We start from the raw sequence: 70,781 nt of genomic DNA, 5'->3' as shown, positions 1-70,781 counted from the left end.
TACATTGTATTTATAATTGTGGGATGGAATATTGCTTTTCCCTTGTCTTAATCTTAGCCTTTTGAGTTGTGATCACATAAATGTTTAAAAATAATGTGTACCCTAACACAATATTAAAAGAATGGAGAATATATACTAGTATAAAAATCTAAGAAAAGCAAGGGCGTGTTTATTGGGTGGCATCTTCGTTGTGTATACAAAAAGTACAAACCCAAAGTGGGCAAAGGTTGGCATGACGACTTGTTTTTCCTCTTCAATCCCATTACACATTACACTCTCCTCAACCATCAGAATCCCCCAATTTGTTCCTCTGCTAAAACAAAAAATAACCGCCTTGAATGACAGACCAATCACGCCCCGCCACCGGGTACCCGGCCCCACCACAAAACGGTTACCCGCCACCGCCACAATCCAACTATTATTATCCAAACTACAACGCGCCACAACCGTACTACCCTCCCCAACCACGCGCTACCTTCTTCCGCCGCTTCTTCGCGGCACTCATCGCTGTTTTCATCATTTTCGGTGTCATCCTCCTCATCGTTTGGCTCGTACTCCGCCCTCGTATCCCCTCCTTCACTGTCGATTCTGTCACGCTTTCTTCCCTCAACACCTCCACCTCTCCCTCCCAGATCTCCGGCACTTGGTCCTTCCACTTCTCCGTCGCTAACCCTAACCACAAGCTCCACGTCTACTACGACGAGATCGAGGCCCGCTTGTTCTACAAGAACTCCCTGGTTTCCCAGAATCAACTTCCGCCGTTTGAGCAGGGGACTAAGAATGTCACCACCATGGATGCCCAGCTTGTGGCATCCTCGGCTTATCTTGAGTTGGATTTGGTGAACAAATTGAGGGATGATCGCTCTAGAGGTAGCGTCAAATTCGATGTTCAGGTGTTGGCGTTAGTCAGGTTTAAGGCTGGGGGTTGGAGAGCTCGAAGACGGTTTCTTAGGGTTTTTTGCGACGATTTATCAGTTGCATTTTCATCTAATTCTACCAAGGGGAATTTATCCGGTGGGCCCCGACGGTGTTCTGTTGGTATCTGATTCCTCTTCTTCATTTTCTTTTTCCACTTTTCCAGGTGATTGAATTGATTAATCTTTTTTTATTAATTCGCTGTATGTATATGAATTATGTATGACACTGAAATCAGAGATACGTTAGCACGTTTATTACCTATTTCGTGTCTATTAATTGGCAAATAGGTGTAGTTTGTTACGTAATTTGTATCAATTTATCATGTTTTCGTCATTGCAGCATTCCGTCTGATGAACTTCTGTATGAATTCATATGATCATATTAATGGGTTGTAGGTAGCTAAGAATCCTTTGCATTATGGCATTGTTGTTGTATGGTAGGCTAGACATAAATGCAGCTTTAATTTCTAAATTTTGTCCGAGGCCGTACCACAATCACTTAGTTTCCTGGAAGCTAGCTGACCTTTGATATTGTTGATGTTGTTTCAAGGATTTGATGTTGTTTCAAAGCTTTTAACTTTTTGCGATACTGGTATGACTAGTGCTAGTAGCATTTAGAATTTTGAGCGCTGACTCTAGTTTTAAGCCCGTGTATTGGTGGCTAGTGCAATATAACATGTTAATTGCTCCTAATAGAGAATGAAAAGTTGTTGAGAACTATGTGCAGTATGGGATGGTGGGTTTCGTATAGATTCAGAAGAATTTTCGTGGTATCATAGCAACCATTTTCTCTTGGGTTTAGAACTTTAGATGTAGTAGATGGGATTTTTGTGCAGCATCGTTGCCTGTAGGTTTCTGATGGTGTTGCTGTCTCCGCAATTTATTGATCACTTGAGGGGGTGGTTTTTCTGGAGAGACTGCAGTGTGAGACTCACAATCCCCAGTAGCTTAAAGCTGAACTTGTCCAGTATTGACAGTATGATTTTTTTTTTAAAATTTTTTGGGTACAATTATGTACTCCGTAAGAGGTGTGGATGCTCGAGCAAGTCTTTGATGGGGAAGAGTGTAGCTAGAAGAACAAATAGGTAGCTTTTCACCCTTTACCTACTTTAGTCAGATGGGTTTTGTTGTAAATGGTGACAGTAGTAGTCATAGAAAAAAATGGCCAAGGATCTCACTGGAGATCAAGCCTCATTTTTGTTTGCGTCTTTGGGTTTTACTATAAATGAAAGGAGGGTAGATGAGCACATGCTTCCCTAACATGATCTTATAGCTTTTAGCCTTTGGGCCTTTCCTACACAAATAATAGTCGATTTTATTAGTCAGTCAGTAGAATTCTCTGAGAACCATGAAAGGTTTGGTAGCTAGCTATTGCCCGAGGCTACCTCTTTAATAGGTAAGGTTATATTTTTGTCTAGAGTATTCAAGTTCACTAGTCAGAGAACTGAGGGTAGCTGAAGTCATGCTTCTACTTTGTGTTGCCAAAAATACCCAAACATGCTACATGGACCAGGCCAATTGATTAGAAATTCATTTTGATTTTTGTTTGAGCTGGCTTGTCACCAAGTGAAATAGCTGAATTCAAACAACTTGGCAGACTTAACTACTAAAATCAAGCTAGGACTTGCAGATGGAATCACATTTATTTAATAGATCCAGTGTATTAGAACTGAAGATTCGGAATATAAAAATGAGGATAAAGGAATTGGGAGAATATTGATTATTGGTATACAATCCCAGACCTTTGATTGGCTGGACACTCCGTATTACAAAGTTTAACAAAATTAGATTCACTAAATAATTTTCTGATTCTCTTTCCTAACAAAACAAAATTCACTCAATAATCACATTCCTTTGATTGGTTTGACATTCCCTACTACATTACTAGATTTACTACCTTGAATCCTTTTTGTTCTTCCCACTTTGACTTTTTTTTATCTCACAAAAAGATTCAAAATGGGAAGAACAATGAAAATTAGAGAGTATATGCAAGGAACCAGAAGCCTCCTATTTTATTCATTTATTCCTGCAAGAAATGGTGCCAAAGGTGGTTAAAACTACCTAAGGGTAGAGTAGTAATTCAACACTAGTTTCTTATGAGATGCCTGGCAAGAGGAGTTTGTTATGGGTTGCTTAGGATGAAGAGTTCTGTTAGAGGCCTTTAAATATAGATGCATTGTAAGCTGTTTTGCATGCTGAATATAACTCTTGGAATTTTTCCTTTTAATTCTTCCTTGTGGGAAAGCCCTTACCTCTCGAAGTAAGGAGGTTGTTTTGTGTGGTTACTTGGATTATCAATATAATTTACTCTCCTTGTTCTGTTCTCTTTTTTATCTGCTGCTTTTCACCTCTAGTTCCTGGCAGTATATTGTCATAACAATATTTCACTTAATAATTTTCTAACCTCCTTCCCTCTGTCACCTCTGATTCACTCTTTGCCTTCCTCACCAAGCCAATCGTAATCAACTAATATGCCATACTAATTTCCTCTAGGATTCAGGCTAGTCTATTACCATCATATCCTGTAATCAGCAATAACCAAACATGGAAAACTCAGTTATTTTGGCAACTTTGTTTGCGCTTTTTTTTTTTTTTTTTTTTTTTTTTTGAGTCTAGCTTTACACATGAGGCAAGCTATCACCTAGTAAGCCAGGCTCCCACTTAAATGAGTGTGGCTTCTCATGTAATTATTTGAGGATATATGGATATAACTTGTCGAGGTTAAGCTTGTTATGGCTGCTTCCGGCTTTTTGTTGATGGCTGTGTTAAAGTTGAGAACTTTATTTGGATCATTAGTGGCATTTCAATGAGAGTTGAGATGTTCAGTGTGCGATTTGCAGTGGACAGCTGATGAAGATAGTGAATTTTACCTAGAATTTGTGCAGGTTCATCATATGGCCTGAAGATTAATCTGAGTGCTCTCTATATTGGCAGTTTGGTTCCCCTGGAGGAATAAACCAGAAGCTCGGGCTCTTGAGCTCCGTAGCCAGCCTTTCTTAGCTACTCCGATGGATATCTTTGACTCTTTGTTGTTTGGTGCAGAATATGCCTCTAAAATCGGATGTAGGAGGTCCAACTCTTCTCTCTGGTGTTGGCTTTGGTATTAGAAATTTAGAACTAAGTAGTAATAGTGGCACCAATGGGTTACTATTCCGAGGATGATTATATTCAAATTTCTTTCGTATTTGGTGGCACTTGAATCAAAGCTCAATAGCGGCTGCTATGCTATTTGTTCAGTCAAGTTAGATGGATAAGGTGTCCATCTCACAAAGTTAGGGTTGATGTATGAACTTAGGCCTAAAAGATGTTAGTATCAAGTGGCAAAAGGAAATAAGTGTGAATCAATTGGTATATGGAACAGAGATAGCTCTTCTCTCATCCATCTGCCCCCTTCCAATTCTATTTTCCTTGTCAGTATGGAACTCTCTTTTAAATGTCTTTATCTCCATTTTCATGTATAAAAATTATAAGAACTAGATATTAATAACTATCACGCATGAAAATAAACAAAGTCTTAATAACAAATTAATACGCCGCTTACATGCTTAACAAAATAAACCCACTAAACCACTAATTAAACTAAACAATAGCAATTGAATTGCATTAGTTAGAGATCCACGCACATTCCACTACTTTGAAGCACTACAATCAACAACATTACCCTCATCAAACAATTATAGATTAAGAAAAAAAAAAAAAAGGAAAGTTCTCTTTTGTTCCACAATTTTCACCTTTTCATTCAACTCCAAATGAGTTTAGGAATAGTTTGACATTTTAACTAATTCAAGAGACCATTGAACTACCAACATTTATTTAGGTATAACTGTAATTATAGAGTTGTGCCCAGTTTATCTTCTAGATAAACAAATTTTGTTTATATGGGGGTATAATCATCGTTTCAAATACTAGTGGAGGGGTACATGCGTCTTTTCATGTACTAGTTGAGGGGCACATGTGTAATTTCCTAAATTCAAGTTGGAAATAGTAATTGGACATCTCACCAAAAACACTGAATAAATGACTATGCCTTTTGAATATATTTACAGATTTTGCCACCAGATTAACAAAATTCGTCAATATGGCAGATAAACTTGTATTTGCCCGAAATTATAACATGTTTGAAAGGGAGGTAAAGGTGATATAATATGAGAATAGTAAAACCAGATAAACAAATGCCAAAGAGAGAATGAGTTTGTATTCTAATACGGAGTAGAATTTAGGTAAAATGCATTTCGTTTTTGCTAAAAAACGAGGACTAAATCATATACAGAAAGATTATTTGTAGAATATGACTTTTCTATCTCGCGTTACTTGCAACATATGAGAACCCTTGTGTCCCAAGATAGAGTGCTCAAATTTATGGGTGGTTGTCTCGGTTTGCGTCCATTATTGATGTGAAGATCGTGAAACTTAAGGGATATTCCATTTTTCGAAGGAATGAAATTGATTAGGAGGGGAACTTGAGAACATAGTACAAAGGTGATCGATTGGTTGATAATGTGACCCATTTGTTTTTTCTATTGTACGTATTGATTTACGGAAAGACAAGCAAGTTAAGAGAAGATAATTAGGTTTTTTTTTTTTTTTTTTTTTTTTTTTTTTTTTGACAAAGGATTCAATTGCATATATTGAAAAGTTTAAGGTAAAACAATAATAACGAGGCCTATTAAGACCTTTACAATAACAAAGCTATGAGCAACACTTGCTCTTATGAACACAAGAAAACAAACCAACTTAAAAGAAACTGCTTTGTTAGTCATCCTATGAGTGTTGGAACCACTTTGTAGCTAGCACCGCCTTGATTCTAGCGAACTGCAGCCTACATTACATGTTATTCCTAGTGCCCTTTTCTCACCAATGGTGAAGCTTGGGTAATTAACCACGGTAGAAACACCTTTTAACCTATAGAGCTTGAAAAATAAAACCAAAGCAAGAAACGAAAGGAAGGTAATATCACAGTAACAAGTAACTTGATTTCTCTCTTTTAAAAGAAAGAAATTCATGAATGGTAGCACACAATGAACCCCAAATAAATTGGGAGCAGCGCACAGATTTGAAATTTTGAATGTAATGAGTAAAAAAACCCATTATAAACCTGAAAAAACTAAAAGAACTCCAATTAACAAAATTAGAGCCAACTAACGACGAAACAAAACACCAAATCTTCCTGTCATTCACTCGCAAACTTAAAGGACGAAGAGCCATTAAATGACATTCACCCAGATTGTTCTTCAAGGCAAACCCACTACCTAGGAAAAGTAAGCCAAAACTGACTACAACGAGAAGACCAACTTCTCCAAATCCCAAACATGAAACATAGGTGAAGGGTAAGGCAGCACTTCCTCCTACCACCCCATAACTTCCTCCTATCACCAAAAACCTAGAGTCTAACCCAAATTTACTTCCCCTTACCTCTTCAAGATTGGACAAGCCCACCATTGCCATCCAACCAGAATCCAAACAGGGACACATTACAAGGAAACAAACAAACCAACAAAACCAAAAGGGGAGACATCCAACCACAAAGCAGTAACTTAAACTCAAAACTAACATACTAGCTTCAAAGTATGAAGAACTAAGGAAAACGAAGACTTACAGAGCCAAACTAGAGCACCAACGTGCAATTGCGGAATCAAACCTGGCCAAACCAAAGAAGAAAACTAGAACAAAGAATTTCGAAACCGAGCGCAAGAGATCTACAAAACCTTAACCCTAACTTCACCAATTACCGTCGCGATTTCCTTTTTTCCGGCAACCCCCTGACGGCAGCGTTAGAGTTAGCCCAAGACCCCTAAAAAACGTCAATAACGTCCCTTGAACATACGGATCTGAACTTAGATCCTTCTTCTATGTGGCGAAAATTCCCGGTGGCGCTAGTCTTCTTCGTCTCCTTGAGAAACCAACGTTAACAAACCAACCTCACCGGTGAGAAAAGGGTAGCACTAAACGGAGTTTGAAGCTCTTCGAGGAGCTTGGTTCCGCTTTTAATTAGGTTCTATTATGGATGAGGTTTTTACATTTTTCAACTCCATTCAAAAAACTTGTGATGTAAATAATTTTGTTGAACTAAGTATTGGATGAATCTATTATTTTCAGACTTTGAATGTAAAGGTAAAATAGTGATAAAATTTAGGGTTTTTCTAAGCTATGCCTCCCGAGTTATGGAATTTTTAAGCTGTATCCATGCTTTTTCAAAGTTATAAGTTGTGCCCTTCACCTCATGATATTTTATCAACAATATCGTCCTTTGACAACCAAATCCGTTAACGGACGTTAAGTGGCGTTATTAATTTGACACGTATCCTGTTCTACTTGGTCGAACACTTTTAAAAAATAAAAAAATAATAAAATAATTAAGAGTTAATTAGAAAAAAAACCCACCCCTCCCACCACCACAACCTATTTTATTCATTTATTCCTCCCGCCGGCGAGCCCCCGCCCTTCCCCCTCGCCCTCCTTCCTTCCTCAACACTCCATGAATTTAACCACGTGACGCAACCTAGACCAAAAAACTGACTACCCTCATTCCTTCATTAAACCACCATGAAACAACCAACAATCCCTTTCAATTCCCCCACCTTACAACGACTCTCCCTCGCCGTTTCGGGGTGTGAAAAAGGGAGTTGGGGCTTGTTTCAGGTGGGGGAAGGAAGGAGAAGTGTTGTTGAGTAGTTAGGGTTTCAAGAAAGAAGGTAGATGCGGCGGGGAAAGGGGGGTCGGGTGGGTCAAATGGGGAGGTAGAGTACCAACCGACCGGTTTAGGTGGTTAAAGTGGAGTGTCGACCGGTTTTACGGCAAGTTTAGGGGAAGGGTTAGGGTTTGGTGATGAGGTAAGGTGGCCGGGGAATTTTGGGTCTTTTTTTTAAAAAAAAAAATTAATGTTTTTATTTTTTAATTAAACGATTTTAGTGACACCACTTAACATTCTCTAACTTTCGTTAACTATTGTTACTGTCAAAAGTTATTGTTGATAAAATAACGTAAGGTAGAGAGCACAACTTATAACTTTAAAAAAATATGGATACAGTTTAGAAATTCAATAACTTAAGGGACATAGCTTAGAAAACTCTAAAATTTATTTATATAAAAACTTGGGCTTCACACAGTCGCACACTCACACGTACATACACCTCCCCTAATTATGTTTATTAATTTAAGACAGATTGCTGGCATTACTATTGATTTAAGCAACTACAATTATTTATAGATTCATTTTGCATGTATATTATCATTCATTACTCTTGTTTTACGTAGAAATTTAGCCTTTAAAATCAGCTTCTTGAATTTGGAAAGCATGAAGAACTCAACATTGGTCTCTATCCTTTTAGTCTTGTGCTTTCTTCTCTCATCAGGTAACTTAAATCTTCTACTACGTAATAAATATTTACTTTTTGTTGCATGGTATTTTGTACTCCCTCCGATTTATTTATTTATTTATTTTTAAAATGTTAAAGTGGGAAGAACAAAAAAGATTATATTGAAGGGAGTATAATGGTCTTTAATCAACAATCTAATTTGTCCATTTATGTACTCCGTAACATGGAAAGAAAACATTCTTTGGTAAAAGACAAAGTTACTTCCTTATTTGTAATTTATTTTGCTTTCTTTTATTACTACTCATAGTATTTTTTTTTTTCTTTCTATTTTGACCTAATTTGATTTGTGTCTTTTTATTTTTGCCAAGCGCAAATTTAATTTAAGTATTATGTTTTTTTGTCAAGTATCTAAAGTTAAGGTCTCGTATTGTATTTCATTCAACTTGCACATTTTTTTTTATTTTATTTTAATTGTACCAAAATCAATACATCAAATCTTATCAAAGATTTCAAATTCATGTTTAACTCAAATTCAGGCTTATAATAAACTAATATTTCATCTCATAATCAAGCATATATGATTCATAAAATCATAACTCAATAAATTTGTACATTTTGGCATTATTATTGTATTTCCTAAAAAGGCTTTATTTATATATTTTTTTTGGCTTGGAAATTCAGAAACAAGAGGTAGCATGAGCATGCCATGTGGATTTATAGGCAAATGCACCCCAAATGCTTGCAAGAAAGTATGCGAAGGAATTGGATCACAATCACCCATTTGCATCTCTACTACTAATTGTTGCTGCCTTAGTGATCAACCAACAGCTTTGCACTACCTTTTTTATAAGCAACAAAAACTTCAAGGGAACTAATTAATTAGCCTCTATCTACTCTTAATGTTTCCTTTTACGCTGCTTATTTGTAATTTTAATCTACTCCATTCGAATTTAATTGTCTAAGGTTAACCTCGATATTAATTTTGGACGGAGAAAGTAGTATTTAAATCTGATCCCTTTTAATTGTAAAGTTTTGACTAACGTCAAAGTTGTATTTTATTGGGGTTTGGTCTGTAATAATATAATAAGAAGTTTCTTGCTTTTACATTCATTGAATGGTACGATACAAAGTTACTTCAACACCATGATAATATATCTCTTATTGGAATAATTTCTTAATACAAGTATATCTTTTAGTAAACCTGAAGCATCTCCCTCTATGTCCGATTGTTCTTAATTGCCAAATTGGCATATTTTACTGGTTTAGGCTAAGAACAATTATTAATAATCCCATTTTATATGTAATTTGCTTAATTAGCAAGAAAGAAAAACACGAAATTGTAAAGAGGGCATCATCATTTATGCACTACTTAGGTTTCTATGCATTTGTCTTTAATCGGGTAATTTACATCCAGTAATTCACACAAAATGACATTATGAATGAAATTAGCACGTCTAATATAGATTCCCGAAAGCCACCCACCTACTAGGATTTAATTTGGGAATACATACATCCGGAGTTACAATAGACATGTCGCACATTCCATATTAACCCATCAAGCCTAATAACACTTCTAAACAAGCTTGGGTTGCAATCACAAAACTATAGTCGTTTGATCAATTCACACCAGAGGTAGCAAGAGCCACAGTATACTCGTGGATTAGTGGATACATAGGCATATGCACAATGGAAGCCTGCGAGAAATATGCAGTAGCACGATCACCCAAATGTATCTGAGACACTAACTGTTGGTCTGTTGCTGCCTTAATTGTCAATAGCTTCCTATCAAATGGTTGCATGCTACTCTGTTTTCTAAGCAAGAGAAGCATCCATGAAATAACTTCTCCAAGCTCTGAATATATTTCTTATATTTATGAAGTAATAAAAAAAAAAAAAAAAAAAAAAAGGGGTTATTGTTCTTGTGGATTACATTGAAATCCATAAATTTGCTGTAAAGTTGTTCAAACATCAAGTTTGCTAGCTATAACAGCTTTTTTTCGTTTTTCGATTCTTTTTTTTTTAATCGCAACTTGCTACTCCAAGTTCTCCAACCTGAGACTTATTGACAGTAGTAAGGTGAAAGCCAGCCTGGCTGTCATCAGACATTTTTGAATCTTTAACGAGCATTTGAAGTAAGAATTGTAAAATCACAATTGAAGCAATCCAAATCTACAAAATATAAACTAAAAATAAGGGAGCATTTCTATAGTTCTATATTTAATCTTCAATATCTATTCCTATGCCCTAGTTGCAATTTGAAGCCTTGTTCTTGAGATCAAAATGGAAATCGGCTCAATCAGTGATCGTGTATAAGGTATAATACAAATGCGGGTAATCCATTGTCCCAAGACTCCAGGAGTAACCGTGTAATCTGGACATTTGTGTCCTGGACCCTGAAGTACGAAAAAGGCAGCATTAGGCTTGCTAAAACAAACAGCTATAACAAAAGATCTACAACATATCCATCCTAACTTTACAATCCACCTTGCTAATTTTGACCTCCTTATTATATTGTCCTTTTTGGTTAATAAAATATGCTTAAAAAATTAACCCTTTCTTTTCCCACTGCAATTTTTAGGTTAGTTTGCTTATACCCCCTTAAGCATTGACAATATCTCTGAGACTTGTTTATATTTCAGCAGCAAAGAGAAAGGCGGGAAGAGTTGTAGTTTCACAGCGCAATTATTCAAAATACATAGAAGTTCATAACTGCTTGTCTTACTGAGAAAAATCTAACTCTAAAAAGCCAAACACATCAAACAAATAAATAAATTTGACAATTTATAAATACATGATATATGATACTAGTTGTTAGAAATAATCTATGGAGAACAATGGCAAAACAATATTCCAACAACTATAAAAATGCTAGCCTTTCCTAGCAACACCAATGCTGCAGAATTAACATTTAATCAATCAAGTATAATAAAACAACAGTTGCTGATTGAACACTCAGCTGGTAACAATATCAAATAATTTCAGATGCGTATGTAAGCGTATGTAAGAGTCTGAAGGCAGAACAAAGAATGAACAGATTTAATGATTTAAAGAACTCTTCAAGCATGTCACACAACTGTGAGTAGCAATATACCCCTTCGCTCACCCCACCTCCCCCCCCCCCCCCCCCCCCTCTTCAATTGGTCTTCTAAGTTCTTGACTTTAATTATTCCAACATTTTGCTTAAAACATTCTTAAATGGGGATGGTAACACAGACACCAATCTGCTTCATCATTTAAATAGGCCCAATTGACTACATTTGCTCAAAATCTAAAGATGTTTATATTGGGGGATTGGTACTAGGATGCTTGCAATTAAAACACTTGCAATTTGTTACTAGGATGCTTAATGCTACTATCGTCTATAATCATAATGATAGTGCCCTTACATGGTAATTGTGGAATGGACATTGTCAGGTTGGGGCAAGAATGCCTTTTCCCTGGATTGTGTATCCACAGCTCACTCTTCTTTTCTTCCTGGAAACAAAATCACACTCTAAGATATTCACTCCATGCTACTGCTTACAATAACAAAACATCGACAGCCAAGCCAAATTGGCAAGAACTAACAGATTTTTACTAAGTTGTTTAGCTAATTATGAACATCATAGGAGCTTCGAAGATCTAGTAAAATTATACTGTTTTTTTCTTTGACAAAATTTTTTAATTTCTAAATTGAAATGTGAAAACCTCGATTTGGACCTGAGGAAAGGGCAATGCAATGAGATGATAATTAATCTTGTTTATCAGCCGCTATAATGTTATCTAAAGTTTATCTTATGTGAATAGTGCAGCTATTAGCCAGGACTAAAGTAAAAGACAAACTTATTGCATCATCTTATAGTTATTAAACAGATTATTTCCAGCACAGAACATAGGAATATACAAAGACATAATCCGAAAAGAAGTAAGTGCTAGGAACTGACTTCATTACAACACTAAAAATGGCAGTAAAACAGAAGAATTATGGCAGAAATTAAGAATGAAGATGATGTTTATAGTATTAAGATGAGAATTACAGCTAATTTCGAGAGGTGGATTCTCTCCTAATATGAGCTTTCGAGAGGCTCACTCTCTCCCAATAACAAACCTCACAATATTAAACATGTCCTTATTCCTCCTAATGAGGTCTATTTACAGAAAATCTCTCCTAACAAACCTCTAGCTTATTCCCTTAGTCACTACTAATAGACTATGACTAACATACCCTTCCCCTTAATATTGATTCCTTGCAGTAAGATAATATGGAAGGGAGAGGGAAGATAACGTGACAAAATAACGCCTACTCTAAAGGAAAGACAAGAAGAAATATCAGAGGTGGATTTACACTGCAAACTACAGGGCAAATTTGAGCAATTACAAATTTACAAAGAAGATAAGCTCATTGGGTTTTAAGCTGGGGTGAGAAAATAGAGGAATAAAACCATATTGCAAAAACATAAATTTCAAGTATAAGAGACATACCAAAGTGAAAATGTAACAGAGATGAAAACAAGTGATACACTGCTCAGATTGATATCCAATGCCGTTGCAAGAGCCGTAGGGAAAACTGTAAAATCCAAAGGCAATCTGTAGCATTAGTTACCAGATAAGTCAATGCTAACAGTCCAATAGTACTAAAAAGTTTGGACCGAAATTGGATTTAGGAAAGCCTAATCTATTCCATCCAATGTACACGCCTATATATGGCAATTAGCATCTTACAAAACACATACTTCATACTTAGTACAAAATTAAGTGGCTTTAGACCAAATTAAAGCCTTAGTTAAGATTTTTGCTGGATAACACATACTTCATACTTAGTACAAAATTAAGAGGCTTTTGACCAAATTAAAGCCTTAGTTAAGATTTTTGCTGGATAACATATTCACTAAGTATTTTGGAAGCTGGAACTAGAAAAGCTAATTTGCAAAGTATTATTAGAAGCGCAATACAAATTCAGCATTTTGAAGGCTATCGGAGAATGTTAAACTCCATTCAATCTTTTCATAGCATTTTCAATTAACATATACCCTCATATGTTATTATATATTTCCAAAATGCTACTCCTTATTAAATTGCTGACTAGGAGCTGCTAGTTTACCAAAATCTTCAACTAAATTGCTAGAGCTAACAGCTACAAGTAAAACATCAGGTTTGTCTCAGACACGAGAGAATTAATCAGCAAGTGAAAATCTCATATCTGTTTCTCAAGTTTAGAAATAATTAAGCATTGAATACAGGAAATGCATATTTTCAAACTATAAAAGAATTATTTAAAGAAAAAACATAAACAAGCAAGTGGAATAAAATTCCCTTCATCCCAAGGATATTTTGATTATGAATTATGATTGGCAGAGGACAAGTAAATTCATCAACCAATTAAAAAGGTCTGTTGTTTCAAGGAACAGTTTGATTACAACCTGGGGCCAAATTTTTGCAAAGACCAAACTGGTTTGTGGTGGCGCTGGGGGGTTTACCAGACAAGTTCAAAAATAGAACACTAAGTTGAAAAGGTTCATACATAATAGTAACTTACAGAATCAACCAAATCATATCATTGATCGTTCTTCCAATATGCTGCAAAATAGCCACTGCCAGATATACACTAAGTCAGTTCAAAGCCATTCCATGAGTGCAGTCCCTAGCCTAGCAACCCAAACAAAGTCAATTTTAATAAAGACATAACAAAGGGCTTTATCAGCTGTCTGTATTAAATCAATGAACCTGACTTACCACCTCAGCTTCATCTAACCGGCATATTCAAGAAAAAATTTCAATTGTATCTCACCGCTGAGAAATAGCAAGTTCCTGTTGTTTATAGGGAAGAAAGAGCATATCCATGCTCACAAAGAGGAGCAATCAATGAGTCTAGACTGGCATAGATTGAATTAGCTTCAGGATGATTCTGGTCACCAGTAACGAAGATATGGACACTATTATTGACCTCAATCCAGCTATAACCAGGATTCTTGTTTATGTTTTGTCCCTTCATAGTCAATCTTAAATCCGAAACTGCTTCATATTGACCAGCAGCACCATAAATATTTGACATTAATACATAACTTCCACAGTGTTCGGGATCAAGTTCATTTATATGCTTGGCAGCAACTTCAGCAAAAGTAGAATTTCCATGGAGCCTACATGCTGCTAAAAAAGCCCTCCAAACAACAGCATTACTCTCAATAGGCATCGTCAATAACAATTCATAAGCCTCATCAAGCTGCCCTGCCCTACCAAGCATATCAACCACACAGGCATAATGTTCAATAGTAGGAACCACACAATATACAGACTCCATTTGTGAAAGGTATTCACGGCCCTGCCTTAGAAGACCTGCATGACTACAAGCTGACAGAATAGCAATGAATGTCACCTCATCTGGTGCTATTTTTTCAGCACACATAAAGTCAAACATAGATAATGCCTCGTTCCCTTGGCCATGTATGCCAAATCCCATGATCATGATATTCCAAGATGCCACATCTCTGAAAATCATCTTGTCAAAAACCATGTATGCATATCTCATACTACCACATTTTACATACACATCCATAAGAGTATTGTTTACAAGCAAGTGGTCAAAATCACTCACAGTTTTACTAATCCCAAGCCCATTGACAATCATGTACCTATGGATTTCCTTAGCATGCAACAGAGCAGCCAGATGAGAACAAGTAGGAAGTACTGTTGTAATAGTGACTAAATCGGGTCTAGCACCAGTGTCTAACATTCTGTGGAAAAGTTCCACTGCTCCATGTTGATCACCAGATTGTTCATGAACACTTAAAATTGTATTCCATGAGAATAAGTCCTTTTCTGCCATACACTCAAAGATCTTTGAGGCATCATCAACACATTTGCATTTCCCATACATATCAATCAATGTGTTTGAAACTGAAACAACCGATTCATAACCCTTCTTTATTACAAAACCGTGCATTGAACGTCCGTTAATAATGTCCGCACTCATAGCCAAGGCTGATAAAACCCCTGTAGCGGTGAAGTTATTTGGCTTAGAACAATCTTCATTCATCTTCCTAAATATTTCCAAAGCCATTTCAAATTCCTCAATATGAACATAACCATTGATCATAGCATTCCAAAGCACAACATCCCTCACAAGCAACTCATTGAACACATTATAAGATTCACTCATAGCCCTGAATTTCAAATAGCAGTTGACCAAAGCACTGCCAATAAATACATCCGATTCCAACCCAAACTTAAACAACAGAGCATGAATCTTTTTCACTTCAACAACTTCTGAACAGCCCTTAATTGCACAAGGAAAAGTAAACTTATCTGGCTGCAAACCTTGATGCCTCATATCCACATAAAGCTCAAAACCTTCATCATTTAAATTATTGCCAACAAAACCCGCTATGATTGCATTGTATGTATAAACATTATGAATATCTTTGGATGTCAAAAACACAGACAACGCATAGGACATGTGATTACACTTAGAATACATGTTAATGAGGCTCGTAATCGATAAAGGAGACCCCAAAAGGTCGTGTCTAAGCATCCATGAATGCAGTTCTTTGCCTTTGTACAAGTTGGAGTTCTTAGCAAACATCTGTAAGAAGGAAATACATCCAGGAATGGTTGCAATGTTCGGTGTAAAAGGCTGTAGAGAGGATATTGAGGCAAGCCCAAGAAAGCGAAACCGAGTTCTACTAGCAACAACAACAGAAAACAGATTACTTCTTCCATAAAACATGATACAAACAAAGTAATCCTTCCCTAATCCCTACCAAACTGCTTTCCGGCCTTTCGGGTTTTATAATCAGGCCCGTCGATGAACATGGGCAAGAGGAGCGGCCGCCAGGATAATAGGTACATTTGCATAATTCAGTTCTAACATTAAAGGGTTATAAACAAAGTCTGCAACACAATAGCAACCAAGTTTGACTCAAATTAGGCTTGAAAATTCAGATAAATTCGTCTTGCTTAAGATTACCAATGTATAATGCACATAGAATAATTCTAACAACAATTTTTCTGGTTATAATCTAGCATAAGTTCGGTGATTATAATCAATAGTTCAATAATACACCTTAGAAGAAGTGAAGAACCCTAAATTACTGAATACAAACCAATGATAGTGTGAAACTAAACCCTAGAACGAAATCAGTAATGAATGATTAAAGATAAAAATCTTATCTGAAAAGCTGTTTCAATGGAGTTGAGAAAGGTCAGAAGCTGCTTCAAAATGTGCTTCAATGGAAGGCAGAGAGAAAAGGGTGCAGCACTGCAGCGTAAGAGTGTACTGTGTAAATACTTCTAAGTTTTTCTTTTTTTTTTTTTTTTTAAATTAATTAATTAATTAATTTATTTATTTATTTATAAATTATAAATTTCACTAAAAATAATAATTTCCGTCTCCAGGTGTTGTTATTTTACCGGACATATTTATTATACGTACTCCCTCCATCCCCTTTTGATAGTCACTTTTGGTAGAAAATCATAGGAATTAAGGTGAATTAAATAAAGTAGATAGAAACTAAAACCTAATCATTTGCAAAAAAAGAAAAAAGAAGAGAGAGAAATTGATTTGCATTAAAAAAAGGGCGGATAACAAGAAGAAACCCTTGGGTTTTTTTTTTGTCTTTATTACACAGCCATTGAAATAATAGGATTGCAATACTAATCCATGTGATACAATTTAAACCAATCACATAGCAGAAAAAAATTCTGGCAACCAATAGAATTAAAGTACATAGATTGATGACTAAGCAAATCAAATGAGGTCCTTATAAAAACCATTCCTTCTCAAATTTTCAAATCAATTGAGAGGGAATTACAGATTAAAATTAGCATAATCAACTAACCCAAAAAAAAAAATAAATAAATAAATAAAAATTAACCCCTTAAAAACATCATTGCCTCCAAACACAAATGGCTTCAGACTTCAATTGCGATTTAAATGATGAAGTGGATGAAGATGTTGTTGCTTATGATGCTGAAATGCAAGATATTTTTTACTTTTGAGTATGATCTCAACTCTGCCTATGAAGATAGGTATGAATCAAAAAACATCCATGACAACATTGGGTTTGACTTAAACCAAATCCCTTCCCCTGGTGCAACAGAGGCAGCTCAACCAACAAGCAACCAGCATGAGACAGAAGCTATCAACAACAATCAGCAAGCAACATGAGATCAACAACAAGGTCAGAACAACAACAACAATTAGCAGGCAGCATTCAACCAACAACATGCTGAAGTTCATCATCAGCAAAGGAGGAGGCTCAGTAATGGGGACAACTTCAACATATTGATATGGTTGTTGACCAGATCAACAGATGGAAAGCTTAAACGTGGATCCATTCAACAAGCTGCCATTCATTTTAATCTGTGCATAAGAATTATACTCAGAATCTGAAAAAGGGGGAAGCAACAAAGGGAAGCATAGCAACAGTACAATATGTCAACAGGCTTCCACAACTGTGGAAGAAAAAGAGTGTCTGTTTCAAATGAGGACATCAGGGCAGTGGCAATGGGGAACAGATCATGTCAAAGGGACTTAGCCTCAGTGCTTAATGTGAGTAAAAGCACAATCTAAAGAATGATTAGGAGAGGAGAAATTAAACCTCACACAAATGCATTAAAGCCAAAGCTTGCACCAGCAAACAGAATAGAAAGGCTCAGATTCATTCTCAATAACATTATAGGTGATTCACCAGGCACAAAAAGAGTATACCAGTTAATGTACAACACAATCCACATTGATGAAAAGTGGTTTACTTTGACAAAAAAAAACACATAGATCATACTTAGCAAAAGGAGAAAGAGGTCCACATAGAGTTATGCAATCATCCAAGTTCATTCCCAAGTTCATGTTCCAAGGAGTAGTTGCAAAACCTTGGTATAATGCACAAAAGGAAGTCATTTTTGATGGGAAAATAGGCATTTTCCCTTTTGCAAAAAAAGAGCGAGCGCTTAGGAACTCAAAGAACAGGAAGAAAGGGGACCTAGTAATGAAGATCATTGATCCAATCAATAGGGATGTGTCAAGATGGATGTTAATTGAAAAGGTCACCAGCAATTATGGCAAAATGGCCTCAAACAGGTCAACACAACACAACACTACTAGAAATAGGCCCATTTCCGACGGAAAAATTCCGTCAGAAACATCCTGAAATCCGTCGGAAAAGGGGTTTTCGACGGAATTTCCGTCGGAAGTGGTTGTCGGAAACAGCATGGTAGGAAAAACCACCTTTTCCGTCGTTTGAGATATTTCGGCACCGGAAAAGTCCGTCGAAAATTTCCGACAGAATAGTAAATTCGGTCGGAAACTTCCGACGGGAATTCCGTCAGAAAGTTCTTTTATGCAATTAAAAAAAAAACGCCGCGCCACCACCGACACGGCGTATCACCACCTCCAACCACCCAAAACGCCACTGACAACCCTACCCCCACCCCACTATCCGAACCACACCACTATCCACCTTAACCGAAACACCCCACCACATACCCTAACCGAACCAAACCCCTCCTAGCCCTATTCTAACCAGACCCACCACCTTAACCCACCCCACCTAACCCTAACCCTCCCAAACTAAACCTAGATCTAAAACCACCTACCACGGCCACCACATCCACCAAATTTGCACCAGGCATAATAACCGAAATAATTAAAAAATAAATAAATAACCGAAAATAATTAAAAAAAAAAAAACAAGCCACCACATCCACCAGATTCGCACCAGCCACCACATCCACACCAATCACAGCAACATGCCAACAACTGACAATTTTGTTTAAAAAAAACAAAAAAAATATGAAATAGTCGAAAACATACCTTAATAACCGAATTTGCCTTTGAATTCTTGAATTTGGTTTAAATAGGCCAAATTCGACCATGAAAAGTCTAGATCTAGACTTTTCATGGTCGAATTTGACCAAAAACCATTAATTTCATGAAAAGTCCTGCCAAGCAACCATTAAAGAGGCGAAGAAAAAAAAACCCATTTTTATATTCCGGCCAAACCCATTTTTTCCGTCGAGAAGAAATGAGGCGAAGAGAAAGAGAAACAAAATGAGAAGGAGAGAGGAAGAGAAGGAGGAAGAGAGATGAAGAGAAGAGGAGGAGGGGGCGGAGGAGAGAGGAAGAGAACATGAAAGAATAGAAGAGAAGGAGGGGGCGGAGGAGAGAGAAGAGGAAGGAGGAGGAAAGAGAATACAGAAAAAAGAAATTAAGGGGGAGGCGGGTTGGTTTAGGGTTTTAAGAGGGAAGGTTTTTTTTATATATATATATATAATTATATTCCGACGGAATATACGGAATATTCCGTCGGAAATTTCCGACTGATTTTTAATTCCGTTGGAAAATTAAATTTCCGACAGAATATTCCGTCGTAAATTTCCGACGGATTGTTAAAATCCGTCGGAAATAACCGACAGAATAAAAATCCGTCGGAATTTCCGATCTTTCCGATGGAATTTCATGTCCGTCGGAAATCAGCCTATTTCTAGTAGTGCAATATACATTCGCAAGACAATGCAAAGGCTCATATAACTCAAGATGATCCTATTTGGCAAGAACATTGTGAACAGCCAGGGTTCACCTTTATATTAACTCAACAGCCACCAAACAGTCCATACATGAATGTTCTGGACTTCGGATTTTTCAGAAGCATCCAATCACTTCAACACAAGAAAATGGCTAAAACACCAGATCAGTTGATAAAGGCTGTGGAAGATGCATTTGCTGAGCTACATCCTACAAGACTGTTCAAGGTGTGGGTAACTTTGTGCTACACCATGAACCAAATTATGAAAAGTAAAGGTTCTAACAGGTTTGAACCTCCACATGTGAATAAAGGAAAACTGGAAAGAGAGGGCAGACTACAAGATGACATAGAAGCTCCTATGTAGGTTGTGCTTGATGCATGGGAGAGAGTGTACAAGGACAAGCCAGATTCAGATGATGAAGAAGACACTGAAGAGCACCACAATGACAATACACTAGCAAATGAAGAACAACACTCACAAGAAACTGCAAACACAGGAGGTGTACAACATCAAATGAATGGAACAACAGAGGCTTATAGGCTTGTTATGGCCAATGATCATGAGGCATCTACTTCAAATGCCAATGCACACTAGTATAGGGAGGTTAAATGTTTAATCTTTTGACATGTATTTATGCTTATGTTTTTCCTTTGACATTAGGTCATTAAAAAATGTAATCACGTCCTATGTTATGAAGTGAAACATGCATTTTATTTTGCAAAACATAATGCTCATAATACGTCATTGCACTATTTTTTAGTTAACTCAGATTGTACCCAAGCATCATTGACACTCCAACCAAACTTCCACTAACATTCCACAGTCAGCAAAGGAAATAAATCGGGAACACTCTGAGTTATTCTCTAAGGACAGCAGAATGAAAGGGCATTTAAAGTTGGGTATCTCAACAAAAAGACTCATCATTGTTTAAAATAACCAACACATTATGTTGTTTCAACAGACGGGGTGTATAAATAGGTAAACACCATTGTTTAATCTACTGACACACCCCTTCTGTTGAACAACATAAGCATGATTGCAACATACACAAGGTCTCAGGGCACTTAGTGCATATCATGGAAGGCATATACAGGAGAATACAAGCTCTAACCTAGACACATAAGCAATCTTATCTAACCAAACAAGAAAATAAAACACAATATCAAGTTATATGACAAAAACAAAAAGTCTTATAACATCATACTCCCATTATCCACCACTGACCTCAACAAGTCACATAAAGTCAACATAATCTACTATTGCCTAATGGGATATTTGTAAACTGTTCAATAATTTGAACAGCTAAACAATAATCCCATTAGCAATAGTACACTAAGTCAATTAAAGGACATGTTATTAAAAGAGGTCTCAGAGTCTTAAATTTTTATAATAAAAGGCAAAATGAGTAGCCAAATCTAACTTATATAATGCATTACACTTCCTTATGGAAGATGGTACCTTATGGTCAAAATTAAATGAACAAGATCCCTAATGCCTTCTCAATACAAACAAGCTATCATTACATACCATAAGGCAACAAAAACCATCATGAACAAGGTAACTACTCATCATGAACAACAACAAACAGAATATGCAACATAAACCAACTAGCCATGAATTATAGGCAACAACAAGGCAGCTACCCATAATCAACAACAACAAACATACTAGGCAACATAAACCCAACAGGCATTAGTCATAGGCAATAACAAGGCAACTAGTCGTCATCAAGGTTGTACAAAAAGAATAGGCAACATAACCAACCACTCATTATAAGAGGCAACAACAATCCAACTACTCATTATCATCAATAAGAAAAGTAATAGACAACCAAAGTAAAGCAACATAATCAATATCAGAACTAAAACCCAAATGCAAAACAAGTTCTCATGTTCCAAATACAACCATGCATCATGTTCAAATATGTCCAAACTCAAGGAGGAAAAAAAAAAGAAATGAAACTTAGCCGTGTGATTCATTATCAGAATCCTTTTTAAGGGACACATGCATCTTAGAAGGAGAGCAACCACCATCATCATCATTGGAGTCTGAGAAATCAGAATCAACATTGCCATAGGGTCTTGGCAAACCCTTCTTTCTGGCTTGCCTTTTGTACCAATTATGAGGCCAATAGTCAGATTCTGCAGGTGGCATGCCTTCAGGGACAATTCCAAACCCGATTCTCAGAGTTTCATTATTGTAACTGTGCTCCCCATCACACCCACTACCTAATTCACAATCGCGATCAGTGCATTGGTAGGTCTCAGATGTATAGTGTGATATGGAATCAGCAAATTGCCTGTCAAATAGTGAACTAGTTTGTTGTTCCAAGGGAATTCTGACAGGGGACTTGACAGGAGACTTGGAAGGAGTTTTAGCTGGAGATTTGGATGGAGGTTTGGCTAGAGATTTTGCTGGAGGTTTGGTTGGAGATTTGGATGGTTTATCAACCTCATCCCTACCAGCCTTCTGCTTTCTATACATTTCATAGCTGTGGGTGTGATGAGAGTATGATTCTTTTGAACCAGGGGACTCACTCATGATCACAGGTAGCCTGAAAAAAAAAAGCAAGCAGGGGACTCACTCATGATCACTAAATAGGAGAGCATAAACAACCAACCAACAAGCCACAATGACAAACAATCACTTATGACAGGTAAATACATGGATCCTTTATTTCTGTTTCAACCATGAAACATTCAACACAAGAGGACTCATGTTATAACACTGTCAATAAATACAATGAACCCCAGGATCATATCATAACTAAAAACCCTAAATCAAGTGAACAATGAACAATACATATAATGAACAGTGAACCCTAAATCAAGTGAACAGTGAACCCTAAATCAAGTGAACAATGAACCCTAAATCAAATTCAGAATCATTTATCAACAAGGCCACATAATAATCATGATTTAGGTTTGAAATAAACTGACCAATTCATAATCATTTATCAACAACCTCACATAATAATCATTATTTAGGTTGAAAAAAATTCACAAATTCATAATCATTTATCAATAAGGCCACATAATAATCATGATTTAGGTTGAAGGAAAAACTCACAAATTCATAACCATTTATCAACAAGGCCACATAATAATCATAGCAATTCACAAAATCAATGTCCATGCCAAAAAAGTGTATCAACTAATATATTCACCCAAATAAAATGAAATTATTTCAAAAAAAGATTGTAAAAACACACATACACGAAAGCGAAGAACAAAATCGATACCTATCACCTTTAAAAAGGGCGGATTCACAAAATTAGTTGAGGACTTTGATCTGTTTGAACAAGTAGAGCACCGATCCACAATTTTTCCAGCGATTTTCAACCCCGAAAATGCTAAATTAAAGAGAGAGAAGGAAGAAAATAGGGTTCTTCAATGGAAGAGTGTAGAAAAAGAGTGAATTGTAGATCCAGAAATAAAGATAGAGAAATGAAGATAGAGAAAATAACGTTGCAAGAAATAAGTCAGAGTAGCAAAATTCAAGGGAGACCAAGAATTAAATAAGGCACAAGTACAGAAGAAAATATAAGGGTAATTCGGGAAGCACAGGTAATACAGACAAAAAAATGAGGGTATATATGTCATTTTGAGTGTTGGTTGGCACCTAAAATTGTGAAATGTGACTAACATTTTGGGCCACCAAAAATGGCATAAGTGACTATCAAAAAGGGACGGAGGGAGTAGTATGTAGTACCGAGTATTTGTTAAACACATTTCTTACTACTCCATATTAAAATAACTAGTGAGAGTGAGGGATAGCACAAGTGGTTAGAGCTTCCCTCCCAATTCCAAGAGTTCTAGGGATCGATTCTCACCCCTATCATTGTGGCTCTCTAAACAACAACAACAACAACAACAACAACAAAAAAAAAAAAAAAAAAAAAAAAAAAAAAAAAAAAAAACTAGTTATATACTTATATATTACTTTAAATATCAACTATCTTAATTAATTGACGTCTTTAGAGTGGTATCCAATGTTTCATATCAAATCTCATTTGCATTAGGAATCGTATACTTCAATTATCATACATTTGGAAATTATTTTAAAGATTCCTTCAAGTCACTTCGTATTAGAGGTAATGTGAGGAATGAAAAGTTAGTATCTCAACAATACCCTCCATTTTTTATTTCAAAAAATATTTAAAATGTTCAATTGATTGATAAATCTTGACATAATTAAAGACGTACTTGTACAACAATTGATAATTAAATGACTGCCTTAGGAAAATGATGCAAGTATGGAAGCTAAAGAAGGTAATATGATGACATTATTCACTGTTACATTGGGGATCATGCAGGAGGCACATGATGAGAATGTTGCTAGGAGCGTTGCTGACTGTATTGTTGAGGTGGAAAAGCTACAACAGAATTTGCAATTTAGTGACAACTTGGAAAAGGTGGCTGCTAAGGGGAATGAATGGGGAAAGGATTAGCTTGGGATTACCATTATGTTATAACAGAAAGATTCTCTTAATTTATTATTTTATTCCCTAAATTTGTCATTTAGCTAAGTCGTTATGCTTGTTTTGCTGACTTGCTTTGTAAGAAATGAGCTATTAATATAGTCTCAATATTGTAATGCGTTTTTATCAATTAATGAAATCATTACAACTTTCCCCTGCTATCTCTTTATCTCTCTAAAATTCTCTCTAATACAGTCATGTTTCATTGGTGAATACTCTCGAGAATTCCCTTCCTTCTGCATGGATATTTGTAACACCCTAGAAATTCCTTTCTTTTAAATACATGTTTTGCTCTGTTTAAAACTCAAAATAGGAAAATCTAAGACATTACCGCCACTGTGAAAACGGCTAAGGCAACTATCAAAGACACACAGCGAAAGACTACTTTTAAAAAAAACCTTTAAAACGACTCAACTTAAAAAGTCAATCAACGAAAGTAAAGTCAAACCAAAGTAAAACAAAGTCAACCTACAACCAATTCAAAACCTTTGCGTTAGTCTCACAATTATAATATAATAAAATAATAAAAGAATTAAACATATCATAAACTTATGGAAACTAGCATGATTCACTCTTCACTCATGCCCATCATGAATATGCTTCATCACCTGAAAAGCTTCTCTCTACTTGTTTCCACTACTCTCCATTAAAAATGGGTCATCATAGGGCCAAGATAAAGACAAGGCTAACAAACACACACAATCAGCAAAGCTGAGTACATAAGCGTATTTAAATTTATAACATGCTTTCACTTAGAGCATACACAATGGTGAAGAAAAAAAAAATTCCTCACCACTCTCTCTACCTTTCCCTCTCCTCCACATCAGATTTTTTGTGAAGGAATTTTTTTTATCCCATCAATGAATAAATCAAAAATTTCCTCACCAATCTCTCTCTTACTTTTCCCACTACCCCACCACATTTCTCTCTCTTATTTTAATTTTTAATTTTATTAAATAAAAGTATTTAATATTTTTGTACATGAAAATGTCAATAACTAAATTGTGGTTATTTTTATTATTACGTAATTAAGTGATAATTATACAATAACGAGTTAGTTATTTATTTCTAATGACAATATTTAATTAATTACTTTTAATGTCACATTTACAATTTTTTAAATATTTTGATACCGAATAATTTGCAAATAAATTATGAAATGAACACATAATGAAATTGAAATTAAAACACATAAAGTTAAATCAATACAACGGTACATCAGAGAAGAACAACGGTACAATCATAGAAATGCTAAAAGATTTCAAGGATTATTGTCGCCAAACTTTTTCCAAATGTGCTCTATCAAATCATCTTTAAGAGACTGATGAGTTCGTCTATCACGTAGAGCGTCCATTTTCTCTAAGTAGTTGTTAATGTTGATCGGACGTCCGTTCTGGAACTGGAAGGGTTCATCATCATTGACAGTGGCACTTGTACTAGCTTGGTGTCTACGACGTGGATTTTTAGAAGCTACATCTTTTTCGTAGTATCTTCTTATTACATCTGCGTTTTTATATGTACCTCGATCATCCTCGACTATCATATTATGAATTATTATACAAGTCTTCATAATGTCAGCTAATATATCTTCATCGTAAGCGAGTGCTAGTTGTCGTATAATCGCAAACCTTGCTTGCAGAACTCCAAATGCACGTTCAACATCCTTTCACGCACCAGCTTGCCGATCAGCAAAAAGTTTTTGTTTAGGAGTTTGAGGATGGGTAAATCCTTGGACGAAAGTAGCCTAATTAGGATAAATACCATCAGTTAGGTAGTACGCCAAGTTGTACTCATGGCCATTTACGGTAAACTTAACAGAAGGTGCCCGACCTTGCAAAACATCATTAAAAACAGGGTAACGATATAGAACATTAAGGTCATTACACGAACCTGGAATACCGAAAAAGGAATGCCAAATCCATAGATCTTCATCTGCAACTGCTTCCAAAATGAGGGTTGCATTTTTGTTTCATCCGCAGTATTGACCTTTCCATGCATTAGGGCAATTTTTCCACTCCCAATGCATGCAATCAATACTCCCAATCATGCCTGGAAATCCACGGTGTTCATTTCTATACAAGATCTTTCGTAGGCCTTCATCATTCGGGGCTTCGTAAATACTCAGCTTCATATTGTTTGATAACCCCCTCAGAGGACTTTGCAAGACATTTCCGTGCAATTGTTTCACCCATTCTTAGGTATTCATCAACTGCATTTGGAGCAACCTCATACGCTAACATTCTCATTGCTGCAGTGCACTTTTGGAGTCCAGATAACCCTAATCGCCCTGCAGCATCTCATCTTCTGACGAAAAATTGATCATTTTCCATCACTGAATTTACAATCTTACAAAACAGAGGTCTTTTCATTCTAAACCTGCGCCGAAACTTATTTCCATTGTAATTTGGAGGGTCTGCGAAGTAGTCATTGACCAATTGGTTATGCCCTTCTTCTCGTTTCCTATCCATTCGAACAACAACATAATCTTCTTCAGTATTAAGTTGTGTTTGAAGTGGTGGAGGTGGTGACAATATAGTTGGTAAGTGATTAACGAAAAAATCGTCAATAAGCGAGTTTATTTCTTCATTTTGGTCATCTGATGAAGAACTTGAGCTTGTTGAGCTATTTCCAAACAACATTCTTTCTAATTTAATTAATTTTTGTGGAGGTTAAGGGTTATGCATGATAATAACTCAAGCATATAGTCTTTATACAGAACCAAAAGAAGGAACATACACATTCAAGGTCATATAGTCATGTGCCAGATATATGACTATACAATAACTTTATAGTAATCACTTTGACTGACAATTCAATAGTACTTAATTGTCATATATGAATGGACAACCCCATGCCATGACGATGAATTAATTGTAATTTAGTGAATTGACAATTCAATGACACATATATGACCGTGATAAGGTGACTATGACATTTCACTGATATAAGAAACTAGTACGTTGGGCCAATGTACACATTAAATAAAAACTTCACATTAAACAATTTAAAATACATGCTTTACATTGAAACATAAGTAAAGAATTAACACTACATAATTAAAGTAAAGACCGAACATTACATAACATATAAATTAAAATAAAAACTTAACATTAAATTAAAACTTGACTAAACACTTAACATTACATAACACTTAAATTAAAGACTTAATATGAAAATGACAACAAATAATTAAAACACAAAGACTAAATGTAGAATAATCACACTTAATTACTCTTCAAAAATTTCATCTAGTAGTTTTTGTGTAATCATCTCTTCCTTTGGGGTTAGCGATGTCTTAGACAAGAACATTTGTAACATGTCAAATTTATACTTCAGTTTATCAGTCCGCATATTCTCTTCTTGTAGCCGAATGTGTTTCTCCTCTAATTCTAATTGTCGTTGTTTCCTCATTTCCTTTTGCTTTTCAAACTCAAATTTTTGTTGTTTAAGAGTTAACTTTGAACCTCGTTGATCGGTGTGAGCCTTGACCTGTTCACCAATACTAATAACAGTTTCTTCTGTTGCGATCCCTTTGCCCTTTCCTTTTACCTTGGCTTTCTTTACACCATCCAGGCGTGTTATGCCTGCAGATTTGTAGCTACTACTTTCATCTTCTCTACTTCTCTTACCACTATCATTGCTATTTTGAAGCTCTTTTTCCGCTTTGTGCTCAGCATCAACTTTCTTTCGTTCTTCCTTATCCATAGCCCACCTCGTGTACTTTCTCCACTTTGGATATTTGTTCACCATTTCCCAAGCATTTTAAAACTTGAAGTTCCTAAGCCCTTTAAAAAATTCATGAGCGTTTTTGATAATATCTTCATCGTTATATCCACTTCTTGATAATCCAGAAGCTTCATCTAATGCACTAGCCCAAGTGAGTAAGTCTCCAGCCATCTGTTTCCAATGACTCTCCAACATGTTCATATTTCTCTCCGGTAACTTGAATGGTCGAGCCCTTTAGGCCGCAGCATACGACTCATGAATACTTCTCCAAAGATCAGTAAATTTAATATCTTTGCCAATAATTGAATCCGTGCAATGCTGAAAGTAAGCCGCAATTAAAGCTTCATCTTCTCTTATAGACCAATCACGATTATTTGTAGCAACTAGAAGTGGCTGATTTGACCTTACATGGAGTTGATGTGACAATATGGGTTTCGGAGGGGATTGAGGTGTATCCGGAACAATGTCCTCTTCATCTTCACTCACTTGACTGTTGCTTCCTTGATAAACTTGTGGAGATTGCTCGTCATTTTGAGAGGAAGGAGGTGGTTGTTGTGGAGAAAAAATAGATATATTTCCTCCAAATCTATTAAGAAGTTAAGAAATTCGTGGATGATTGACAAGAAAAGGATCAAAATCATTTAAATATTGTGAAAAATTGGGATTATTAGGATCTATTTTAGCAAACAAAATAACTAAACACTTGCTAATTTTAGATGGATTTAGAGAGAAAAATATGATTTTTGAGGTGAGTTAAAATATATTAAAATGGGTGTCATTTTATAGAGCAAGATATTTTGTGACCGTTGGTGTAATTATTTTATTTTTCTATTAACCGAAAATTTAAAAAATAGTCGTTACAAACAAATAACGGTAAGAAACTCTGCCCAAAAAATATGATTGGTTGATTTAAAGACCTTGCCACATGTCATTACTTGGGTGGCTACATTTAAAGCTTTAAAAAAACAAAACAAAACAAAACAAAAAGGAATAAAGTTGACACTTGTCTAACTTTTTGGTTGTGGGGCCCGCATGAAGTTTTCCATGAACTTCCTCACGCTGAGATTATTTTCTCAGAAATTTGTGAGATTTTTGGTGAACTTTCACCACTGGGATACATTTTTGGATAAAAAATAACTTTGTGTGAAGAATTTTTTCACCGTTGGGACAACTCTTATTAACACACAACTTACCTTGTTGCATCTGTTTACAAGCACACAACATACAACAAGACTTCTCAACTAAGTAACTAAATAATTTATTTAGTATTGATTACGCATCGAACGGGTTTCCCCCTAACTTGCCCCAATAAATGGGTACTAACACTGGAGCTGACCGTACCAGTATAAAAGAAACACTCGTAATTGGCAGAATTCCTGCGCATAATAATAAAAGGAAAATACAGTGTCATGTACTCCTAATAAAAGTTATGGTCAAATATAAAGTCGCATAACTCCCCCCATATGTTCATACTCAAGGTATATATGTTTCAAGAGTTTTGGTGCGTAATCTCTTTCACTTTACGTTATTTATATATTATTAGACTTGGTGATGACTCTCAAACCATAATCATTCAATCTTAATAATTATCCGAACAATCAAACATATCAATTTAATTCTTGAATAATTAGTGACCACATAATATTTAATGTTGAACACTTTTTAAATCTACCTCGGTGTCAAAGACACCTTAAACGCATAATGTGCCACAAATCCTATCCCTCGGTGTTGAAAACACCTTAAGTGCACTAAGGCACCAAAATATAATTTATTCCTCGTGTTCAAAGACACTTAAATAACTCTTTCCTCATGCTTAAAGCATCAATAAAAATTATATGAACCATAATAAAATTCCTTCTCAATATTCCAAACTTAATTAAACATGTAGTTTAATTAAACATGTTTTCTATCATGCCATAAATAAAAGTGTGGTTCATATACAACATACCAAACGATTATTTACCAATCATTAATCCATCACAAATAAACCATGCTTCATAATTCAATCACCAATATTAACCAAATCACAATCTCCAATCATAATTTAGCATGATACTACTTGGGATCTATTAATCAAGCCTAGCATGATACTACATCATCAAAAATATGCTAAGTACGTGAACGTACCTTGAATACAATCTTAAAATCACCACGACTAATAGAAATCACTCACTTCAAAGTCTCCTACAATCCAAAATCATAATATGGCATTAAAATCTACTCCATATAAATTTCCAGCAATATATAATCTTATTAAACCACTCATAATTTAATTAAAACAAGCTGAAAATTAATTTAAAACCTCATACTTTAATCCCAATTAATGGGTAGTCAAAATTCCTTCAAGAAACTTAATTTTTAGCTTACTAACAAAAATTCCAGCAATATTAATTCATGAAACTTGTTGTAATTATACTTTAAAACCCTCAAATTAAAGGTTTAAACCACCCTAAATCATATTCCTTCAATAATCAATTATTTATAAATCTAGGATTTCAAAATTAGGGCTTTTTAATTAAATTTAAAATCTGAAAATTAATTCACATCATACTTAAAATCAATCATCATAAAACCATCACAAAAATCATAATTTATAATTAGATCTAGGATTAAACAAAAGAAAAATAAAAAGAATATTTTTTTTTTCGACAGGGAGGTCGGACAGCAGCAGCCACCACGGCATGGCTGGGTTGCTGTCACGCCCTGTCGGTGCCACCGCGGCTGCTGGCCGTTGCGCCGGTGGTGTGTGGTGGTGGCCGGCTGTGCAAAAAGGGGAAGGGGAAAAGAAAGAAAAAAAAATAAAGGAGAAGGGAGAGAAAGTTTAACTTGGGTATTCTCCACTCTAGGAAAAGTTTAATTTGCCCAAGTGTTGAATATTTATACCCCTTTCTCTAGAAACCCTTCTTACCTAACTTTCCTTTTTTAATCTTTCCTAATCCCTATCCTAATGAAACTTTACTAAAATAAAACTTTCCTAAATTAAATCCCAACTTAATAAAATAATTAATTAAATAAAACTTTCCTTTTATAAAAAATTTCCAAACTTATTTAGAATAAATAATTAAAATTCCGTAAATAATTCATTTCAAATTATTTAAATACCTCATAAAATACTTATTTAAAATAAAATGTGTATAAAAATACGGGGTATTACAATATTCTCTGAGTTCATCAAGCCTAATTCTCATCACCTAGAGTGATTGGATCAGGGTAAGAATTCTCCAGGTTGCATCATTGGTATCAAAGCTGACAGATCCTCGGATTCAGGATGCCTCCCAAGAAGAACACTGAGCATGTTAGTGATGATGCTGACTCTGTCACTACTGCCGATTCGCAGAAGCTAGAGGTAGCTCTTAAATCTCTTTTAGATGAACAGAACAAAACCATGGTTGAAAATAATCATAGTAATAGCTTAAATATCAGTCAGAACACCAAATCCATTTCTGAATTGCATGATCTCATGGTAGGTCTATCTGTGCAAGTTATTAAGCTAGTCTCTGATGTGAGTACACCGACCTGAAAAATCTCCTGTTAGATCACTTGAAAAGTCACTTGAGAAATCTGGACAGCTTGATAATGGTAATAATGATCAGCATAATTCAACTTATCAATATTCCACCAGACTCACTAAGATTGAATTCCCTAAGTTCAATGGTGATGATCAGAAGTCATGGTTGTATAAGTGCAATCAATTTTTTTATTTAGATGTTGTACTTGAAGCTAAAAACATTAAACTAGCTACAATTCATCTGGAAGGGAGGGCCCTCTATGGCATCAGAATTATGTGAAAGATAAACCTCCTCCCTCTTGGGAATAGTATGTTCAGGGCATAACATACAGATTTGGTGAATTGTATGATGATCCAATGTCTGATTTAAAGGCTTTAAAACAGACTGGATCAATACAAGAGTCTTATGACTCTTTTGATGCCTTGGCTAGCAGATTAAAGTTATCTAAGGTATACTTGCTGAGTTGCTATATAGGTGGTTTGGAGGATGAGGTGCAACTAGCAGTGAGAATGTTTTCACCCACATCCTTACAGCAAGCTCATTACCTAGCTAAGCTGCTCAGAAAGTTAAGAAGAACAAACTTCACCCTAAAACACAACCCCCTCTGCTACCCACACCTTTTACACCCCATAACACAAACCCCAATTAGAAGGGTGCAATTACCCCTTACCAGATTCCATACACCAACCCTTACCCAAAAACAAACACCAACCCTTACCCAAGACCAAACACTAACAAAAATACAAACAGAAGAACCTTGAAGCCAGCTGAAATGAATGAAAAGAGAGCTAAAAATCTTTTTTTCTGGTGTGATGAGAAATTTGAACCAGGACATAACTGTAGAGGCAAGAAACCTCAGGTGTATCATATTGAAATGGAAGATGAAATTGAAGAAGATGAGTTGGAGGACAGTGAAGAGAGCGCAGAGGAGGTGGCTTGTGCTCAAATTTCTCTTCAAGCTCTGGATGGGCATATCAGTTTTCACACTATGAGAATGATATGGCAACATGGCAAGAAGTCACTACACATTCCCTTAGACATTGGAAGTACAAACAATTTCATTGATACTACAACAGCCCTTAAGCTGAACTGTAAGGTTGAGAAAGTGAAGCCTATGTGGGTTAAGGTGGCTGATGGTGGCCAACTCAAGTGTGATGCCATTATTAGGGACTTTAACTGGAAAATGCAGGGTTACTACTTCAAGGCTGATATGCTATTGCTGCCTTTGAGTGGCAGTGAAATGATGCTAGGGATGTTTTCAACCTTGGGTCCTATCCTCTGGGATATCAAAAATTTCAGTATGGAATTCAAGCAGTAAAACACTAAGGTGAAGTTGGGGGAGCTACTATAAAGAAAATTAAGGGTATACAAGTTGATAAATTAGACAAGCTCATGCAACAGGCTGGTGAGTTGTTTATGTTATAGTTGGTGCAGAGTGAAGGTGACTGGAGCCCTCAGCTGAGAGAGTGTCAAGAAACAAGATAAGGTGAGAATCCCGACTTAGAAAAACTTTTGAGTCAATTTGAGGAGGTGTTCCAGACTCCTGAAGGGCTACCACTTTCTAGAGAACTCTTTGACCATATAATCCCCTTGAAGAAGGGTACCTCTGCAATCAATATTTGACCCTACAGATACCCAGCAACTCAAAAGACAGTCACTGAGGGATTGGTACAGGAGTTAGTTGATCAAGGTGTTATTAGGGACAGCAACAATTCATTTGCTGCACCCATAGTGCTAGTCAAGAAGAAAGATGGGGATGGAGATTATGTGTGGACTATAGGTCTTTAAATGAGGCCATTATCAAGGATAAACTTCCCATTCCAGTGATAGAAGAGTTGCTAGATGAGTTACATAGCTCAGCTTATTTTTCTAAGATTGATATGAAATCTGGTTTTCACCATATGAGGATGCACACTGCAGATGTGCACAAAACTGCATTCAAAACCCACTTTGGGCATTTTGAATATCTTGTGATTCCATTTGGGTTAACTAATGCTCCCTCTACCTTTCAGTCACTTATGAATCATGTTTTCAAGGATCACTTAAGGAAGTTCATCTTCGTTTTCTTTGATGACATACTGGTGTATAGTAAAGACTGGGAACAGCATTTGAGTCATTTGTAGATAGTGCTGGAAATCATGAAAGAAAACTATCTGCATACTAATAAGAAGAAATGTACTTTTGGCTCTATCCAAATAAACTATTTGGGTCATGTTATATCTGCTACTGGGGTTACAACTGAACCTAAGAAAATCAAGGCTATTCTAGACTGGCCTATACCTAAAACTCTTAAACAGTTTAGGGGTTTCTTAGGTCTCACAGGTTATTATAGGAGATTTGTCTAGGACTATGGGAAAATATGCAGACCTCTGACTAATCTGTTGAAGAAAGATGCTTTTACTTGGAATGAAGAAGCCACAGAAGCTTTTGAGAGACTCAAATAGGTGATGAATGCCCCACCTGTACTTGCTCTACCTGATTTTCAGCAACCTTTTGTCATTGAAACTGATGCTTTAGGATCAAGGATTGGAGCAGTTCCAATGCAAAAAGGGCATCCTATTACCTTCATTAGCAAGGCTCTGGCTGAAAAGAACCTTCACTTATCTGCTTATGAAAGAGAACTATTGGCTATAGTCTATGCTGTTAAAAAATGGCAACATTATTTAATGGTTCTTCCTTTTGTGATTAAGACTAACTAGCAAAATCTTAAGCACTTTCTTGACCATAAAATAGTGACTCCATTCTAGCAAAAATGGATGTCAAAACTGGCTGGTATGGTTTATGTCATTGAATATAAACAAGGCTGTGAGAACAAAGTGGTTAATGCTTTGTCTAGGGTGTCCAACTCTGAGTTGATGAGTTTGATTGTGTCTTCCATCAGTTCTGATCTAATGTTAGACATTCAGAAAGTTTGGCAAGAAGATCCTAATATGCAGCAGATTATAGAAGATTTAAAAAAGGATCCCAACTCTCATAAGAGATATACATGGAAGGAAGATCAACTGAGAAGGAAAAGGAAGTTGGTGATAGGGAACGGTACTGAACTGAGAGACAGAATCCTTGAGTGGCTGCATGGTTTTGCTATTGGAGGTCACTTTGGAATAGAAGCCACTATGAGAAAGGTCAAGAGCATCTTCTATTGGCCTTTGAAGCTGACTATGCAGACCTATATCAATCACTGCACCATTTGTCAAAGGTGTAAGTATGACAATTCTACTTATCCTGGATTACTACAACCTCTTCCTGTACCAGACAGGGTGTGGGAAGATATTACCATGGATTTCATTGAGGGGTTACCTAAATCCCTAGGGAAGGATGTGAGTTTGGTGGTGATTGATAGGCTGAGTAAGTATGCACACTTTATTCCCTTAGTGCATCCCTTTTCAGCACTCAAGGTGGCTTAAGCATACCTAGATCATGTATACAAGCTCCATGGCTTCCCTATATCTATTATCTCAAACAGAGATAAAGTTTTCATCATCACATTATGGTCAAAATTGATGAAGTTACAGGGAATTCAACATAGCTTATCCACATCCTATCACCCACAGACTGATGGACAATCTGAGGTTTTGAATAGGTGTTTGGAAACCTATCTTAGGTGTATGTGCACTGACACACCTCAAGATTGGGCTAGATGGCTACCACTAGCCGAGTTTTGGTATAACACCACTTATCATTCTGCTATCAAGATGACCCCTTATGAGGTTTTGTATGGACAGAAACCACCACTGCACATTCCTTATTTACCAGGGTTGAGTGTTGTGGACAGTGTGGATAGAAGTTTGCAGCAGAGAGAGCTCACTATTGGGAGCTCATAACAGAATGAAACAACAGGATGATAAGCACAGAAGTGATAGGGAGTTTGTGGTAGGTGATTGGGTATATTTGAAACTGCAACCTTACAGACAGCAGTAAGTTGAAACTAGACCTAACCAAAAGTTGGCAGCAAGGTATTTTGGGCCCTATGAAATTTTAAAGAAGGTGGGAAAGGTAGCTTATACTCTGAAATTGCCTAGCAACTCTAAAGTGCACCCTACTTTTCATGTCTCTCAGTTAAAACGATACTCAGGCCCTATTCCTCCTGCACCTATCTCTGTTACTAAACCTACAGTTTCTCAGGCAGGTGTCCTACCCAAGCATCCTGTTGTTGTGATTGATAAGAGGGGTGTGAAGAGGCACAACAATGTTGTCATTCAATGGTTGGTCCAGTGGTCTAATTCTGCCCCGGAAGATGCCACTTGGGAAGATGCTATAGCTATTAAAGAACAATTCCCTAATTTTGATCCTTGGGGTCAAGGATCAGCTGAAGAGGGGGTATTAATGCAAGTATGGAAGCTAGAGAAGGCAATATGATGACATTATTCACTGTTACATTGGGGATCACGCATGAGGCACATGATGAGAATGTTGCTAGGAGCGTTGTTGACTAACTGAGGTGGAAAAGCTACAACAGAATTTGCAATTCAGTGACAGCTCGGAAAAGGTGGCTGCTAAGGGGAATGAATGGGGAAAGGATTAGCTTGGGATTAGCATTCTGTTATAACAGAATGATTCTCTTAATTTGTTATTTTATTCCCTAAATCTGTCATTTAGCTAAGTTGTTATGCTTGTTTTGCTGACTTGCTTTGTAAGAAGTGAGCTATTAATATAGTCTCAGTATTGTAATGCATTTTTATCAATTAATGAAATCATTACAACTTTCCCCTGCTATCTCTTTCTCTCTCTAAATTCTCTCTAATACAGTCATGTTTCATTGGTGAATACGCTCGAAAATTCCCTGCTTTCTGCGTGGATATTCTCTGAGTTCATCAAGCCTAATACTCATCACCTAGAGTGATTGGATCAGGGTAAAAGTTCTCCAGGTTGCATCAGAAAAGTTGAACAATAAAAAAAACAAGTACTACAATATTATGATCTCGAGCAATTACAAAAAGGTTCAATGTCCCTTTGATTTACATTTTCTTTTGTCTTATTTTCAAATTTTAACATGTTTTTTCCCTTAATGTATATGCGTGACAAAATTGAATAAACGAGTAAAGCAAATAATTTTAAAATTTTGTACACCTTGCGTACATATGGAGTAGTATAGTATATGCAAACAGATTTGTATGGCTTCATGATAATCCGCAGTGATGTGTTGAAAAAATGCTTTACAATTAATCCAAAATTGAGTACTACAATGTTTTGCAATGAACAAACTTGGCAACCACACACATGTACAGAAGTTTGCTAAGGCTAATAACACCTTCAGCCTAATTGGAGAAAGCAGTAAAATTTCATGTCTTCAGTAATACATGTACAATCTAGTATAATGGTACAAAAATGATACAGCAAGCAGCGTGACGGTGTATAATACGAGCAGAAGCAGCCGCTTTTAGCTGGGAAGGTTCATGTATGGTATGACCATGCACCTGAACTGTGTCTGCCATCAAAACCTATAGCTTTGGCAGCAATCCAACAAGAAGTTTGAAGACAAATTACGTTGTATACATACAGGTTGCCTGGAGAAGAAGTTTGATGCACTTTTTACAAGTTAATTTTAAGCTGAATGTGTCCCCATTGAGGGAGCCCTGCAAAATAAGGCAAGCTTTAGTAGATTTACGAGGAAAAAAAAAAAAAAAAAAAGACAATGCAAACCAGAACTTCTAAACAAACTTTTATCAATTTCCACCTACTTTTGATTCTATCAATGTTGTAGAAAAAATTGAACATTGACTAAAACAAAGTTTGATAACTCTACTTCAATTTGTTGTAGTTACCTTTGTGTAAAGAATATTGTTTCCCTGACTCACTTTCAACTAAAAAAAGAAATTGAGTTCTATACATTCAATGATGTGAAGGTGCACTAAGCATTGAGTCAAAAACCTACAGATCCAAACCATCAAGCAAACATACATGTAATGGGCAAAAAAGCAAGGATTTTGACCAGGAGGTGCCAAAATAAGCAAACTTTTTGTTGAAAAAAGTCTTGGAGAGACTGATAGCTGAGGCTAACATAGGTGCACATCAATGTGGTCTTGGCCTAATGGCAAAGACGACTGGCCTGTGCAAGTCACAGGTTCGAATTCCTTCTACCCTTTGTTATTTGTAATGTCCTTGCAGCTCAATCGGACCAAAATAAATAAACAAATAATAGGTGAAATGGAAAGAAAAGAAAATTTTCAACTCAATCAAAAGCTGTTCACGCAGTTCCTCAAGGATGGATGCAAAATTTTAACTGGAAGTCTGGAAGAAGTATTTTTAATGCATGTGCAAGGAAGCAACTCCTTCAAAAAAATAATTTTTCTCGCATTCGGCTACAGATACTGGGACTTTTTGCATTTATCCATCGGGATTTACCAACAGAATATGTTCTTAGATTGTTGAACAGTTAGATTGGACATAGGGAATGAAGAAGCATGATTATATGGAATTTAGTGTCACAGTGGGTGACATGAACATGAAAACTGGGTTCTCAGATAATTCTTGGATAACCTCACCTGGCTAGGACATAAACCCAAGGGTATGTATCTTCTGATGTTTGACAGGCCTTTAACTCATATGATAAGAGAAATGGGGATATAAAACTAAGTATAGACCCTACATATCTTAACAAACTATGCCTCTGAATAAAGGTTTCTTCATTGATGATGCCAAGGTATCAGTTTATAGAAGGTTGTCAATTATGTGTGGTTCAGGTAATTATACTTCACAATCACAGGAGTTAAAATGTTAGTTGATCCTCCCTAATATACAAAAATATAAATTAAATAAATTAGTGGGGAAAAAAAAAAAGTTTAATAGCTCCACTCACACATGATTACAGGAACAAATTCCAACTGTCCAAACGTCAAACCTCTTTCTGTGAGCTCACAGATCTGGTCATGCGATTTGTCATGCAAGCTAATATAATACGTATTAGGAAATTTATGAATCAAGGTACAATCAGTTTTCAAAAAGAAAAGGAGATGTGCAAGAAATCAAATCGCCAAACAACAGATAGGCAATTAGATCAATGGAGCATGATAGCAGATAGCTAGTATACAAGTCCCTTTCCCTCTCTTTTAATATCCCTACAGCAACTTATTATGAGATAAAAGAGACAACTGCCCTAAATGAGATTCCACTACCACAAGCAATGCTACATTAAAGCTGCACATAAATTGCCACCTCATTGACTGATCAGGATGCCCATTTCAGAAATCTACTTTTACTAATGAAATTCACACTTATCCAGCTATCCCAAGTGAACTGGAGTAAGATTACTTTCCCAATAAGAATTTCTACACAAAGCAATGATTGAATAAAATAAGGGGGAAAATCAAGGGAAAAGGTCGGCAATACTGTAACTTCCAACAAAGTAACTCAGTCAAGTTCTCTTGTGGGACTGGGGGTCATTCAAGAATGAACTATAAAGTTCTGCATTGATGCAAATTCGTACCTCATAGAATCAAAAGGTCTCAAATGCCATCATGTTGATCATCGGCCTCTTCAAGAATGACATACTTTGCAGGGATATTAGTCGCTCCTAACTGTTCCCCAGCATTTTCATGGACTTCACCTTTCTGATGCTTCTGATATCTAACCAAAAAAAAAAAAAAAAAAAAAAAAAAAAAAAAAAAAAAAAGTAAGAGCAGAAGCTAAGCATGAAAAAGTTAGAAATTCTATCTTATTGTTATATCTCTATTGAAATTCTTTCCACTAGTTTTTTTGCTTTTTGTTTTTCTTTTATAACAATTTTTGTTTTTTTAATTAGAGTTATCAGCAACATATTACTGTGTATAGTTTTACTGGATATTTTCACCACTAGTTTGAGACATGAAGCATAGACATTAGATGTACAGTATGGTAATAGTAAATAATGGTGGTATGTAGTTGTAATGGACTGGTTTTCTAGCTTAATATTTCAGATTTGACAATGCAAGTAAATAAAGATTAAAGCTTGAATATTGATTGAAAATGGCAAGGGGGTTACAAAGATAGGTTAATAGCTATCTAGGATGATTCTAGACTAAGTTTTGTCTCATGTACACAGGTGGCATCTTTGGTTCATTGCCTATTTTCCCTTATTATGTACTACATTTGATGGCTACCAACATACTAAATTACCCGTAATACCCTCCCCTAAGTAAGTTCATTACAGTAGTCAATTTGTGGTACTCCACAGGACTCCAACAATAAAATTAGATTCAAAAGCCAACATGAAGTTCTCGATGTTAGTAATTTGGTGGATAAAGATCAGAAAAATTTGTTTCAAGTGATAAAAGCACATTGAAAATCATTTTAACGACGTAAACTAAAATTGTAAGCTACATCACAACAAAGAAGGTCATATTGGTTTGTACTTACTTGTACCAATTAAATAAACCGACACCAATCATGATTATCAGAAGACCGATCCCTTTCAACCAAGTAAAGTCATCATGGAAGTAAAAGACAGCAACCTGAATGCAGTAAATAGGAGTTCAGTAACAGCCACCAAATCTCTGAGAATAAATTTTCAGGTTGATCAACTTTCAGGAAAATAATAAGGATAATCACAGATAAAATTTAACATGCAAAAACAAAAAAGGTCCTTCATATCATCAATTAACAGCCCAAACAGACGCGGAAAGCACAGAACATCATCTGATGTTAGGACAAAATCTTAGCAGAGTTAGCTCTCACCTGGTCTTCATCTATATTTCATGATCAAGCAGTGACAATGGAGAAGTTCTTCAAAGTGACAATCTCAAATCACTCACGACAATTAGACACATATCTTGCTGGTAGATCAAATAATTTGACACTGTTTTCTTATCATATTTTAAAAAAATAAAATAAAAAAAATAAAAAATAAAAAGTTTTACGCATTCCTGAGATTATTAATTCTTTTTCTTTTCTTTTAAGCCAAAGAAAAGTGGGTTCTTTCCTCTTCAGATGATCTTTACTAGGTACCCTGCCACTGCGAATCTTTTGAAGTTGACTTTCTTGGTTTACCCTTTAGTTAGCATAAACTGGAAAGGACTCCAGAGTCCAGACAACAGAAGGATTTAAAAATTTTAGGCCAACAAGATGTGTCACTAGTAAGCACTAATGATATAATAATCAACATTTCAGTTCAAAACAAATGGCACAGAGCTTATATTTCCTGTTATCATAAAAGCCAACTTAATATATAATTCAATACAATTCAAACTGGAAAGGACTCCAGAAAATAGAAGGATTTAAAAATTTTGGGCCAACAAGGCGTGTCACACTATCAAGCAAATTCTTGTTTGTTCCTTTAGAAGGAGGCTAACTTCCTCTTTAGGTTTAGAATTAGTGGAAGAATGATTTTAGTGGACAAACATTTTCAGATTCAGCATATTATAAATTTCAATACAACTTTTTTGGGTTTTTCCACAACACCAGGAACATACACTTCTATGAGTACCTCAGTACATAGGAGACAAGACTGAGATTATTTCAGCCACGTCTAATATAGCATCACAAATAACATTTCAACTTCATCTTCACATGTCCATGAAATGAAACTAAATCAAATTAGGCAACAAAACATATTTTTAGTCAAACCTAGGAGCAAAGATAGATTATATTCTTTTTATCAACTATCCTAAATTACTTGTCAAGTTGTCATATCTAAAAATCATGACCGACAATAAGACTAGGAATTTTTGGAACAGAGCATGCATACTACAAAAGCCATAACATCAATTGCCTGAAAGTTTACCAACATCTTAAGTAAATATTTACTCTGTTTTTATATACTTTTTGGCAAGCAAATTAAGATATTAGACTAGGTAAACCAACAAATTAATTGAAATAATTTTACCAAAAGATTATTAAGTTATCATGGCTTAAAACTATAATATTTATAGCTTAATCTGTTTGTTAACCTTTTTTAATCACTTCCTCAAATAGCGTGCCAAAAAAGAGTGTTGCAAGTATAAAATAAAAAGAGGAAATATTAAGCTTCTACAAGTGCATGTAGGAAATGCTTATAACAAGTATATGGAAAACTGAAAGCAGACAACCAATAGAATCACAAAAAGCCAGTGAACACAGTAACAGCACACAGAATAACAGATATAATTAGGACAAAATTACATTTTCACAACTAATTGGAAAATTTTCTGGAAGAGTTCATACAATTATGGTAACAGCCTCCTTAACAATACCCGCTACCGTGACAGTCATGGCACTCGTTACTGAGATCAGAACATACTCTGTCAGTACCTGGAAAAAAAAAAAAAAGACATCAGAAGGAACCAAAATCAGATTTGCTTTTGTGACCTACAAAAAATTAAAAGTAAAAGTTACCATAAAGAAAGCCAGGGTACCGCCAAAAAGCATGAGCAAACAACTTCTTGTGATATGCCAGGAGCTGTTAAAATATTCGTTCTGTGGGAACTCATGCCAAGGGTCCAACAAAAGTGACATTAAACCAGTCGCCAGTGCCATTATAGGGGTGACATAGCTCATGAAGGTAAGTGGATTCTTTAAACCTGAGGGAGAAAATTTTCAAATTTTAGTAGTTTGGCCATAAGGCTTTTAAGCAAGTAGACGAAGTTTAGAAAGTCACTCCATGATGGCATTAAGGCATACAAAGTAGGCTTAGTCCACAATTCCCCCAACCATCCCCCCCAAAAAAAGAACCTAGTTTCTTGCAGCAGTCTAGTTAAAGAGAGTACATAATTAGTTAATTAATTAATTAGTTACTATTTCCAAGATGAATTATAATAGCATTTTGGTAAGAGACTATGGCCACAACATTGTCATAAATTGCTTATGTTCATAATGGCTTAGCAAACAAAACACGGTACTCACCATAGGATTCTTTCTTCAGTGCAGTTTTTTGTTAACAGCAAATAAAACCACAATGCAAATCAACCGGCCATGGCAAGAGTGAAAAAGAAAGTTAGGATTGAAACATCAAAACCAAAATCAAATTGTCAAGCTACAGCAGCGAGCAGCCATAAGAAATCATCTATAGTGACCATTGAGCTTTCTAATCTCAACAACTAAGCATCATATTGGAGAAATTACGCATGGAAATGGCAATACCTGGAGCAGAATCTGTGTCATACACCAGCGAAATCCAGACATAACAGCAGCAAGCATAACAAAGATAAATCCCCAAAACTCAAATTCTGTTTCCTTTGCAACTGCAAGTCAAAAAGAATATGAATATGTCAAAAGTAATTCCATTAGTCACTGTATCAGCAATAACATCAAGCACTGCTAACTGCTGTTTTTCAGCTACAGTTAACCCGATAAACGGACACAGCCGCAGACACATACAAATTGTCATAGCCTCTTTGCATTGCAGAAATAAGGTTACAAAATTCAATACATTAGACCCAACCTAGGATCCCTAGATTTTTTTCAGCTCTTCTACTTTTATAAGACCTTGTTTACATCCATCCATGGCCATGCAAAGATAGAGAAAAAAAAAAAAAAGTTGCACATACCCGTCAACAGAATTCCAAATGAGATGACTAGAATGATTCCAAAAAGTTTAAGACTTGGAGACTCCAACCTAAATCAACCAAGATACAATAGAAAATTAATATCAAGAACAAAGAATGTCAAATTCAAGTGGAAAAAATAAGCATATGAATGTCATCCTTGACTCTTAGTTATAGTAGGAATGGAGATTAATATTGATATAACTGAGTACTAACAAAAGTACATCCCCTATCTACCAAAAGAGGTAGCTATCTAAATTTGTTAAAATACCCAACAAAAAGTAAACTATAAATGGATTTTGTCCTATCATAGCATTACTGAAACTAAATTTATAGTAATAAATATCAATATCACCTCAAAATCTGTGTATCACAGAAAAATCTTGCCTTAGAGGATTTTAAAAAAGGCTCTATGAATTGGCAAAAAGGGTAAACAAGATGTTTTTCATAGGAAAATAAGAACAACTTAGAAATTACAGAAAGTTCTTGCTGAAGCTTACTGAGTTACTGGTAGAAAACCATGAAGCTGTTAACCCTAGTAGATAGATTGGAATTGAATGTTGACCATCCAATGTTAGATAATTTTACTAATCCTAAAATCTTGTGTATTCACAGCTCACTCTTCTTTTCTTCCTGGATACAAAAGCGCACTCTAAGATTTTCACCCCATGCTACTATTAATACAAATGACACATCAACAACAACCAAGCCAAATTGGCAGAAAATTCTAGTACAATTATGTTGAAAAGGTAACAAGAAAAAATCTTATTTTCAAAATTAAAAATAAAATTTGAATATCTCAATTTGGAAAAGCAAAAGGTAATACATAGAGATGAAAGTTAAACTTGTCTATCAGCCTCTATAGTGTTATCTATACTCTATAGCTTACTACACAACTAGACAAGAATAAAAAGCAAACTTTTTTAATTCACCATCTTATAATTTTCAAAAAAATATTAAAAGAAAAAAAGGGAACAAATCCAACGCAGAACATAAGAAAATGCAAAGACATAATCAGAAAAGAAGTAAGACGATTTAAAGGGGAGAAGGAAGATATGACAAGGTATTGCCTACCTGAAAGCAAAAGCAAAGACAAGAAGAAATATCGGAGAAGCGGATTTACACTGCAAATTACAGGAAAAATTCGAACAATTACAATTTTACATAGAAGATAAGGTCATTGGATTTTAAACAAGAAGCTAGAAAATGGAAGCATAAACCATACTGCATAAACATAAAATTCAAGTATAAGGGACGAACCATGGTGGCAAATGTAACAGAGATGAAAACAAGTGATGCATTGCTCAGATTGATATCCAATGCCGTTGCAAGAGCTGTAGGGAAAACTGTAAAGGCAGAGGCCATCTGTATTGTTAGGCATCAGATAAGTCAATGGTATATTGCTAACAGTCTATCAGTAACAGAAACTTTTACTACAATAAAATTTAAATAATGACATTAAGTCATCCATCCATCTGCTAGTTATTGAAAGAGATTACAGCACACAACATGCCCTTACAGTTCCAAATAAAATAATATGTGTAGATTATCCTCTTTTTTTTTTTTTTTTGGGGGGGGGGGGGGGGGGGGGGGAGGTGAATTGGAGGGATACAGCGGGGTTTAGAGGGAAAACTTGGTATCATCTTGCTAACTCATATTTAGGTACAAACCCAACCCCCACCCCCCAAAAATAAGCAAGAAATAAAAATTAAAAAAAAAAAAAAAAAAGAAAAGCATTCCTCTCAATCCACAAAAAAATTTCCCCATCACTTTTCCTCCACATGGCGCAGAGCTTCAATTGGCCAAATAGTTCCAACCCATCTTTGGTCTCTTTCATTCACCTTGACCCACATTTTTCACATCCTAGTCGAATAAAGGAGCAACAATACATGTAAATGAAGATCAATTTTGAAACCTTGGAAATCCCCACAGAAGTGAAATCTTATGGAAGGTAATATTCACAAAGCCCCAATAAATAAAATTAAAAATAAAATAAAATAGAAAATCTTAGACCAAAGTCCTTGAAACCTAAAAATCACAATTAATCCATGTAATTGTCGCACTGGGGTCCAACACCGACACATGTGAGATGCACCTAAACATGCGTGAAAAACCATGTCTAGTTTTGATTTTTTGATATTTTGGAGCACTAGGAAACAAATGCCACAAGGGTACAAGGAAAATAAAAACAAGACGAATCTAGCAAGATCCCACATAGTTATTGTTTTGAAAATACATGTCTTGTTAAAGTAAAAGAATTCATTTGCAACGTAATATCTCAAGATTCCAAATGAGATAAATTTTATTTATTTATTTTAAAAATAAGAGTAGAATGATCTTTTGAGTGAATGGTCACATTCCTTTTTTATGATATAAGTTATGATTTATGTGCCCCACTTTTAGGTTGGCATTTTATCATGTCAACTTTGCATTTGTACCATGTCCATAATCGTCTTGTGTAACCTAGCTTAAAACTACAAGGTAACAATTGATAACTTAAGCCAAAGCCAAAGGAGCTTTTATCTGAGAGCTTCAGAGGACTAGGTTTTAAGAATAGGCATAATAAAAATTATTGTCTTCAATCACTTCAACATCTTAAGGGATATCATGATTAGCATCTAACTAGATTTTATAAGGTGTCCAACATGTAATGTCATAAGAGAACATAACTGAATCGAATTGGAAGCCAAAAAAAAAAAAACTGTGTAGAATATAAACCAAAGTAATTGAACTGGCATACCTTTAGAAAAATAATCCCTCCATGTCATACATACACCTTTATGAAATCTTTCATACCAAATGTAAGTAATAGCTCTAGATAAAACAGCTTGCATAGCAAAGTGAAATGTGTTCATCAACAAGGGAGCTGGGAACTTCCCCATGTGATCCCCTAATAGAGATTTATTATACCTAGTCACAACAAATTTACAAGTATTAAGAAGTCAATTGCTTTGACAAGAAACAAAAGATGATTTCAATATATTTAAAACAAGAAAAAGAGAGGGGGGGAAAAAGTATCCTAAGTAACTACAAATAATGTTATCCGACAACTACACTAATATATCAGAAGTGAATTCCCCATTTACCTTGGATTTTAAGGGTGAATCTTTATTTTACACAATACCCTTCATAAAAAGAAGCTTAGAACATCCAATTTTGCTACTGTCTACTCAACACAACTTGTACACATATTTATTCATAGGAAAAACAACAAAGGCTATTTTACAAGACGGTCCGTGTATACAGACCTATCCATAAGCATAATATCAGCATACTCCCAAACCAATCATATTAAACCATTTGTTTTCTCTTTAAGTTGTAAAAGTTTAATACTTTCTACTAAAAACTAAACACCCGTTAAAACATGACTGATTTGGTAGAATGCTAATTTTGTGCTTTTGGATTAATAATTAATGACCAACCTTAATTTAAGGATTTGAACAAAAAGTGTAAATGAAGTACAAAATCACTAGCATAATTTTTTTTTCCCTTTCAATTCCTCAAATGAAAAGCCTTCCAATAGCAAGATACAGGATGGAATGAGACACCATCCTAAGTTTTCAATTCTGACACAATTGTATAGTTTGTGTTAGTCCTAAGTTGGTTGCTTAAATTATCATAAGATGCAAACATTATCTTTGTGTTAGTCCTAAGTTGGTTGCTTAAATCATCATAAGATGCAAAAATTATCTTTGTGCCAAATATCATGACAATGTTTAAATCACCGTATACAACATCATTGTTTCTCTTCAATCTCCAATTTTTAAAGTTGACCCATTTGTTCATAACTGCAAAACCTAAAATATCATATATCCATCCAATACCAACATGGTTCAAAGAATTATGCAAATAGCCAATACCAACTTGCAAAGCAGCTTATGACACTACATTATCAACAACAAACACTTTTTTTTTTTTTTTTTTTGGTGTTTAGAGAGCCACAAGAGTGGATAATGAGAATCAATCCCAGATCCCCTGAAACCGGGAAGAAAGTTTTAAACACTTCAACTATCATTCACTCTCCAGTAGTTCAAACTCTTAGCAGTTACTATCGTGCTTTCGCCAAGGAAAAAACACCCAAAATAATAGAGTTGCAAAGTAAAAATGTTACATAAAAATTGGCACAGCATACATATTCAATTGTCAACATAAATTAGATTGTCGAATCGGCTTGCCTACAATTTACACAGTACACATTGAGTTTATACCAAATCCTTGCCACCCCAAGTACTCGATTTCATTACTTTACGGTCCGATACAGATGAATCAAGTAATAAAACAGGTCCTAATTCATAATCAAACTAAACCCAAAGCTCACAATTCCAAAACAAAACCACATTTCTTAAAAGTAGAAAAGCAAAAGTCGAAATTAGAGCAAGAAGATTGACTTACAGTGTCAAAAACAAGCTAAAAGTGTACCAAACACAGATAAAGAACAAAGTCTTGAGCACATTAGCAGGTGAGACTTCAGTCTTGGAATCCAAATCCTCAATACTCCGATTCCCAATCCCATTCCCTTGATCTTCAACATTAAAAGGAACATAACTCTCATTCCCATTCCCATTCCTATCATCTCTCTCCAAATCACCAGGTTTCTCCATTGCAATTCCTGGCTGATCAAATGGCAGCTGAAATTCGTCGTTGTCGCTATCGCCTTCGCCTCGTTGCAGATGATGAGTTTGGTTGAAATCGCACCAGCCAGAAAACGAAGGCTCACGACTGAGAGAAGGGCAGGTTAACAGCTCATTGTGCTCTAATGGCGACTCAATGGGTATCATCTCCTTCCATTAGAGCTCCGATGACAGAGGCATGATCCCGAATTTGACGAATTTGCAGATCGATGAGAGAGAGAGAGAAAGAGGGGGTGGGCGGGAGGAGATCGGATCTACGAGAAGGAAGGTGGGGATTTTGATTTGTGGAATGTCAAATACTCGATTGTCAAAATGGGTTCAAACGTTGTCGTCGTTTGGTGTGGGTTTGTTGGGAGGTAGAGATGATCAATTACGATTTACGGCTCGACCCGCTAGCTCAACCCCATCCAGCTCGGGAAAAGGATGGGTCTGGATAAGTAAAAATAGTTACTAGGGTGGCTCATGCGTCATAGTAGCTATATCCGTGCAACTTTTTTTGATTTAGATTTATGTTACACCTTAAGTTGTTGCCAATATAAATAAGGGAAAATCGTAAATAAATATTTTAAGAGTATAAATCTTCGCACATTATATTCTTAAGAGTTCAAAACAAACTCATTTACTGAGTAATATAAATGCGAGCAAATAAATAAATGAATATATTAATGGGAAAAATTGTCTCAACACTATTTATTAAAATAGAACAAATCTAATATATATATATATAAAGGGGAGTTTTTTCCCGAGTTTTTAGAGAGTCACGTAGGATTTAATTTTCTTAGCGCGCCACGTAGGATTATAAAGTTTAGTTTAAAGAGCATAATTGTCTCAACACTATTTATAAAAATATAACAGATATAATACAAGGGTAAATATGTAAATGCATATTTTAAGGGGGCATAATTATCTCAACATTATTAATAAGTGTTTAGTCACTTTTAAAAAGGTAGGGAAAATCCCGAAATCGGCCGGAAAAAAAAAAGTTCAATTTGGCCTGACAAGCCCGCCACTTTTTTGCGAATTTAACCATGAGATTTCTATTTACCTGATTAATTTGTACTTAGGTAACGCTTATCAAAACTTATTTTTCCTGAACTGAACTTATTCGAACTTATTACACCTGAAATAAGAGAAAACAAGGTGAACAGAACACACAACCCGACTTTTGATCACCTCTATTCTTAAGCTATGCTTAGTTCACCTTAAGTACTCTGAATTCACATAACACTGATAAGAATTACAAATCTGGAAAATACACACTAATACAATTAAATTTCATGAAACTCCAGTTTTTTTTTTTTTTTTTTTTTTTTTTTTTTTTTTTTTTTTTTTTAATGGATTAGTATATATATAAGGTCAAAGTTTAATCAAGTCAGGCAATCAAATTAGGTTTATAAAAATAAGTTCAAATTAAGGGTGTGTTCTATTAACTTGATATTCACTTATCTGAACTTATGTTATCTTATCTGAAATTATCATTACTTATTTGAATTTATTAGAGTTTATTAAACTTTATGAAAACTTATTTTAGTTATAATTTGTATTTGGATAACCATTATCAAAGCTTATTTTTCCTTCACTGAACTTATTTGAACTTAATAACTAAACTTATTACACTTAAAATAAGTGAAAATAAGGTGAACAAAAAAGGCCGTTAATCAAACTAGCAAAATAAAGTGAATGAAACTTAGCCTTATCATATATTTACAATGTTGTTTAGTTTCTAGCTTGAGAGGCTTGTGTGGTTGGATATGTATGTACTATATTAGGCAAGCAATGTTAATTAGGTCTAATAAGTTCCAATCAGGTTCAATAAGTTCTAATAAGTTCAATCAGGTCTAATAAGTTCCAATCAGGTTCAATAAGTTCTAATAAGGTCTAATAAGTTCCAATAAGTTCAATAAAGTCTAGATAAGTTAAGTTAAGTTCAGGTCTAATAAGATAACCAGAACACATCCTAAGTTTCAATAAGATCTAATAAGTTTCAATTAGTTAATTTAAATAAGATCTAATAAGTTAAATAAGCTCATTTAAGTTCAAGTCTAATAAAGTGAAGAGACATTAAATGTGCACCGAATTTATTTTAAAATTTTATTTAATTAAGGTATACGTAGTAATATGAGTGACCATAAAAAAAAAAAAAATTAGAGGGAAAAAAATGAAAAGGAAATGAGATTAATATTAGCCGCCAAGCCTCACCGAAAGAAAGAAAAAATCTTGTGATCTTTTCTTCTATTTTATCATCTCTCACCAATCATCAAATCCACTGTTCATAAACCTTCAAACCCAACTCAAAAAAAAAAAAAAATAAAAAATAAAAAATAAAAAAATAAATAAAAATGGAGAGTGAAGTGATAAGGCGTAGGATCAACACCATTTCTGCTCACTTTGCTGCTGAAATTGTCACTGGAGATGTCACTGCACCTAATACCCACTTAATTCCTTTGGTAATTCTTTTTTTTTTTTTTTTTCCTTTTTATTTAATTTATTTGGTGTATTAGCAAATGATTAATTTATGTTTTTGTTATACTTTTATGTGTTCAACTTCTAATTGCAACCATTTGATTCTTTACAATATTTAGTTATCAAAAATATTAAAATTATAAACCGGTGAGTGCGGTGACCTTTTGAAAATAATGGATCTAATATACGAAGTATATTCATATAAATTGCTAGAGATGTTAACCAAAAAAAAATATATATAAATTTTTTTTTTTTTTTTTTTTTTTGAGTATTATAAATTGTTAGAGATAGGTAGACTGAAGTTAGTGAAATTGCAAAAGTCAAACTGTTGTGATTAATAAGTTAACGATACTACTATCTTTAGTCATGCCGTCATGACTTAATTTTATATTTGGTTGGTTTGTACTCCATCCATCCCTTTATTATACGGAGTATTTGGTTAAAATATCAAAGGGACATCTTAAAAAGAAGTACTTTGTATAATGCAAGTAAAGAGGGATGGAAGGAGTAACTTTTTGGATAAAAGTTTAATGAATTATGAATGTATTTTAATAATCTATTACTTCGTATTAATTCTTACTTTATTATACCTCCGTGACTCTGTCTGAATTTCATTGTCCTTTTATACTTCATATTATACTATCAATGTGATCGTATATAGTGTTCATTAGTTGGATCCCTTAATTCCCTTATCTGTTTTTACCAGTAAAATTACTGAAGTGGCATACCATATTGATTTTTGAGGTAGAAATTTTTGTTCAAATATTGACCATTTTGTGGTATTATATTTTTTATCTTAGCAAATACTATGAAATGAATGCCTTGGGAAAATAGTTCTTATGCATAATAAGTCTAGTGAAGTAGTGATGATACATTTTACATTGTAGGAGTATTTGACTACACAATTTTGTTAGAGGACCAACTCAACCAAAAGGTTAAGTTGATGGTTGAGGCCCAAAAATATGTTTTATACTCTATCACGCCCCCTCAAGCCCGTTTAGGCTAGAAGTGTGGATGCAACATGGGCCCTCCTCATACCCAGCGCTTAATATTCCACTTGAAATTGGGGGTAAATGAAATTTATGGTCAATGTTAGCTAACTTTGAAAAAATAAATGTGAAACCGAGGTAGTAGTTGTTGTTAAAGAACCCAATAAGGCCTTGTTTAGTTCACCTTATTTTTACTTATTTCAGAAAAAATAAGTTCAAATCAGATTAGATCAGAAAAAATAAGTTCAGATCAAATTATCGTTTTATGTGCAATTTTTTATCGCTAAATATCTTTAATTTCGTAATGAAAAAAATTCTGAAAATCACATATTAATAAAATACACATTATTACGAATTTAACAACACCCCACTTGATATATTTTTTCCATATAGATTATTGTATATTCAAGGTCAAAGTTTGGTCAAATCTGACATTCACATCAGACCAGATAAGATAAGACCAGATCAGATCAGATCAGATAAGTTCAGATAAGCAAATATAACGCGAACTAAATAGGGTCTAAGACCTTAAATAATCCTTATATAGAACTGTGGATGGAAGAAACCATAAATTCGTAGTAAATTTGGATGTAAAATTAATTGACAGCGTAGTACATTAGCTGAGTAGCTGCTGATATAAAAACTCATTGATTAATCTTTAAGAATTTGCTTTTGTAATGGAATTCTTGAATGATTTCTCTATTTTCTTTCCATTTTCCTTTCATTTTTTATGCATAGTAATGTGAATGTATGTAATGTTTCAGAACTGCAGCAGCAACATAAGCACTTCATTTAGAAGGCTTGATAACAGAATGCTATTTGGACGGCAAGCATCTGCCTCTCAAGGGTATTTTATGAGGCAGGCTATGCTGAATTCTACTGAACAGGTACTTAACATAATGTACACACCTTCTGATCCCAAGTTTGATTATTAATTTTGGCGTTGGACATTATATCCTTTCTTTCTTACACTGAGAAGGTATTATTGAATTCAATCTAACTTCTTGAATGACTTCTTTTACATTCCAGGGAAATCAGGTTTCCAAATGCAAAGATTGTTCTGCAAAGCGTGAAAATGAGAAAAAGACTACTGTCCTTGAGTCACCATTATTTTCTCGTCCTGCCTCCAAAGATCCTCTTTATTCTAGACCTGTTCAAGAAGAATTGAACTGTTCCGACATTGGGGTGACTGAATCCTTTAAACAAGATCATGAAATTTTACCTGCATCAGAATGCCACACATCTGTCGTTCCACAAGAGAAGCAAAGCACTTGCACGAGGCAGATGTTTTCTTCTCATATCAATGGTATGTAGTTTGCAAATTTCACTACTGTAGTATTAGTCTTGAGTAATATAAATCATTGTTTACTTCCTGAGCAATCATACAATTTGCTCTGATTTAAGTTACCTACGATTTGTTGTAGGGATAGGATGGTCGCCAAGGATAAATATTGTTGAATCCAAACGCGGTCATGTCATCGCAGTTGAGCTTCCTGGGGTTGAGATCAATGATATTAGAGTGGAGATGGACGACAAAAAGTATGACATAACCTAAGCACTTGTACTTGTCAAATCTTCTGTTGAAGTCGTTTTTAATATACCAAACCATCCAACCTTTGTGTTATTGACATATTGCAGCTTAATTGTGAGAGGTAAGCGGTCAATGAAGTGGCTGAAAGCAGGAGGTTGTTCAAATGATTCTTTCACCACTTACCACAGGAGGGAAATCGCGCAAGGACCATACCAAATCATTTTGCCACTTCCACCTAGTGCAAACAAGAACTCTGTGTCTGCAGAGCTTGTGTAAGTATAAGACCAATTTTAGAGAACTAAAAAGAGCAGCATACTCTCGATACTACAATTTATCAGTATATTCTTTAACATTCATCATAAATTCATTTTGATGCAGGGAGGGAATACTTCACATCACAATCCCAAAACTCTGAGACTGATGATTTGGAAACAAAGGGCTCACATACGAGCACAGAGGATTCTATATACCCCTAATATCGATGTATGTATATATCAAAGTCGTAACTAAGGTTGCTTGATCTAGCATCACACCCCTTCTTTTCAAAGGCCTGGACTGCTATCATGTGTTTGAGATGACCCTTGAGGGGTCAAGTCCATCCATCTTACCATCCAAAAAAGATATGTCTACTTGTACCCTTATAGATACCTGTATTTGTACGTATACATCAAAAGATGACGGACAATATTACGTATTACTATGTGTACCCTTGTGTTATATACGTATATTCCCCTGTTCGACTGTTCATAGTATTAATAATTTGCATTTTTATTAGCCTTTAAGCTTAACTATGCTGTGAATTTTGAATTACTGCCAATTCTCACTATATCGTTATCATCAGACTGCCATTACATTATTACTACCATTACACTTGAATGCCATATCTTGTATGATTAGAACCAGTATGAACTGTACTCTGTGAGGTATATCTCATATGATTAGAACCAGTATATATCGATGGTTAGGTGATGAAATAGTGTGGATCATAACCATAATCGGATTAGATCATTTGTGCGCAGTAGCACTAATTTTGTACTGATAGGGAGGCTATGAACTCGCTTAGGATGGAGGTGCCTTGACCTAGCCATGCTATGGAAGCTATTTAATTATTAAGGGCTTTTTCGTGGGCTCGTGGCTTATGACTACCATTGGCATTAATCACTAACTCTCAAATGTCATAGTCCTTAGAGACCATTTTTCTACAACTTAATTTCTTAAATTGATTACCACATCTAAGTAATATGTATGCCATCACGCGAATAAATAGTGATTATAACATGTACGTCTTGTATCCGATACTCTAATAAGTGATGTCGATGTACACATAAATTGATCAAGATTAGATCTACAACTTGCTCTTTTTATTACATGGTCTATAATTTTAAAAAATTGTCCTTTTTACGCTTACATTGCATCAATACTACCTATGTTAGCCATTAACTACTAAGCTACTAGAAAAAAATTTGATCTAAATTGTTCTCGGAGTTGAAACAAAAGAGATGAAAATTCGAGTAAATGGGTTATGTTCATGTTTAGTCACATATCAATTAGTGTTCGTAGCGTAACAGGTTGGCTCTCTCATTAGTCCTAAGGGAAACCTAGCTCTATCTATTTTGTTGTAACTGAAAGCGGCCCTTCAAATAAACAACACAAACATGCAAATTAAAGCTTACCCCCAATCAACCATCTCATAAAAACATGCACTCTTAGATCAATTTATTATAATTCTCTTATGAAATGGTATTAAAGTAAGCAAAAAGTTGCCATCCATCTTCATCGTCTAAACTAATTAAGCAGTTAACACACATTCTTTTTCTCTCCCTCGGTTTCTCATCCGTTACTTGCTTCACTTCACTCGCACACGGTAGCTAAGCAACATACCCATATTTTTCCATACCCTATATTAGAATGTACCCGTACTTATACATAGGATGATAATGCTCTCAAAATTAATTCAATTACGAAGTATTTTAATTTTCAAAAATATGTTAGCTTCTTCAAAATGTTTGTTTTGTTTTTATTCTCCCCCCCCCCCCCTTTTCTTGTGTACATTAGCCTTAATATAACCACCCACTAACCTTTTTTTTATTATTACTTTTATTTCTTTGTATTTTTAAAAAATAACCACCCATTAATATAACTTACCACTTTAAATGCCCAACTTTTCACACCATTTGCAACTCAAAACCAACTCATTCTTCATCATGAAAAACTCAACTGCTTTTGCTATGCTTCTGCTGCTGGTTATGGTGTTGAGTGGAGAAGGGCAAAATTGGAATATTACTAGTAAAAAGAAAGAGATTAGTAAAAACTCATGTGATTTATATACAGGAAAATGGGTTTATGATAGTTCATATCCTCTTTATGATGCATCAAGTTGTCCCTTCTTTGAGAAACAATTTGGTTGTGAAAAAAATGGAAGACCTGACAAAAATTATCTCAAGTTTAGATGGAAGCCTTCTCATTGCTTCTTTCCAAGGTAACATTCGCCTTAAAGGTCGAATTTCTTTTGTCACGTATTCATTTTTAAACTAGTAACATGACAACAAGACCCAAATGAAGTTATGGCATGTTTTCATAATGATTTGTTTAGTGATAAATATATTGCATTAGGATATACATTTTTTTTCCCTAGAAAATATGACCTTTTTTCTTCAACTTTTAGGTTTGATGGTGCTGATTTTTTAAGAAGATTAAGAGGAAAGAAAATACTATTTGTGGGAGATTCAATTAGCCTAAATCAATGGCAATATCTTGCATGCATGCTCCACTCGGCCGTGCCACAATCTAAGTACACCTTAGCTAGGAGTGGAGGCCTCTCTGAGTTCACTTTCCCGGTTAGTTTACATTATATTAATGTAACTTTGTCCATTAATAATCATTTTGAAATAATCTAAACTACTTCGAGTAGATTGGTGTGGAGTTACTTGGTTATATATAGTTTTGAGACACTCTTGAATAAAAAAAATTTGTGTATGACAAATATATACTTCTTATCATTTAGAGACCAAGAGAGTTCTATATATATATAGCTAAGCTAATATGAGACGTTCCAAGTTAATTGGTAACTTCGACAGAAGAAAATGATGTAATAATGGGCACATATGCACGGATGCAGGACTACAATACATCTTTGACGTTGTTGAGAGACGGATTCCTTATAAAGATTGTGAATAAGAAGGCTGGCAGAGTATTAGTTCTGAATTCAGTGAGCCAAGGTAAGTCGTGGAAGGGTTTCGACATTTTGATCTTCAACACTTGGCATTGGTGGCTTCATACCGGGAGGAAACAACCGTAAGTACTAGAATGACATTAATTTAAGCTAAGACGTAACATTTGTTTTTAATTTATCTCACACAAGTTTATAATAAAGAAATTTGCAAGTAAATTGTATGTTTGGATGTACATGCAGGTGGGATTTCATTGAAGATGGGAATAAATTGTACAAAGGCATGGACCGACTCGTTGCATACGAAAAGGGGTTGAAGACATGGACTAGATGGGTAGACTTACATTTGAGCTCTTCAGATATCAGGGTGTTTTTTCAAGGAGTGTCCCCTGATCATATGAAGTAAGACACTTTCTCTTATAAACTCTGTTTTTGTAGAAGTTCTATCTGAAACATAATAAATATAACCTGAATTTATCCAACTGAAATAAGTCCTCACCCTTATATTATAATACTAGATGAAAGTTATTGTTGTTATGTATTTTATTTGTAGTTGTTAGTTATATGATAATTGAATTTATAAATATAAATAAATTGTAAATATGATATCTTTAAAAAAAAAATTATAAATATGATAATTTATGGATTACATAATAAAATCTTTAATGTAAAAAGATTTTTATTTTTTTTATTTTTTACATATTTAAATCCTAAATTATTATTCGTTGATTTTTTTTAAAAATAGAAATATTAAAAAATAATAAAAACATGTATACTATTTATCTTCTATTTCTTCATCTAATAAAACTGGATAAATAAAACATGTTAGCAAAAATAAAATTTATATAAAATTAATCTTTATAGTCTTATAAAATAAATCAATAAAATTTTTGTAAAATTGATCTAAAAATTGTAATTGTACAAAATCAAATCTATGCATTGGAATTTTTTAATTGTCCTCAGTCGCCGCTTGACGATTGAAAAGTAACCAATGGAGTAAACTTTTCTTTCAATTCATTTTGGACGAAATTGTACAAAGTTGGCTTTAATTGAGGTATGAACGTTAATTTGTTCAATTAAGTTAATTTGATGACTTGATTAAGCTACCTAAATCACAAAAGAACTGTTTTAATCATAAAATTAATTAATAAAAACTAAAAAGGTTATAAAAAAATTTAATAAATGTAAAATATTTATATAGATATAATACCTTATCATACTTTATTTTTCAATTCAGTAAACAAAACATAAACATGTAATCATTAAGCATTCCAAATAAACACAATATAAGCAATAATCACAAATATACCTTTAAACATGGATTTTTAAAATAAAACTAAGAATTACGAAGCCACTGATGACCTAAAACTGACACAAAATTATGACACAAAATTCGCTTGATTTGGTTTTGTATTGATATTAAATTTTATTGGTGTTGTAGGATGTGTCAATTTATACTGGTAGGCATCAAAATTTTTAATTTAATTATTATTAAGGAATAATTTTTATTTCTTATCATAAACACTATCAAGATTATCTTAGATATATAAATCCTATTATCTAAAGATAATTGTTTTCTTAAAAGATAATTTTTAGTTATAAGTTAAATCCTTATAAATCACTATTCGTTATTTTTAACTACGTGGCAAAATTCTTAAATCTCATTCGTCATTTTTGTTTAGATGACAAGTGAATTTTTTAATTCTAAAATAAAATAGAAATCTAATTTTTAATTGGTAAAAAATAAAAATATACCTTTGCTTATGTGGCGCGTCGAATGCTCTTTAAAAATGCCTACTTTATTTATATATATATTAGATTAGATTAACATACAAGTACATAATATTTAGTAATCCAAATAAATCATTTCCAAAACTGAGTACATATAAGGTAGTTTCAACCTGATTAGTGAATTACGCTGCACTTACCAGTATACATGTTGATCAAAGTCGTATTGTATGTGTTGCAGTGCCCTGAATTGGACAGCTCCAAATGCAAGAACATGTATAGGAGTAAAGCGACCGCTACTCGGAGCAACAAACAATGGAGTAATAGAAGAACACCCAGCAGAAAGGATAGTAGAAAAGGTGATTAAGAAAATGGAAAAGCCAGTAGAATTGTTAAGAGTAACACTACTTTCTCAATTAAGAAGAGATGGACATCCTGGAGTTTACGGAATTGGTAGACGTAGACTTCCTGATTGTAGTCATTGGTGTCTTCCTGGTGTGCCTAATTAGGGGTGTCCGTTCGGTTTTCGGTTTGGATTTAGTCCGAATCCGATTCAATCCGAAATATAATTCGGTTTTCAATTTTTCAATCCGATCCGATCCAAATTTCTCTCTTGATCCAATCCGATCCAATCCGAATTAAAATTTGGTTATTTGGATCCGATCCGAAAATCCGAATTATAATACATTATTTTTTAGCGTCTAATACATTATAATACATTATTTATAAAAATAAAATTTTAATATAAATATAAGTCTTCAAAATCATGATTAAAATAAATATTTCAACATCAAGCCATTAATTAATTAATACAAAGTCTCCCTAATTTATTTTATGTAGAAGTAACTATTTAACCTAAACTTCAAAAAACATATTTACACAAGCTTAATTTTGCAATTCGGTTTTCGGTTTGGATTGGATCCAAATGGGTCAATCCGATCCAATCCGAAAATCCGAATTTTCAAAAAATCTCAATCCGATCCGATCCGATTTAAAGTTTGGATCCGATCCGAATTGATAATTCCGTTTGGATTGGATTGGATTTCGGTTTTTATCCGAATTGTGGACACCTAATGCTTGGAATCACCTCCTTTATGCTTCCCTTTATTTTTCCACTTCTTGATTTTACAAATTAAAACTTTTAAAAAATTTAACGCCGTTGCCGGGGATCGAACCCGGGTCACCCGCGTGACAGGCGGGAATACTTACCACTATACTACAACGACTTAGTTGTTATAAATGATGAAAATTTTAGTATATAGAGTAACCAATAAACAAGTTTCTATTAAATGTGATTTGACAATTCAACATTCACAACCGAGGTCAACAACAAATTCGTGTGACTGTTGAGCCTATATGTACTTATTGTAAATGACATTCGGTAATGCTAGATTATAATTTCCCACAACCAGCATGTTGCCTGATCAAAGTTGTCGCGTTAATGCTAAGCGAAAGCATCAAATCCATAAACAGGCCAGCAACATGCTCAGGCAAATATATATCTAGAAGAGAGGAGGTTATGCTTGGCTACACATTTAATGGTTCAATATGCTAGAAAGTAAGGTATATACTTCAAATCTTATAAACTGTTACCTTATACTAGTACATACTCTGTAACAATTAGTGATTAATAAGTGCTAGACTTGTTAAATCACGTTTCTTTGACAGGAAAAAGGCTTCTTCAGAAAGCCAGAGAGAAATTTTACAGCAATTTATACAGAATTTAAAGGTACTCATCTGTTATACTTGAGGCGTTCTAGCTCAGAATCAATGCAAATAAACGTCCTATATTATATGAATAAACGTCCTATCAATAACAATAACAATGGTAGGACAGAAAATAAACGTCCTATACTTCAGGCGTATCAAGTATTACTTTGAAAACAGAAAATAAGAACAATAACAATGGTAGGACAGAAGCAACTGGTGAATTGCCGATAGCTACAAGAGAGGGTATATAAAGCTAATTGTTACTAATAATTACAATTTGCTAATAATTAGCTGTCTAGTGCTTTTCAGACTACAATGGAAGGGATATGTTTAATGTTGGGCCAGTCCTCTCCTACTGGGTTACTTTGGCATCTTATCTCTAGGCTAGCTGAACAGTTAACACCCTGAAATCCTAAGTTGCTTGAGAGAGGTGAGTTGTGAAATCCACAAGGGCAATGATTCCAGTTGTTTGCACATCGAAATTTCAAGGGTATGGAGGGCAGTTAAGTACTGCATAGAACTAGTATATGCACGTTGAAATATAGTACGATAGACAAAAAATTAAGAGGCAATGTAACCAAACCAGTACAAAGAAAATTAAACAGACTATAAATTTTAGAAAAAAGATTAAAAATACAAAGAAAATTGCAATAAAAATTAAGGCCAGGTTTAAGCAGCAATATTATGGACGTTGTTGAGAATAACTCCTTCATATTTGTTCTGGAACCACATCATGGCATCATCCTTGGTAACTCTGTGCTGATTTCCAACTCGAGCCTTACACCTTTTGTGACTGCCAACACGGTATCCAGGGCGCTCAAGAACAACGTAGAAGTCCAACCGTAGATACCAGTAGAAGGCTCATACCTGAAAAGAGGAAACATAATTAAGATTGATGATCAACTTAATATCAATTAGCAAATAAACAAACAATCGACCATATTTGAAGCAACACTAGCAATAATTAATGAAAGAAAGAAAGCTAATAGTCGAGATAACATACTTAATTCCAAGATCAATGTGTTCTTGAATACCAAAACCAAAGCAGCCAGTGTGACTGAAGTTGGATATTAAAAGATCGGACAGTGTACTTGGCTGTTGATCATATAAACAAACAAACCGTTATAAACTAATAAACCAATCGTAAGAACCACTATTGAAACAATCAATTACATATTTATACCTTTAGAGTAAACAGCGGTTTGGCCACTAAGTTGTTCTAACACCTTAGCAGCTTTGGTAAGACGATCACCACTCTCACCAACAGTGATGTTAATAACAAGCTTTTTCGACAACTTCTCCATCGCCTGCAATTTTTTAAATTAAAACCCGAAATAACATCATTACAATAACAAAATTAAAGAGCTAAAACGAAACGAAATAATACATTGAAAGAAGAGAGTGAAAATCACCATTAGTGGTAAAATATTTGCGAGCTGAGATAAATTATTTGAATTGTATTCGTAATTTGGATCAATATTTATAGCCGACGGAAGATTACCTAAGCCATATAAAACTCTGTTACATGTAACTTTCTTAAACATAATCAATATCAAATTACCATACTAAACAATTTTATCAAACTAATCAATAATTTCATAATCTTATCTTAAATTCAATAATGGAGATGGAAATTTTTTATACGGAGTACTAATTAGATGGGTAGAAGTTAAAGTTTTTTTTAAATTAAATTTTATCTTTCATATAAGAAAGAAATTTTTATTTTTTAAAATAGATTTTATTATAATATCATATAACTATTTTTTTTTTTTGAGGGGAATCTAATATCATATAACTATATAAGAAAGAAATTTTATCTTTCAAAAAAAAAAAAAAAGAAATTTAATTTATTTTATTTGTGAGAATTTTTATTAATTTAATAATCATTACAATAACTTTAATACTAAACAAACTAAATCATACTTTCTCCGTTCTTTTTTACTTGACCCACTTTGACTTTTACACTATTCATCACCTTCTTTTGACCGTCTTTTGTGAATGATATATAAGGAAAAATATATTCATGTGCATAGAACTGGGCAGATTTATGAGCTGTGGCATATCCCACAAGTGCAAGTAATGAAGGGATGGCCACGGTGTGCCAGTACCATTCTGTGTAACTTCTTCTGATAGCCTCAGGTTATGACTTGCAGATATCCGTAGCTTCTCCAGTGCAGTGAGATGCTCCAACCCTCCATACAAAGTCTTTAGTTTGTGGCAATCAATGATCAAGGATCGCAAGTGTTTGGGTCCAATTTAGTCCAATTGGGCCTAGTCATTAAATGATCCAATTAAAAGCCCAAGGTCAAGGTTCAACTCTCCAATTGTGCTAAAGTCAAGATCAGTCCACAAGGCAAGTCAATTGGACCAAGGCCCACTTCTCCCATATATGCCAAGGTATAAAAGCCATCAATATTACATTTTTACATAGATTCACACAAAGCCTCAAGCAATTAATTCTCTTGCATAGCTTTCTCTCTACACATTGTACTGACTTTAGCATCGGAGGGGCCTTCCTCGGCAACACCCCCGAGGCTAGTTTACGTGTGTTTGCTGTGCAGGAAATCCTCAGCCCAACATCACTTGGACCGAGCCCAGTCTTCACCATTTCATTGGACCTTCGGCAAGGTCCCATTGTTTTCACCCGAAACAATTTGGCGCCGTCTGTGGGGAAGACTTTCAAAAAAAAATCTTTAAGCCAATTTCAATCGTTCTACCTCAATCTTAATTCCAATGGCTAAGAATCGCAAGAACAAAAACGACGGTGCTTCACCTCCGAGAAAACGCCGAAAATCACTAGGAGGGGGTCCCTTGGAGCGCCCCACTCTTAGCCTGTCTCCTCCTCGGGATAGGAGCCCCTCCGCGGGACCCGACTCTCATGAGGAGCCTAGGGAGAGATCCGAATCTCCTATCATCTAGTCCAATCATCCACCGAGCCCGCCTCGGTCAAATGAGGACAACAGGTCCACTCAAAGGACCCAATCTCACGCCCGGAGCCAATCCCGGAGCATTCACACCCACTCTTGCTCTCAGCCGAGGACACCCTTGACAGGGCCCAACTCGGAGGAGGTAGTGAGAGCCTTGGCGGTCCTCATGGAAGCCATGAAGGCCCAGAACATGCCACCTCCACGCGACCGAACCCCTCCGCAAACCAGAAACCAGCGGAGGAACCTCGGCCAGAAGGGGGGGAAACTCTCCTCTTTCAAGGAGCTTGGCGAATGGGAGGAGGATACCTGGAGAACTGAGAGGGAGAGAAACAGGAACTCTCACTTCTTCAGGGAGTCTTCCACTCAGCTCACTACGAGCAGAACCCATAAAAGCAGCAGTTCTGCCTCTCGGCCAGAAATTGCTCGCCGAAGCGTTCACGACCGTCTCGGCGATAGGGAACGGAGCGTGCACAGCCGCCTTTCCTACCCTGTAGCCGAGGCCCAGACCTCCCAGCCAGGGACGAAAACCACTTCTACCTCTCTGAGAGGGCGGAGCGCGGTCCCTTCGGCTGGGAATAAGGGCAAGGCCGTAATGTTGCCCTCCAGTTCTCCATTCGAGCAATGGATACTGGAATCTCATGTGCCGACGGTTAAAATCCCGTCGCACATTACTTATGATGGAACTTCGGATCCGAAGGACCATATTGCCTCATATGAGGCTCACATGCATCTCTGCCCCAGGTCCGAAGCGACTTGGTGCAAGTATTTTCCAACCACTCTAAAGGGGGTCGCGCAAGCGTGGATCTCCAAGGGAGTTAAAGAAGGCTCAATTACTGGGTGGGACGATCTGTCCTCCAAGTTCAAGAGCAAGTTTCCACGGCAAATCGCCGAGAGAAGACTACTGCAGAGCTCATGGGCCTGCAGCAAGGTGAGGCCGAGAGCCTCCGAGACTATCTGACTCGCTTCAGCAATGAGTCATCCAGCATTTCTCAGCTGGATCAGGGGTTAGCAGTTTTCGCCCTTCAGCACGGTCTCAAAACTAGGCCGTTCTCCGACTTCATGGTCATGAATTCACCCAAGACCTTGGAGGAGGCATTGAATGCTTCGGATAAATTCATCCGAGCTGAAGAGTGGAACAAAACAAAAAACCAACCTCAATCTGGGGGAGGGAAACAAAAACAAGCACCCTCGTCTGAAGGCCAAGGCCAGAAGGCAAAGGGAAAGGCGAAAGCCTCGGAACAATCTTCGGCCAATGAGTCGAAGAAAGAAAAATCTGCTCCTTTCGCGGGCAGATATGAATCATACACTCCGCTCTCTCTTCTGCGCGCTAAGATCTATAGTGTGACGAAGGAGGAGCAGAGTTACAGAAAGCCGAGACCACTCCCCGAGTGGTATCAGCGAAAAAATAAGAATCAGTGGTGTGAGTTCCATGAATCACCGGGACACAACACTGAGGAGTGTATCCAGCTGAAGGACCAAATCGAGGATATGGTCCGGAAGGGATACTTGAAAAAATATAATATCGCGGATCACCGCGAGAAGAAAGAGGCTGAGAAGTCCGAAAAAGACTCTCGGCAAGAAATCGACTTCCCCCGAAAGAACAGCAAAACTGCTCTCGGAGGGAGCACAAGCGTCACCTCAGGGCTCTGACCCACCAGGTGAATCATGCTGATATTCAGCAACCCCAGTCACCGGTGCCGAACATGACGTTCACAGCCGCTGACTGCCGGGGGGTGACGTACCCTCACGAGGACCCGTTGGTGATCATCGCCACGGTGGCCAACCACGGCGTCAGCAAAGTTCTAATCGACGGTGGTAGCGGAGCAAATATTTTGTTCCCAAAGGCCTATAATCAAATCAAGCTGAAGCCCAAGCACCTTACGCCGGTGTCCTACCCAGTATCCGGATTCAATGGGGCTTCAACTTATCCTGATGGGAAGGTTCTACTTCCTGTCACCATCGGCTGCGACGAAGCAGCTAGGAATGTCATGATTGAATTTCTAGTCATCGATGCTCCTTCAGTGTTCAACGGGATCTTGGGGAGACCCATAATTCACGAGATCCAAGGGGTTGTCTCAACTTATCATCAGCTGATGATTAACGTTTCAGACGCCGGTTTCCCCGAAAGGATCCAGGGCAGCCAAAAGGAAGCCCGAAGGTGCAACTATCTCAAGCCATCCACTAGTCGCCCAGACGATGACGATGAGGATGAGGAGGAGAAAGAAAAAGAAAGAGAGCCGAGCACAAAAAAGCCGAAAGGTCTAAGTGCTTCGGCCCAAGGTTCTGTACCCAAAGAAAAAGGGTCAGAAAAGGAAAAGGCGAGCTCTCTTCATCTGAGCCGAAAGACTCAGAGAGCCAGCCAAAAAAGAAAAAGTCTGGGACGCCTGCTGATATAGACAGTAGGCCAGATTGTGAGGAGTCCAGTCCATCAACAATGGACCTGGACCAGCAGACTGAGACGGTCGAGTTGACCGAAGGAGATGCTGAGAAATGTGTAACAGTAGGGATGGACCTTGATCCGAGCACCCGTTGTGAACTTATTCAACTCCTTCGGGACAACAGAGATGTGTTTGCTTTCTCAGCAGCCGATATGCCTGGGATAAGTCCAAACCTCATCTCTCATAAGCTTAACGTCGACCCGACGTGTCGGCCAGTCAAGCAAAAGAAGCGGAATTACTCCGGAAATAAGAACCGAGTCATCGCAGCCGAGGTCAAAAAATTGCTGGACGCAGGCTTCATCGAGCCTTGTCAATATCCAAAATGGCTGGCAAATGTGGTGATGGTTCAGAAGGCCAATGGTACCTGGAGAATATGCGTTGACTTCACGGACCTAAATAAGGCTTGTCCGAAGGATTTCTATCCCTTGCCGAGAATCGATCAGCTAGTCGACTCGACGAGTGGCCACGCCTTGCTTAGTTTCATGGACGCATTCTCGGGGTATCATCAGATCTTCATGCACCCCGACGACCGAGCAAAGACGGCATTCGTCACGAACGCCGGGGTGTACAATTACAAAATGATGCCCTTCGGATTGAAAAATGCGGGGGCGACTTATCAAAGGCTGGTGGATCAGGTTTTCGCCGATCAAAAAGGCCGAAACATGGAAGTTTATGTTGACGATTCAATCGTCAAAAGCAAAAAATCTGAAGACCATGTTAAGGACCTGGCTGAAACCTTCGCCACCTTAAGAAAGCATCAAATGAAGCTGAATCCGAAGAAGTGTGTCTTCGGCGTGAAGTCAGGGAAATTCCTTAGATTCATGGTCAGCAAGAGGGGGATTGACGCCAATCCCTCCAAAGTCAAAGCAGCTCTTGATCTTCTTGAGCCGAAAACAAAGAGGGACGTTCACCGGCTCACCGGAAGAATGGCAGCCCTCTCGAGGTTCATTTCCAGAGCTTCGGACAAGGGACTACCTTTCTTCAAAGCCTTGAAACTCCCAAAAACAAAAGAGCTCGTTTGGGAAGAAGAGCAAAAAGAAGCCTTCAAGCAGCTCCGGGAGCATCTGGCTCAACTCCCAACTCTGGCTAGCCCAGTGGAGGGGGAAACTTTGTATCTGTACGTAGCTGTTAGCCCAGCTACCATCAGTGCAGTGCTGCTGAGGGAAGAAAATAAAATTCAGCAACCGATCTACTTTGTCAGTCACACTCTGATGGATGTCGAGACCCGTTACCCTCTACTCGAAAAAGTTGCCTTTGCAGTGGTGATAGCTGCTCGGAAATTGAGGCCCTATTTTGATTGCCATCAGATAGTGGTCTTAACTGATCAGCCGCTGGAAAAAGTTCTCGGCAAAGTTGAAAAATCCGGTAGGCTGACCAAGTGGGCTTTCGAGCTCACTGAATTCAGCATCAGCTACCAGCCGAGAACAGCCATCAAGGCCCAAGCTCTAGCGGACTTCTTGGCCGAATGCTCGTACCAAGAGACGTTAGACGATGAAAAGAAAATCTGGACCGTGTTTACGGATGGATCCTCCACCGCAAATGGTTCGGGGGCAGGGGTAGTGATAACCTCTCCCGAAGGCAAATCCTTCGAGTATGCACTCAAATTTTCTTTCAAGGCTTCGAACAACGAAGCTGAATATGAGGCAGCAATCGCTGGCCTAGAACTGTGCATCTCTCTGGAAGCCGAGCATGTCTGTCTGAAAACAGACTCTCAGCTAATTGCATATCAGATCGGTGGCAACTACGAGGCCAAAGAGCCCTCCATGATAACTTATCTTGCCAAGATCAAATCAGTAATTGCAAAGCTGAGAACCTTTGAAGTGCAGCTGATCCCAAGGGGTCAGAATGCTCAAGCCGACGCACTCTCCAAACTTGCCAGTTCAAATCTCACTGAGCTGAACAGATCTGTATATGTGGAAGTGCGCAGAGAAAGAAGTGTCGACGAAGCACCTGAAGTGTGCTGCGCTGACCCAGAACCCAGCTGGATGGACCCCATCCTAGCTTTCAAGCTTCGGGGAGAAATTCCCGAAGACAGAATTTCGGCCTCCAAACTGAAGAGAACTAGCTCAAGGTTCATCGTCTTCAGGGGAGAGCTTCTGAAAAAGTCCTTCTCAGCCCCATTGCTGAAATGCGTGGGACCAACAGATGCAGATTACATCCTTCGGGAAATTCACATCGGCATCTGTGGAAACCACATTGGGGGAAGGACCCTAGCCCACAAGGCATTGAGGGCCGGATATTACTGGCCCACCATGATCTCAGACGCTAAAGAGCTGGTATGAAAATGCGAAAAATGTCAAAAATTCGCACCAGTCATCCATCAGCCAGCTAGGGACCTTCAGCCTATCCTTAATCCGCTTCCGTTTGCCCAATGGGGGCTGGATATTTTGGGACCCTTTCCAGATGCACCGTACCAAAAAAGATGGTTAATAGTCGGCATCGACTATTTCAGCAAATGGATTGAGGCTGAAGCAGCTTCGAATATCACAGAGCAAACTGTCAGGAAATTTATCTGGCAGAACATTATCACTCGCTTCAGTATTCCGAAGGTCTTTGTCTTCGATCATGGGAGGCAATTTGATAATTTACCGCTGAGGCGGTACACAGACCAGTTCGGCATCAAACTAGCATATTCAGCAGTATGTCATCCTCAAAGTAATGGCCAAGCCGAAGCTGCAAATAAACAAATCCTCAATGCTTTGAAGAAAAGAGTTGAAGATCAAAAGTCCAAGTGCATAGAGGAACTTCCAGGAACCCTCTAGTCACTTCGGACAACTGAAAAAGAGGCCACGGGCTATTCACCTTTCGAGCTGGTGTATGGTGCCGAAGCCGTTCTTCCAGTGGAAATCGGCTCTGAAAGTTTACGAGTGCACCACTTCTCGGCTGAGAACGAGCAACTTATGAAGGAATCCCTCGATTTCCTCGATGAAGTAAGAGACTCAGCCCGAGATAGAATGGCTGCTTATAAGCAGAGGATCAGCAAATTTTATAAACGGAGGGTCCAAGCAAGGCCTCTTAAAATTAGAGACCTTGTCCTTCGAAATGCTGCTACAGTTCAGAAAGGCCGAATCCATGGGAAACTCTCAGCTGCATGGGAGGGACCCTAATGAAATTCATGATGAGCTTCAGCCAGGAACATACCGACTTCGTCAGTTAGATGGAACTGAGCTGAAAAATCACTGGAATGCTGATGTACTTAAGAAATATCATGTGTAAACCCTTCGGGGTAGAGCAATCTTTGTAAGTACATTTTGAATTATTAATGAAGGCTTCAGAGCCACCATTTCTATAATTTTTGCAACTTTTTATTCTTTCAAGTTTTCTTTATTCTATCTACTCTTTAAGGGTTTTTATTCAGCCTCGTCTGAAACCTTCGCCTTCGGGTAACTGGGTTCCAGATTGCTGACAAACTCGTCTTTTTAAAGAACTCTGGTCTTTCAGCTGAAGTTAAACTTTAGTAAGACTTGTTCTCCAAAGACATGAGTCCATGGACAAGTCTGGGATATTGCCTTAGCCGAGCCTTGTATCCCAGAGAGCCATTATCTGAAACATTGCCTTCAGTTGGCCTTGTGTTTCAGATATCCATTTGTAAAGATAGACAGAAAACCAAGGATAACAGCAACTATTAGAAATTTTTTATTCAGCTTCGTCTGAAAGTTAAAGAAACCCAACTCAGTAATCCAAAGACTTGACTCTTCAGATCACTGGGGGGAGACAAGAGGCACTATCAATGCAAGTTTATCTTCAGCAGAATTCTTCGAGCTGAAAGCTTTTTACTTAGTAAATTTTTGTGAAATTTCTTAAGTTCAGAAACAGTAAAGCATTCAAAATAAGACAAAGCAATTGAAGAAAAATGCATCAGATAAAGCTCAAATGCTCAGAAAACGAGCTACAAAGTTCAAATGTCTTAAAGACATAATAAAGCATCGGCAGCCGCCCACAAGCGGAAAATTACAGCTGCCGAGGTACATGCAAAAACAGATAAAACAGTTTGTACATCAAGGCAAGCTGAAGCAAAAAACAAGGCAAAAAATTTCAGAAGCGGCAAGTCTAAAGTTGAGCGCATGATGAACCGCAAGATTCTGAAGACGACTGCCCGAGTTCCTATGCTTCAGCCCGAGGATCAGACTGATCAGCAGCGCTGGGTCCCATAGTGGCCTCAGCTCCAACAGCAGATGAAGCAGACTGTGCACCCTGCTGAGCCTCCCTTTCTCGTTGTTCAGCTTCGAGTTCCCTCCTCTCTTCTTCTTCTTCGGCTTCCTCAGCCGCAAGGATTTCAGCTTCGACTAGAGTTGGGAACTGCATATGAGGGTCTGCTGGGTCCTGGATCCATTCAGCACACTTGGACCAGTCCAGCTTCGGCTCAGCATGAAGACAGACTCTTCGGCACACTCTGACCCCATTCTTAAAGCCCATATCGTACTCTTCTTGGGTGTAGATACGGACCTTGAGTAGGGCTTCATCATCTGCCAGCTTCTTCTGTACCTCCTCCAAGTCCTTCTTGGATTGGTTCAGCTCATCAGTGAGCTTGGAGGAGGAATCCTTCTGCTCGTTCAGCTCTTGCTGAACTTTTGAAGCTTCAGTCTTCATTTGGGTCAGCTCATCATCCTTGACCCTCAGCTGATCCTCAGCCTCTTGAAGCTTGACTCTCTGAGCTTCAGTAGCAGTAGCAGCCTCTGAGAGTTGGACATCCTGAGACTGGAGCTTTTCTTCAGCAGCCATCCTACTGGCTTCCAAAGCTTCTAGCTTTTGTTGCACCTCAGCCTGTGCAGCAGCTCCTTCTCAAATTCTGCTCTCAATAGCAGCCTTGAATTTTGAGATGTCCACTCCCAGATGATCCCGAAGGAAGTTCTCCCCTTCTATCAGTGGGGGAAAAACCTCCTTCTCCATGGCAGCGCAGAAGGTTTGGAGGGCCTCAGCAGCTTTCTTCTCATATTCTTCTCCCTCCTTCTGCTTCTCTTCAGCCGCTGCTTGCTTCAGCTGAGCAAGTTTCAGCTCCTCAACGGCTACCTTCCTTGCATGTTCAGCAGCACCAACCCTATCTTGTAGGGAATCTATCAGCTCTACAGTGAGAGTCTGATTGTGTACAAACTGAAAACAGAGGCACAAGTCAGTTTAAAAAAAAAAAAAAAAAAAAAAAAAAAAAAAAAAAAAAAAAACTGAAACTGAACTGAAGAGTTGAATTGAAAAATAAAAGCAAGGGGAGATTTACCTACATCATCAGCAGTTGATTTGACCTTGCAGGGTCTGGAACTGATCTGCTGGATTCGCCCATCCCAGCAGTGGCCTTCAGCGACCAAATCCTTGCCCTATCTACTTCGGTTAAGCCGGCCAAATTGCCGAAGTAGGCTGCAGCACCTTCTCGGTTCTGACCCCATATGAGATCCCAGATATGATCTGGAATTTGAATGCGGGGGGCCGAGAAACCCATTTCTCCATATTGCAGCGTCTGGAATGAAGGAAAGGAAGACTCGGGAGCTTCCTGAGCCTTAGATGGCTCAGCTTCTTCTTCTGGAGCTTCTTCCTCCTTCTCGGCAGAGTCGATGATTATGACTTCTGCTTCTTCTTCGGTGGTGAGGACGAAAGCCTCAACCTCCCTTGCAATGTCGGCCGTGAAATCCTCAGCAACGGGCTTCATGGCACTTTCAGCATTGTTGCTCAGCAGCACTCTCTTGAACCTCCTCCTCCTCTGGAACCCCTCCCTTGGGATCGGGAGTTTTCTGATCCACCTCCATCTCAGGAGGTGGTGGAGGGGTCTTCGGCGGAGACTGAGGTGGTGGCTGAGGAACCCTCGGCGATCCACCGCCTTCCTCAGGTTCCTGAATGCTAATGCCGACGGGCCTCGGCCTCGTCTGGAAGTCGTGGGGGCCGATGATGGCCATCCTTCTTCTTTTGCGAACGGGCTGCTCGTCCATATCTGATTCTTCGGATTCCTCCTGGACTTGGTCTTCGGGACGAATGGGAGCTTTCCCTTCTCTCTGTCTTTTGCTCTCTTCAAAAGACAGGGGGGCAGGAAGAACGTGAGTAAAAAAAAAAAAAGAGACTGAAGCCTGAAAAGCTAAGTATAACTCACCGAGGTCTTCAGCAAAGCCTCGTCTTCGGCCTCAACTGCCCTTGCTGCTGCTTCTTCCTCAACAGCCCTGGAGGACCCTTCTCCTCCTTCACAAGCTTCAATAGCTCGTGCAACCTCTTCGGCTGTACGAGCAGCTTCGAATTCCTCGTCCAATAGCTGGCACCAAGGATCTCTCTTCTTCCACCAAGGTTTCTGCCGCTGATAGAGGGCAGAAGCTTCGATTTGAAAGTGAGTCGAGTCCAG

At 36.6% G+C, this 70,781-nt stretch overlaps 7 protein-coding genes, 1 non-coding gene and 1 pseudogene across 10 annotated transcripts; 4 read left to right on the top strand and 5 right to left on the bottom strand.

The window, feature by feature from the left end:
- Nucleotides 1–168: 168 nt before the first annotated feature.
- On the top strand, nt 169–1,336 carry LOC145587835 (uncharacterized protein At1g08160-like). The gene has a single exon (XM_081644512.1). The coding sequence runs from the start codon at nt 339–341 to the stop codon at nt 1,044–1,046; it is 708 nt and encodes a 235-aa protein (XP_081500638.1). The 5' UTR covers nt 169–338; the 3' UTR covers nt 1,047–1,336.
- Nucleotides 1,337–10,388: 9,052 nt separating this feature from the next.
- LOC145587834 (pentatricopeptide repeat-containing protein At3g14730-like) lies at nt 10,389–16,467 on the bottom strand. Of its 3 annotated transcripts, XM_081644511.1 has the most exons (5): nt 15,970–16,467; nt 13,946–15,888; nt 13,749–13,858; nt 12,695–12,779; nt 10,391–10,626 (listed from the first exon to the last, which is right to left on the bottom strand). In XM_081644511.1, exon 2 carries the CDS (start codon nt 15,789–15,791, stop codon nt 14,028–14,030), a length of 1,764 nt encoding a protein of 587 aa, XP_081500637.1. In that variant the 5' UTR covers nt 15,792–15,888; nt 15,970–16,467; the 3' UTR covers nt 10,391–10,626; nt 12,695–12,779; nt 13,749–13,858; nt 13,946–14,027. The 3 variants fall into 3 exon arrangements, with proteins under 3 accessions (XP_081500636.1, XP_081500635.1, XP_081500637.1); XM_081644510.1 differs by having other exon boundaries at nt 10,389–10,626; nt 13,749–13,803; nt 13,946–16,467; XM_081644509.1 differs by having other exon boundaries at nt 10,390–10,626; nt 13,946–16,467.
- Nucleotides 16,468–25,473: 9,006 nt separating this feature from the next.
- Nucleotides 25,474–26,851, bottom strand: LOC145588865 (uncharacterized). The gene is made up of 4 exons (XM_081645461.1): nt 26,563–26,851; nt 26,401–26,499; nt 25,974–26,102; nt 25,474–25,748 (listed from the first exon to the last, which is right to left on the bottom strand). Exons 1-4 carry the CDS (start codon nt 26,849–26,851, stop codon nt 25,474–25,476), a joined length of 792 nt encoding a protein of 263 aa, XP_081501587.1.
- Nucleotides 26,852–33,585: 6,734 nt separating this feature from the next.
- Nucleotides 33,586–34,146, top strand: LOC145588864 (putative mitochondrial protein AtMg00860). Its single transcript, XM_081645460.1, has 2 exons — nt 33,586–33,769; nt 33,965–34,146. The coding sequence occupies exons 1-2, from the start codon at nt 33,586–33,588 to the stop codon at nt 34,144–34,146; spliced, it is 366 nt and encodes a 121-aa protein (XP_081501586.1).
- Nucleotides 34,147–36,580: 2,434 nt separating this feature from the next.
- Nucleotides 36,581–47,759, bottom strand: LOC145587832 (putative sugar phosphate/phosphate translocator At1g06470). Its single transcript, XM_081644508.1, has 12 exons — nt 47,272–47,759; nt 45,620–45,789; nt 44,140–44,225; nt 43,954–44,003; nt 42,883–42,950; nt 42,476–42,576; nt 42,239–42,251; nt 41,732–41,916; nt 41,561–41,647; nt 39,779–39,873; nt 38,871–39,010; nt 36,581–37,020 (listed from the first exon to the last, which is right to left on the bottom strand). The coding sequence occupies exons 1-11, from the start codon at nt 47,655–47,657 to the stop codon at nt 38,890–38,892; spliced, it is 1,362 nt and encodes a 453-aa protein (XP_081500634.1). The 5' UTR covers nt 47,658–47,759; the 3' UTR covers nt 36,581–37,020; nt 38,871–38,889.
- Nucleotides 47,760–49,687: 1,928 nt separating this feature from the next.
- LOC145587831 (uncharacterized) lies at nt 49,688–53,293 on the top strand. Its single transcript, XM_081644507.1, has 6 exons — nt 49,688–49,957; nt 51,727–51,849; nt 51,992–52,268; nt 52,387–52,501; nt 52,601–52,765; nt 52,872–53,293. Exons 1-6 carry the CDS (start codon nt 49,850–49,852, stop codon nt 52,906–52,908), a joined length of 825 nt encoding a protein of 274 aa, XP_081500633.1. The 5' UTR covers nt 49,688–49,849; the 3' UTR covers nt 52,909–53,293.
- A 1,353-nt stretch (nt 53,294–54,646) lies between these two features.
- LOC145588863 (protein trichome birefringence-like 43) lies at nt 54,647–58,513 on the top strand. Its single transcript, XM_081645459.1, has 6 exons — nt 54,647–54,972; nt 55,159–55,330; nt 55,612–55,787; nt 55,906–56,064; nt 57,632–57,897; nt 58,467–58,513. Exons 1-6 carry the CDS (start codon nt 54,647–54,649, stop codon nt 58,511–58,513), a joined length of 1,146 nt encoding a protein of 381 aa, XP_081501585.1.
- A 31-nt stretch (nt 58,514–58,544) lies between these two features.
- TRNAD-GUC (transfer RNA aspartic acid (anticodon GUC)) lies at nt 58,545–58,616 on the bottom strand. Its single transcript has one exon. It is a non-coding gene; the product is annotated as a tRNA-Asp (tRNA).
- Nucleotides 58,617–59,769: 1,153 nt separating this feature from the next.
- On the bottom strand, nt 59,770–60,404 carry LOC145588862 (large ribosomal subunit protein uL5z pseudogene; annotated as a pseudogene).
- Nucleotides 60,405–70,781: the final 10,377 nt, after the last annotated feature.

Source organism: Chenopodium album, chromosome 17 (assembly GCF_948465745.1).
Source record: "Chenopodium album chromosome 17, dcCheAlbu1.1, whole genome shotgun sequence".
Classification (NCBI taxonomy): domain Eukaryota; kingdom Viridiplantae; phylum Streptophyta; class Magnoliopsida; order Caryophyllales; family Amaranthaceae; genus Chenopodium; species Chenopodium album.
Note: the sequence above shows the minus strand (reverse complement) of the source record. Positions and strands in the feature narration are given on the sequence as shown.

Bases quoted from the DNA above. Each gene is read 5' to 3' on its own strand.
- LOC145588865 (XM_081645461.1), bottom strand. From the start codon at position 26,851: ATGTTGTTTGGAAATAGCTCAACAAGCTCAAGTTCTTCATCAGATGAC. The intron at 26,500-26,562 runs GTAAGATTGTAA...GAGATGCTGCAG, and splicing joins AATGAAAAGACCTCTGTTTT to GGCGATTAGGGTTATCTGGA. The intron at 26,103-26,400 runs GTGAAACAATTG...TCGGTATTCCAG, and splicing joins TGATGAATACCTAAGAATGG to GTTCGTGTAATGACCTTAAT.
- LOC145587835 (XM_081644512.1), top strand. From the start codon at position 339: ATGACAGACCAATCACGCCCCGCCACCGGGTACCCGGCCCCACCACAA.
- LOC145587831 (XM_081644507.1), top strand. From the start codon at position 49,850: ATGGAGAGTGAAGTGATAAGGCGTAGGATCAACACCATTTCTGCTCAC. The intron at 51,850-51,991 runs GTACTTAACATA...TTTACATTCCAG, and splicing joins TGCTGAATTCTACTGAACAG to GGAAATCAGGTTTCCAAATG. The intron at 52,766-52,871 runs GTAAGTATAAGA...ATTTTGATGCAG, and splicing joins TCTGTGTCTGCAGAGCTTGT to GGAGGGAATACTTCACATCA.
- LOC145588864 (XM_081645460.1), top strand. From the start codon at position 33,586: ATGAAAGAAAACTATCTGCATACTAATAAGAAGAAATGTACTTTTGGC. The intron at 33,770-33,964 runs GTTATTATAGGA...CTGATGCTTTAG, and splicing joins GGGTTTCTTAGGTCTCACAG to GATCAAGGATTGGAGCAGTT.
- LOC145587834 (XM_081644510.1), bottom strand. From the start codon at position 15,935: ATGTTTTATGGAAGAAGTAATCTGTTTTCTGTTGTTGTTGCTAGTAGA.
- LOC145587832 (XM_081644508.1), bottom strand. From the start codon at position 47,657: ATGATACCCATTGAGTCGCCATTAGAGCACAATGAGCTGTTAACCTGC. The intron at 44,004-44,139 runs GTTCGTCCCTTA...TGTAATTTGCAG, and splicing joins CTGTTACATTTGCCACCATG to TGTAAATCCGCTTCTCCGAT. The intron at 42,951-43,953 runs GTAGGCAATACC...TGGTTGATTTAG, and splicing joins GTCTTTGCTTTTGCTTTCAG to GTTGGAGTCTCCAAGTCTTA.
- LOC145588863 (XM_081645459.1), top strand. From the start codon at position 54,647: ATGCCCAACTTTTCACACCATTTGCAACTCAAAACCAACTCATTCTTC. The intron at 55,331-55,611 runs GTTAGTTTACAT...GCACGGATGCAG, and splicing joins TCTCTGAGTTCACTTTCCCG to GACTACAATACATCTTTGAC. The intron at 56,065-57,631 runs GTAAGACACTTT...TATGTGTTGCAG, and splicing joins GTGTCCCCTGATCATATGAA to TGCCCTGAATTGGACAGCTC.